The sequence below is a fragment of the Sciurus carolinensis genome, chromosome 14 (assembly GCF_902686445.1).
Source record: "Sciurus carolinensis chromosome 14, mSciCar1.2, whole genome shotgun sequence".
In the NCBI taxonomy this organism is placed as follows: Eukaryota; Metazoa; Chordata; class Mammalia; order Rodentia; family Sciuridae; genus Sciurus; species Sciurus carolinensis.
The window spans coordinates 36,939,129-37,005,617 of NC_062226.1; the positions used below are offsets into that span (position 1 = coordinate 36,939,129).

At 48.2% G+C, this 66,489-nt stretch overlaps 5 protein-coding genes across 14 annotated transcripts; 3 read left to right on the forward strand and 2 right to left on the reverse strand.

Annotated features, from left to right (window-relative positions):
* Positions 1-3,593: 3,593 nt before the first annotated feature.
* Rgp1 (RGP1 homolog, RAB6A GEF complex partner 1) lies at positions 3,594-11,055 on the reverse strand. 2 transcript variants are annotated; one of them, XM_047524569.1, is made up of 9 exons: positions 10,633-11,055; positions 10,139-10,273; positions 9,630-9,766; positions 9,279-9,362; positions 9,030-9,179; positions 8,613-8,759; positions 8,276-8,403; positions 7,900-8,089; positions 3,594-7,401 (listed from the first exon to the last, which is right to left on the reverse strand). In XM_047524569.1, the coding sequence occupies exons 2-9, from the start codon at positions 10,252-10,254 to the stop codon at positions 7,178-7,180; spliced, it is 1,176 nt and encodes a 391-aa protein (XP_047380525.1). In that variant the 5' UTR covers positions 10,255-10,273; positions 10,633-11,055; the 3' UTR covers positions 3,594-7,177. The 2 variants fall into 2 exon arrangements, with proteins under 2 accessions (XP_047380525.1, XP_047380524.1); XM_047524568.1 differs by having other exon boundaries at positions 10,646-11,051.
* On the forward strand, positions 5,385-6,975 carry Msmp (microseminoprotein, prostate associated). The gene is made up of 3 exons (XM_047524570.1): positions 5,385-5,828; positions 6,056-6,164; positions 6,651-6,975. Exons 1-3 carry the CDS (start codon positions 5,699-5,701, stop codon positions 6,829-6,831), a joined length of 420 nt encoding a protein of 139 aa, XP_047380526.1. The 5' UTR covers positions 5,385-5,698; the 3' UTR covers positions 6,832-6,975.
* A 75-nt stretch (positions 11,056-11,130) lies between the features above and the next one.
* On the forward strand, positions 11,131-23,533 carry Gba2 (glucosylceramidase beta 2). Of its 2 annotated transcripts, none has more exons than XM_047524561.1 (17): positions 11,131-11,733; positions 15,067-15,158; positions 15,368-15,483; positions 17,821-18,039; positions 18,326-18,565; positions 18,794-18,896; positions 19,062-19,215; positions 19,307-19,432; positions 19,618-19,790; positions 20,026-20,130; positions 20,340-20,447; positions 20,551-20,702; positions 20,814-20,920; positions 21,081-21,223; positions 21,302-21,417; positions 21,513-21,704; positions 21,992-23,503. In XM_047524561.1, exons 1-17 carry the CDS (start codon positions 11,399-11,401, stop codon positions 22,268-22,270), a joined length of 2,760 nt encoding a protein of 919 aa, XP_047380517.1. In that variant the 5' UTR covers positions 11,131-11,398; the 3' UTR covers positions 22,271-23,503. The 2 variants fall into 2 exon arrangements, with proteins under 2 accessions (XP_047380517.1, XP_047380519.1); XM_047524563.1 differs by having other exon boundaries at positions 11,683-11,733; positions 17,799-18,039; positions 21,992-23,533.
* On the reverse strand, positions 22,414-26,627 carry Creb3 (cAMP responsive element binding protein 3). 4 transcript variants are annotated; one of them, XM_047524565.1, is made up of 10 exons: positions 26,307-26,623; positions 26,052-26,216; positions 25,823-25,970; positions 25,680-25,747; positions 25,468-25,557; positions 24,093-24,199; positions 23,934-24,002; positions 23,272-23,356; positions 23,098-23,182; positions 22,414-23,013 (listed from the first exon to the last, which is right to left on the reverse strand). In XM_047524565.1, exons 2-10 carry the CDS (start codon positions 26,214-26,216, stop codon positions 22,679-22,681), a joined length of 1,152 nt encoding a protein of 383 aa, XP_047380521.1. In that variant the 5' UTR covers positions 26,307-26,623; the 3' UTR covers positions 22,414-22,678. The 4 variants fall into 4 exon arrangements, with proteins under 4 accessions (XP_047380521.1, XP_047380522.1, XP_047380523.1 ...); XM_047524566.1 differs by having other exon boundaries at positions 25,823-25,982; positions 26,079-26,216; positions 26,307-26,622; XM_047524567.1 differs by having other exon boundaries at positions 26,079-26,216; positions 26,307-26,611.
* Tln1 (talin 1) lies at positions 26,598-59,778 on the forward strand. Of its 5 annotated transcripts, none has more exons than XM_047524557.1 (59): positions 26,598-26,910; positions 32,774-32,949; positions 33,193-33,290; positions 33,640-33,769; positions 33,876-34,028; positions 34,288-34,430; positions 34,536-34,663; positions 35,746-35,806; positions 36,432-36,536; positions 36,890-37,045; positions 37,910-38,011; positions 38,185-38,261; positions 38,473-38,653; positions 38,832-38,945; positions 39,063-39,171; positions 39,385-39,593; positions 39,756-39,854; positions 40,237-40,287; positions 40,856-41,023; positions 41,201-41,495; positions 42,607-42,773; positions 43,586-43,714; positions 43,877-43,993; positions 44,080-44,193; positions 44,394-44,528; positions 44,688-44,816; positions 45,138-45,240; positions 45,391-45,599; positions 46,206-46,325; positions 46,502-46,699; positions 46,898-47,037; positions 47,241-47,334; positions 47,430-47,519; positions 47,635-47,757; positions 49,009-49,152; positions 49,625-49,786; positions 50,015-50,155; positions 50,251-50,432; positions 50,622-50,754; positions 51,275-51,376; positions 51,459-51,629; positions 51,704-51,853; positions 51,960-52,061; positions 52,136-52,255; positions 52,989-53,135; positions 53,259-53,425; positions 53,589-53,772; positions 53,867-53,992; positions 54,092-54,208; positions 56,446-56,631; positions 56,751-56,858; positions 57,131-57,133; positions 57,321-57,426; positions 57,617-57,741; positions 57,834-57,959; positions 58,494-58,556; positions 58,663-58,845; positions 58,992-59,120; positions 59,209-59,778. In XM_047524557.1, the coding sequence occupies exons 2-59, from the start codon at positions 32,820-32,822 to the stop codon at positions 59,332-59,334; spliced, it is 7,680 nt and encodes a 2,559-aa protein (XP_047380513.1). In that variant the 5' UTR covers positions 26,598-26,910; positions 32,774-32,819; the 3' UTR covers positions 59,335-59,778. The 5 variants fall into 5 exon arrangements, with proteins under 5 accessions (XP_047380513.1, XP_047380512.1, XP_047380514.1 ...); XM_047524556.1 differs by having other exon boundaries at positions 32,782-32,949; XM_047524558.1 differs by lacking the exon at positions 57,131-57,133 and having other exon boundaries at positions 32,782-32,949.
* Positions 59,779-66,489: the final 6,711 nt, after the last annotated feature.

Here is a 66,489-nt window from a genome sequence, read left to right on the forward strand (position 1 = left end):
AAATGGATTATTAGTAAAAAGTCGACTACAGTTGCAGTCAGTATCACAATGAGAGAATCTTTTATATTGTCAGAATACTGGGCTGTCTGAATATAGCAACTTTATGTTCTTGGAACTCTGGCCCTCCATTCATCCTCCTGCCATTCACCACAGCCTTACAAGTCATCTTTCCCAACTACTGAAACTCAGCTTCCTTTATGAAGATGCCATCTAACCCTTCTCCAGTCTGAATACAAAATATTAGCTAACTGCAAATTTACCTATCTTCATCTTCCATCCCCAAAAGTAATTGGCTTGAATGTAATGTAAGCGTATGTGCATGTGTGTGCATTTTTTTATATTAGCTTTTGGTTCTGTCATGTGAGTGTATGGCAACATTCATGCACATGTGTGATAGCATTTTTTGTTTGTAAGCATTTAGGAATTTGGTACATGGATGATGAAATTCACTACACAGTGCCTAGCACAACACAAGCTTAAATTGTCACTCAGTGGACTTTACAATAATGGACCTGTCATGTTTCTGAATGCAAAATGTTGGGAGAAGAGACTGAAAGATATGTGATTTTGAGAACTATTTTTTTTTTATAGAAACACTAATGGGAAAATATAGCTTTTAGTGCATTCAGAGGAAAAGATTTAATCACAAAAGTTTAAGGCTCTGCTGAAAATGAGCATAATGGAGTTTCAAAAGTATAGAATAAGAAAAAAGGTGATAGAAGAGGAAGGAAGGCAGAAGTGGACCATGCAGAATAAATAACCAAAGCCTAGTCTTTTAAAAACCTCAGTTCTCTTCAGAGAAAAAGGGAAAAAAAAGAGAGGATTTCAACAAGAGTGTTAAAGATGGAAAAGAGCCAGGAAGGGCTGTGGGCTTTAAAAAAAAAAAAAACAGGGAAGAAGTAGTGGTGTATGTTGGCAAAGAGAAGTGTAGAGATGAGGGGAGGGAGCAAATTTATAGTAGAGGAAGTTGGTGTGAAGTTTTCCTCTAAAGATGCCCAGCAGAGCATAGAAGGAATGAAGGTAAAGGCCACTGGGAATAAGGCAGGGCTGGGGCTGAAACAGCATGGGAGGAAAGTAACAGGGTCCAAAGTAAGAAAAAAAAAATGTTTTTTTTCACTAGCTGACCCAGATTTTCTTGTTTGGGACCAAAGGCAAATGAAGAATTAAGGATCTTTAAAATGACTTGTGGGACAGGAGTTGGGGCAAGAGGGGCCTCAACTTAGCCTGGGCAACTTAGCAAGATTCTGTCTCAAAAAGCAAAAAGGACTGGGGATATAGCTCAGTGGTATAGTACAGTTGGGTCCAATCCTCAGTACCAAAGGGAGGGGACACGTTGAGAAATACTACCAGTGAATAAAATAACTTTAGCTTTCTTTTTATCGGCCACAAGGTAAACACAGAAACTTTATTGTTACATAACTGCCCACAGAAGATAGTAAGTATCCTAATGTTCATGATAAAATTGTTACTTGTCTTTGTACATTGGAGTTCACTATCCCCATCCCAAGAAATGTTTTACTTGGTTCAGGATACATAAGGACAGGTTAAAGGGCTAAGCAGGGAATAAAAAAAAAAAAAAAAAAAAAAAAAAGGTTAAGATTAAAAATAGATGGACAAACTGGGTAGGTGCAGTGATGCAGACTTCTAACACTAGAGATTCAGGAGGCTGAGGGAGGATGATTACAAGTTCAAGGCCAGGCTAGCAACTTAGACACACCCAGTCTCAAAAATAAAACAAAAAACAAAAAAGGGGTGGGGGAGGGCTGGGATATAGCACAGTGGTAAAGCACCCCTGGGTTCAATCCCCAGTATCGCATTAAAAAAAAAAAAAAAAAAGATAAAGTTGGTACAGCTTCTTGGGAGTCTGAAGCAGGAAAATCACAAGTTTGAGGTCAGCCTGGGCAATTTATTCAGATCATCGCTGAAAAGAAAAATTTTAAAAGGGCTGGGGATGTAGCTCAGTGGTAGCTCAGTGATAGAACACGCAAGTGACCTTAAAAAAAAAAAAAAAAAGGATAAAACGTAGGAGAGATAGGAAGCAGACATGCTATGCTACAGATAGGGACAAAATGCGGCACTGACACTACAGAATTCAGTGCACCTACTGAGATAAAACTGCCACAAAAAGCAACAAAGGTGAGGCCCAACACCATATAACTAATCATAAGAACCTAACTTTAGATTTTAAATCAAACCTTGAATCAGAGTTTTCAACTTTTCAATTTTATTTAAAATTCTTTATTTTAAAAATTCAACAAAATTACTTAATCCTGATAGATGTACTCATGCAATTTCAAAATGGCTATAAAAATGAGATTAGTATTCAATTTCTTTGGCAAAAACTAAATGGCAGAGAGTAATGCTAGACACATAATTTTGCATTTCAGCCACCTCTTTCTGACACAGAGCAATGATGGTTTTGTTTTACCTAGGAGACCAACTGGCTTTCTTCATCTGGGTACTGAAAGCCTTCAATGACCAAACCGCAACTGTTACCTATCTTCCCCTGTCCACACAGGCCTCTGGACCTCATCTCTGGAACTGGCCAGTTCCACCTCTTATCTAATGAGGATCTTTCCTTGCACTGAGTCTCTCAGTTCTCCAAGGCTCAAGCTGGAGTTTCCTTCTTGGTACTCCAGTCAACAGGGTTCCTCTTCCTTTTCTACCACCTCATGACTCCCGGTTTTCCCCAGGATCCCCCTCTCTCTCTATGTGAACTTTCTGGGGCCACCTCCCTGCACATAAAAGTTCTCCCAGGGGCTCTGATCCCATGAAACTCCCTTCAGTCACAGGGTATTCAGTGTGCTTTGCAGTTCACCCTTGTACCAACAGGACACAGTACCTTCAGACACCCCTTCCCCGTAACTCTCTGGGCTTTTCCAACATCCTTCTGGGGTTTGGGGGTCCCCAAATCTCCATGTGCCCTATCCCCAATGGCCGTTGCTCTCTCTCCCTCCTGGTCCAGGAGTTGGTGGCTCCTATCCGGCTGCAGGCTGGTGGGGGTCGGCAGTGACTCACTGAAGGGCGGGTAGCCGAGAAGGGGCCGGAATGCGCTCACTTCCTCACCCCGCGCACGCACCTGCCGGCTCCGCTGGAGCGCTGCCCGGTTGGGCCTCCGGCGGATGTTTTCCTTGTCCCTGCGCTGACAGTGCGCGCCAACCACCATGCCCCCCACCACTATGCCCCAAACGGCCGTTCCCCTGGGACTCAAGAGGGCTGGACCCCAAACACTGACACCCCCTACACATGGACACACTAATAGGAATGCGTACATGACCCCCTTAACTTCTGGGAGAGGAATCCTAGCTCACCAAGCTCTTTCCAAAAGCCCCCATTCCTGCCCCTACATACTGACTGCATGTCCATTCCAGGCAACTAACCCTCACTGTCCCCCCATAACCTCACACACCAATGACCAGTGGGCCCCTTCATCTTCCAGCGTCACCACCACCACCTCCATGCTCTCTAGCTCCCCACTCACGTCCGCCCCCTATTCAGTTGGCCCCAGGTTGCAGAAGGTAGTCTATGGCTCAGCTTCCTGGATGTTGGCTGGACAGCCCCACACCCACCAAAAAAAAAAAAAAAAAAAAAAAAAAAAAAAAAAGACAGAAGCAAAGATACTGACCACTGACAAGATTTCTGGGCCTTTGTGCCAGATAGGGCTTCTAATTCGGTCCAACCTAGTGAGCTGTCCAAGGCCATGGTATCCCCCACACCAGCCTACCTCAGGGCACCCTGCTGCAATTTCGAGTTTTCCTTTCTTTGCTTGGCACTTCCCTGGGGAAAGAGTATCTTGGAAGAGGACTGCTAGCAGTTTGAAGTACACTGAAAGTCATTTCTGAATGAAGAGGTGACAGAGTGGTCCTCTGGAAAAGTTTGCCAGAAGTAGTTCTATCTATAGGTGACAGAGTAAGTCTTGAAGTAAATGGGAGATTTAGAAGGGAAAATGGTAAAAAAAAAAAAAAAAAAAAAAAAAGAGAGAGAGAAGAGAAAGACAGGAAAGAAAAAAATGGCAGTGATCAGCCCCATGAGTGGGAGGGGAATAGCTGGAACATGGGCCTTCAAAGTGTGGAAAAGTCAAAGAAATCAGTTTGACCAGGGCCTTTAGTACCCAAAGGCTAAGATTAAAGTGGGCAGAAGGGCGAAATTGAGCGGCCACATGAGTGGGGATGGGAAGAAATGGATCAAATGCTAATAAAACAAAGCAGGAGCCCCAAAGTTAGCTGGAAAGAAATGAAAAAGGATACCTCTTCTGAGGGTAGATATGAGAGTACTCAGAGGAAGAAAAAGCAGGTTTATCAGCAACATTGTATTTCAACCAGACATTTGGAATTCAATACTAGGACCAAAATCAAAATATTCCTGGATGCATATTTTAGAAGGAGGTATAGGGATGCCATGGAGCATGAGTATGAAAGGGACAGAAGTTGGCCATGAGAGCAGTCCTCAACAGACACCCTCAGCTATGCACAGAGATGCTCAATGTCATTCAGAAACAAGAATGTCACCCATTTTGTCTGTGAGCTTTAGTACCAAAACAGTAGCTATGTGCCAGAGACAGTGCTAAGAGCATTCCCTACACGACTGCATAACAACTCTATGATGTGGTGTTACTATCCCGGACTTATAGATGAGGAAATAGGCTGAGAGAGAGATGAAGGAACTTGCCCAAAGTCACATAGCTAGTAAGTGGAGTCAGGATCTGAATCCCAGTAGCCTGTCTCTACAACCTGTACTTTCAGTCACCCATCAGAGTCCTTTGGAACCTGCTGGACACTCAAAGGAGGTACAAAAGGATAAATTCCTGAAGCCTCATTCCAACCTGAAGAAAGATGGGGCATCCCTGTAAAACAGGTGATTCAAGTTTAGGGTGCTTACAGAAGATACTCCTGTTTGAAAGGGGGACAGAAGTATCCCCAGACATGAGGCAATTTTGCAGCTGCTTTATGTTTGAGGGTGATAAAAAATGGATAGTTCATCTCTGGGATGCCTGGGGAAAGAAAACACCCCTCACCCCTGCCATCTCTAAGGGGCAGCCCTGTTTCTTGAATGCATCAAAGAAAACCTGCCCCAAGATCTGAAGGAAACAGGCTCTCCACTCCAGGTGCCTGTTTGCTCTCCTGGAGTCTCTGGCTGTTGCACCCTGCTGCAGCTCCTTGGTTTGGCGAAGGCACAGGATTAGCCATCCCCAGGAAATGCCTCCCTCCGGTTCAGGCAAGGATCCCAGCACACACACTCCTGGTGGTGGTAGTGGAGGGTGGGGTGGGGGAAGGTGGAATGTTTCCTCTCTCCAGTTCAGGGAGGAGATCTGGGGACCACCTGGGGCCCTCACCCCTCCCACCTCCTTGCTTGGGGAACTGCCCAGTCCAGTGCCCCTTCCACGGCCACCTCCCTCCCTCTAGCTGTGCTGGGGCATGAATCAGCTCTCACAGCTTGTTAAAGCTGGACCTCTTGTTTTCATGCCCTCACCTCAGGAAACAGAGTTACAGCCTTTCCAGCTCTACTCAGCAGGGGACCAGGGTCCTCACTTTATAAACATCCCAGCCTGGAGAGCAGAGGGCAAGGAGATGGTGTGAGAAAGGAGTCCAGGGAAAAAGAGAAAAACTAAGACTCAAGGAGCGAAGCAAAGCAAAGCCAAGAGGACAAGTATCCTGAACAGAAGAGGCCAAGAAGGGTCCAAGAGAGCTGTGCTGCAAGAATGGCCCTGAGGCTGCTCTGGGCTGGACAGACCAAGGGGATCCTGGGAGGCTGGGGGATCATCTGCTTGGTGATGTCTCTACTCTTGCAGCACCCAGGAGTCCACAGCAAGTGTTACTTCCAAGCTCAAGGTAAAGTGGGATGAGACATGAGTAAAGCAAAGAATAAGGAACAGGTTTGGGGGTGATGATGAGGGCTGTAGAGATGATCCTAAATCAAAATACTTAGATTCCTTTCAGCTGTGAAACAGAAAAGAAAGATTAAATATGGGGCTCACGGACTCTCCAACCTCAGACGAGAAGAGACCGAGTGCTACCCACCACTCCCATACCTACTAACATTTCTCATTTTTCCCTAGCCCCCTGTCACTATGAGGGGAAATATTTCACCTTGGGTGAGTCTTGGCTCCGAAAGGACTGTTTCCATTGCACCTGCCTGCATCCTGTCGGTGTGGGCTGCTGTGACACGTGAGTAACCAAGAATGGCCAGAGGGAATGCCTCTGATGTGAATGACTGAGGGATGGCCAGGCAGTGACTAGATTGCCGCGAGGTAAGAATAAATAGAAGAGCAGTATGAGACTGGTCAGAGCTGAAGGTACTTAGGAAAATGAGAAAGATAAAGCTTCAAGCCACAAAGCGAGGGAGGAGGAAGCGGATCTAGAAAGAAAATACTCCTGCTGGGCTGGGGAGATAGCTCAGCTGGTAGAGTGCTTGCCTTGCAAGCACAAGACCCTGAGTTCGATCCCCAGTACCACAAAAAAAAAAAAAAAAAAAGAAAGAAAGAAAAGAAAATACTCCTGCTACGTAACCAAAAAGTTCTTGTATGGTAGGGGAGAGCTTAGGTAGAAGGACTAGGGAACACTAAAGGAGGATAGGGGAAGACAGAAGCAGTAAGAAAGAATGGGGGGACCGTGAAGGTGGGCTTTCACTGTGAGCTCTTTCCCCATCCCTAGGTCTCAGCACCCCATCGACTTCCCCGCTGAGTGTGAGGTACATCAAGAGGCAGGAACCTGCCAGTTCTCCCTGGTGCAAAAATCTGACCCTCGGCTGCCCTGTAAAGGGGGAGGACCTGACCTAGAGTGGGGCTCAGCTAACACCCCTGTTCCTGGGGCTCCTGCTCCTCACTCCAGCTAAACTCAACTGATCACCTGTCTGCAGACTGCTCACTGCTGTTGCCACTTCCAGGGAAACCACTAGCAGCTGCCAATTTATTCTGAATAAATAAATTAATGCTACAGCTGAAAGTCTGCCCCTCTCTCTCTCTCTCTCTTTTTTTCCCCCCCAGTGCTGGGATTGAACCCAGGGCCTTACACATGCTAGACAAATGCTCTACCACTGGGCTACACTCCCAGCCCAGCCTGTTTCACACTGTCTATGCCATTTGGTTCCAGGTGGAAAAAGTGGATTCCAACTAGAGTCCACATGCTAAATTCTCAGAATCTTGAAGAAATTAGTGTCATGGTGGGCAGATGGGCCAGTTTCAGATGGTTATGGTGCTGGTGCTGGGGCCTGGAGCAGCATATGAGGCCAAGGTGGGGCTTGTAGGCAGCACCTTGATGGGGAGGTCCCAGCTGAAGGTGTCTACGGGCACTTGCTCAGGACCTGTCCAGGTGGCAGGTTCAGGTTGTTCCACAGGGGGCAAGAGTACCAATCCTGGTTCTCGGGATGTTACAAATTCAAAATGCAATCGCCACTTCAGGGACACTATGGGAAAAAAAAGATAAGAGGTAGGGGCATTAGAAGCCAGCATGAGATAAAGCCAACAACAGGATGTGGTTAGTGAATGAAAAACAATACAAAACAAAACTGTATTCAGGAAGAGAAGAGTCACAGGGAGCTATGATCAAGGGCATTTTTTGAAGAAATTTGTTAAAGAGAGCAGTGTCAACTACCTAACAACCCAAGAGTGAGACAGTCAAGGACTACATACCTTGAAGTAAATGTGCTGAGGAATTAGAGATCAGTGCACCACAGAAGCCCAGTAGGGAGGGGTGGGGAAGGAGTTCTACACAGTTGCTAAAAAGTTTAGGAGTTGGTGCCTCTACAAATGGGTAGAGGTTGAAGCTCTGAGAAAATATTAAGGGTCACAGGATGAACACGGGAATATGGGGGAATATGTTAGCAATCAAGACCCATTATACTCAACCTAACATGGCATTTTATTCTCCCTTCTCCCCTCTCCAATATTGGTCAGGGTCTCACCAATGGCAGTACAGAAGCCAGGGGTAGAGCTGAGAGGGATGGGGAGAGAGAAGCTGGTTCTGGTGGTATGTAAGCAGGACTCCTGGTGCCGGGCATGAGTCACATGGGACACAGAGGGAGCACCCCCTGTCCCCCGGCGTCGCTGGTACTCAGGCTGTACACGCTCCTCGGTCTGTAAGCTTACTGAAAACTGGGAGCAAGAAAAAAGGTACGTGCAAGCAGGTATTTGTAAATGCAGACTATAAGTGAGAGGGTAGCTTTATTACCAAAGGGTGACCCCACTATCCACTTCTACATACTACCCCTCTCTGTGGAGGGCCTTCATCTACCATAGTCCTTCAGGCCCAGCACCCCAGAAGCTCCTCTCCCTTCTTACCTGCAAACAAGCTACAGTTCCTTCCCCTAAGTTTAAGGTTCCCACCACGTCCTCGCCAAGTCTGTAGACAGATTTGAAGATGCCAAATGTCCCAACTTTCCCTCGACCGTCACTGATATTGTATAGATCTGGAGAGAATGAGACACTGTAAGCCTAGAGTCTACACTGGGGGATGTCTAGGACTGGGTTCCAGAGGCCAAAAGTGGGACTTATCTTTATAATCCGGGTGAGATAATCAGTAGATCCACAAAAGCATGTGGTGGTTAGGAGACTGTCTCTGACACAGGAATAGTTTGCAGGAAAGAATAGGGTGGGACAAGTCTGAAAGGATTCTCACGGAGGCTACGGCAGGATGTGGCAGCCATGAGGCGCTCCCCAGCCAGTTCAGCAAGCCATGAGTCCTTCTTGCCACCTTCATCCTCCTCTAAGAATGGACTAGATGGGGCAACAGCCTCATCCTGGGGAAACCGAACATCTTGAAGGCCTAGAAAGAGAAAAAGTGTACAGGTAATGCTGGGAGGGAACAGATGAAATAGAGATTTGAGCTTAGACTCCAACCTGAGAGAACTACAAGTAAGAAGAGCCCTGGATGAGGTCAACATCTTGACCTGGTCTCCAGAACCCTCCCTCCCTCACAACTCCCTAGCATCATCTCTTAGAAAGCTTCCCTGCAGCCCCACTGCAAACCCTCTTAGATTATTTTTGCTCTGGCAATTCTCTACTCCAGCCCTTCCCTCCAGGCACCCTTACTTACCAGTCAGTACAAGAACCCTCAAAGGGACCCTAAGTAAAGTGATGGGTGAGTTGACACGCTGGCAGCCAATAGTCAGTTTGTAGACGTACTTGACCGACTGACCCCGAAAGGAGGGTGGTCCCTCTATGGGCAGCACTTCACTGTAGGAGTCTGGTTGGGAAGCAGTAGTCAGGGCAGCTAGAGGCAGCCAGAGGAGTCCTCCCTCCAGGAGACTTAGAAGGCAATTCAGGGCTGGGGACAGTCACTCACATGATTTGGACTCTCCAGGGTCTAGCCTCAGGTCACAAAATAGAATTTTTGGTGGAGTAGAAAGAATACACTGACCTCTCTCACCTATAAAAGTCAAGAAAGACTGCAGTTTAATGACTCCATTGTCCAATATCAGACAAGGCTAGTAGAAAGGCAGTGAAATGCTGCCAACTCTTTTCCTGTTGTGATATGGGAACAGAATCTTACACCCCCCAAAGCACTAGCTACCTTCCCCTAAATCCCCAGTGTGACACAGAATATAACACACAAGAACAACTTGACACCTTCATACTGGGCGACAATGACTCCAAACCCTCCCCTCTCCCCTAAGGCATACGCTCCATCTCTAACCTCGGTGTGGCAGAAAGACAGTCTGGCTGTCAGGCTGGACATCTGGCTGACTAGAGTCAGGGGGAGGCAGTGCTACTCGACTCTCACTGGCATGGAACTGGCAGTGGATCTGGGCACTGGCCCAAGCCAGAGCCTCACTGTGGGAAGAGGAAAAGGAGCATCAGAGGGTAGTTCCTGACCTCATAAATACTTTCCCAAACTCCCTACCACATTGTCTGATGAGAACAAAAAGGTTAGAAGGCTGTCCTAGTGATGAGGAAATCCTGATCACTAAATCCATTACACTAAAGTATACTGTGGGTACAAAGGGGAATGGGGAGGGCTAGGGAAGGGAGGAGGAGAGGGCTATGTCATTCAAATCTTTTGTTAAATAGCCCTTTCCTACAATGAGAGCACAATGAGCAAGAAAGTGGTGGTACAGCTACTGGACAATCTGAGCTCTGGCACAGCACCAGAGCTACCAGGCTTCATCTGAGAAAGGCCACCACCTTCGGCAGGAGCATTCTCACCTGGATGCAGAAGTAGCTGTAGGGGGTAGGGGATTGGTGACGGTTACCACACACTCTAGTGCCTCCCCCGCCAGAAATACAGGACCCCGGCTCAACTCAGCTACCACTTCAATCATGGCAGCTCTGGATTCAGATCTAGAAGGAAACACGGGGGATCCGAGGTCAGTACCATGACAGGGAGGGAGGGGTATCTGAAGCAGAACCTAGGGGTATGTCTGGAACTGAATCCCAGAAGCCAAGAGATGGGGCTTTTCCTTACAAGCCTCAGAGGATTGGCGGTGAACACCTCGGTACCAGAGGGAAACGCCAGGATTTGAGGAGCTGGCAGGAGAATAGAAGGGTCGCGGAGTTGCTGACCCTGTACAGACTAGGGGGAAGGCGTCGTTCTGGGCCCCAGACCCTCACTCCCCTGAGCACTAGCTTAGTGCCCCCCATCACAGGCTGGCCTTCGCACCCCACTTCCCTCAAGGCTCCTTGTCCCAGCCCAAGACCACCTCCTTCTGTCACCTCGAACGGTCGAAACCCGCGGTCTCAGGACACCGAGGCCCTCATCTCCCCGGGCCCCTGCGGGACCCGGCCAGGTACGCGGCGGCGTCCGCGGCGTAGGTGGCGCGGCAGAGGCGGGACTTCCTTTCAGATCTCCCCCGCTCGGCTCTGGGAGCCCCTTCCGGCCGGAAGCACCCGGTTTCCCGACCGGAAGGAGCTCGGGTCCTCCGGGCGCCGTGGGTCACCTTCCCACGGGCTGGCACCTGGGCGCGGGCGCTGCCCCGGACCCCCGAGGGCCGGACCCGCGCTCAACCCTGGGGGTCCTGGTGCCGCGGCCCGGGGGCGGGGCCGAGGCCGCCGTGAGCTCCCGGGCCGGCCCCGGGGCGGAGTCGTGCGGGCTGGTCCCGGGGCGGTGCTTTGCGGGCAGGTCCCACGGCTCCGCCCCTCTCCGCGGGCCCTGTCGGCCTTCGGCCCGGCGAGCTAATCACCGCGACCCAATGAAGGCGAGGCCCGACCCTTCCCGCCCAGGACCTAGAGACACGACCGAAGGGAAGTCCGAGGCAGCTTTACCGCTGTCGCCGCCACCGCTGCAACGAGAGCTCCCCGCTTCTACCAAGCCACCAGCTCACCCCAACTTTCCCCAGCGCCCTGTCCTCCCCGACGGCACCTAACCACTACCTGCGCCCGCGTCTGGATTTGGCTTGCGACCTACTTTGTGTCAGAGGTCTCGGGACCGGGGCCATCGAGGTTGTGGGCACCCAGGATCCAGGGAACATGGAAACCAGCGTCCCAGCCTCGGAGCAGATCAGCAGTGCCAAAGGGGATCCCCAGCTTTATCACCCTGAAGCAATTGGGAGCGCTGAGGCTGTGCAGGTTATAGACTTCGAGAGCCCTGAGGACTGTCGACGCCAAAATGAACCAGGCTACTGCAATCCGGAGGACTCTGGGCAGCTGATGGCGTCCTATGAAGGGAAAGCTAGGGGCTACCAGGTGCCTCCTTTTGGCTGGCGCATCTGCCTGGCGCACGAGTTTGCAGAGAAGAGGAAACCCTTTCAAGCTAACAACATCTCCCTAAGCAACCTGGTAAAACATTTGGGCATGGGCTTGAGGTGAGTAGAGCCTATTGTCTAGAATGCCTTATTTTGTTCCATTTTAAGACTTCTGTCAGAAGTGGGAAAGGGTGGAAATGCAAGTGACCCCTGTCCCAGAATATCTTAGACCTGTGATTTTGGAAGGTGAGATCAAGTCTCATCTCTTTGCAACCATCTTCGTCCCAGTATCTTGTCCTTTCAGCAGGAAAAGGTAGGAACTTTTGGCCCTGCTGTCTGCCTGTCCCATTTAGGCCCTCTCTCATTTACTCCCTCTTTCCCAAAGACTCCTTTGGGATTAGCTAGACTGTGGAAAAGTAGGAGAGAATGGTAGGATTGCTGTGGCACTGACACAATGTTTTATTTGGAAGGGGGAAGTTTTCAACCCCAGATTCCTCTGAGTAGCTGGAGCATTCTCTGTACCCTCTTTAAGCGTAGTATTACAGTTCCAACACTCATCTGGGTTTTTTCCCTCAAGGTTTAGCTCCAGTGACTAGGTGAGAGCATGCCTGTTAACCCCAAGGAGAGGGAATGAAAAGCTCATTCTATTCTCTATTATATCGTACAGCTCTTGATAGAAAAAGCAAAGACAAGAAGGAGCTAGGCACAGTGGTATGCACTTGTAGTCCAAGCTACTTGAGAGGTGGAAGCAGGAGGATTTCTTGAGCCCAGGAGTTCAGGGCCAGCTTGAGCAACATACTGAAACCCTGTCTCAGAAGTTGGGGTGTGGGGAGTAGTGGGCTGAGGATACAACTCAGTGGTAGATTGCATACAAGTGCCCTACCACTCAACTACATCCCCAGCCCCTCAAAGATGCCTTCTGACTAGAGAGGCGCTGCTATGGATGTCCCCAGAGGTCTTGGTAATAGTCTTCCAGAGAGTGCCCTGACTTCTTCCCCACTTCAAGGTTACAAACACCCACAGAGCTTATCCTGGGCTGTAGAAACCCTCAGGGTCCCCACTGAGTTCAAAGACGTATGATGAGGAACCATACCTGTTAACAGGAACAGGTGGATGTGAGGACAGAAAGCATCACTCTGAGGTCATCCTGAGTCAGTCTCACACAGTAAACACAGAGCTGGGGAGGGAGGCATAAATGTTGGGAAACTGAGTCCTAATAACTTCTAAAGCAGGTGATCCTTCACTTCCCTAGACAGTGTTGTGGGTTGTGGTAGGAAGGCCACTTACCTAAACCCAATGCTGGGCAGTAGGAAGGACCTGGTGCTGCCTAGACATCTGGCTTCTTTGTTAGTGCCTGCAGTGGCCTGTACCAGAGAAGAATCATCCCACCAGGCTACTTCTGAAACTGACCCAGTCCAACTTTGACCCTGAAATCCTTTGGGTCAAAGTGGGCTCTGGGGAACTGAAACAAGTACAGTGGGTTGCATGTGTTGGGGACCATGAGGTAAAAAAGATGTGGGCATCCTAGCCCCTTATGAGCTGAGTCACAGAGGCCTGAAGTTGTTCTCAGTCCGCTGGACCCTAGCTCTCCCATTGGAGGAGCTTTTAGAATGAGAGAATGGTCTTCATTGAGAAGAAAGCAGCAATGAGACAAGGAAGAATTGGAATGAAAATTCTTGAGTTAAGGCAGAAATTATGGAGAAGGCCAGCTGCTAAATTAGGGGAGTGAGAATGCTCCTAAGAGGGAGCCCAATTAGAGGTACTCTGATTAGAAGCTATAGCAAGATGGAGTTCTCGGGCCTGTGCTTGGCATGAGCTCAATTTTGATGACTCTCCCTTCAGCCAGAATCCATTCATTCAATAAATATTTATCAAGTGCTTGTTCTATGCCAAATAGTCCTTTGTTCTGCTTATCTTCATATCTTGCATTTCTTTGCCCTGGCCGTCCTAATCCCAGCTGCACCCACCTTCTTTCCACCAATCCCTTCTGGTCTCTAGTGTCAAAGTCTAGTTTCCTCTAAGCTACCAAAGAAGACCTTCTGCTTCCCCACATCTCATCCTTTATCCTGTGAGCTGATCTCTCCACCTCCACAATATACAGTCCCTAGTCCTTAATCACATTCTCCTCCCCTAGCTCAAGTCTGTCTTCCTTTGCCCTTGTGTCCTATTGTTTGTACATTCATTTGTAAATTTAGCAACTATTTATGGACTGCAGACCATGTGCCCTGCCCTGTGCTTAGAGCTGAGGGTAACATTCAATTAGTCTTTGTCACTATTCCTTTCCCCAAGAAACTTAAAAATTTGTCAGGTGGGCTGGGGATATAGCTCAGTTGGTAGAGTGCCTGCCTCGCAAGCACAAGGCCCTGGGTTCAATCCCCAGCACCGCAAAAAAAAAAAAAAATTTGTCAGACTCACATGGGGAACATTGAAATAACAAGGTAGTGTCTGATTAGGAATTAAGATAGCATACATGCAAATAATAAGCATACTTGTCACAGGTATTCCACTTTATGGCTTTCTTATCTTTTATGTCATTTGATATTTCATTCACTCCATGAAATAGTTCAGGCAGGAGGTATCCCCATTTTATGGATGGAGGAAACAGACTTTAGGGTTTACTTACCTAATTACTTGGTTATAGGTGGTGTCACTGGAACATTGGGTATAAAATTGTGGGGTTGGAGAGGAGGGTGGAAGTGGGAAAGAGTCTGGCAGGGCAGGGCATGCTTATTCAGGGCATGCTCCTGATTAAGAATTTGTAAGAAATAAGAATAGAAGTCAGGCTGGGGCTTTCTTTGCCTTGAAAATAGAATGATTTATCTATTGGAGATAGCCCCAATCATTTGCCTGCTGGATATAAAGACCAGGAAAATGTTTGGAATTTTAGAAGACTTTACTGGGATATTATGAAAGAGCAAAATCTGAAAGCTTACAGTGTAAATGCTGAACTCAAAAAGAAAGGCAAGGAAATGGCTAGAAATGTAAATACTGGTTTTCTTTAGGTGAGATATTTTTCTCTTTCTCCCTAGTGTATTCTCCAAATTTTCACTTTTCATAATCAAAAAGAAAAATAATTATTTTTAAAAGAAGAAAGTTATCTTGGCAGCCTGGGAGGTAGGGAGTGGGTGGATAGGGAAGTATAACTGACCTTTTGTCTGAGGTGTTGAAAGGGTTAGTTAGTAGTAGAATTGGAGAGGAAAGATCACAAAGCCCCTTCTGCAGAGAATAAAGAAGAGAAACAAAGGCAGCCCTACACCAATGGCTGGGGCAACTGGGAAAATGAAGGGGCCTTGAACTGTAGAGTAAGCAAGACGAGGAAAGGCTTGGAAGCCAGGGTGATGATGCCTTGGTACATTTAATGGGAGGTACTGCTGGATGTTGAGAGAGACAAGTGACTACAGCCGGTGAGGAATTGACCATCCACTCCTGTACTCACTACCTCTTGCTCCTTAGGTACTTGAAGTGGTGGTACCGGAAGACCCAGGTAGAGAAGAAGACACCTTTCATTGACATGTTCAACTGTGTACCCCTGAGACAGATCTATGGTGAGCCTCACCCCACTTCTGTCCTGCTCAGAAAGGTTTTAGCCTTCAGGTCTACTACAGAGTTAGGGAAAGAGGCTTCCAGTTGATGCAAACTGCACTGCCCCATTCCCTAGGTTTTTAGAGGAAGTGATGTTTGTAGTCTTGAAAATGCGAAAGGCACTTGTTTTCCTCTCCCCTTACCCCACTAACCATCATGATTCTCTCTTTAGGTTGTCCCTTGGGTGGCATTGGGGGAGGCACTATCACCCGTGGCTGGAGAGGCCAATTCTGTCGTTGGCAGCTTAACCCTGGAATGTACCAGCACCAGACAGTCATTGCTGACCAAGTAAGAGCCAGGAGGTAGAGGAAAAGCTTGGGCAAAGAAGGGCCTCTTGGCTAGTGTGGAGGTGTGGCAGTTAAATGTAGATAGGATTCAATCCAAGAAGGACTTTCAAGATCCTTTTTGTGTGCCCAGTCCTCTCTAGGATGTACAGTGGGAGTAAGACATGCACAGCACGTTTCTTGAACAAGTAAACAGCCTTAGCATTTCTCTTTTAAATACCTCCTACCTACCTTGCTGTCCCAATTCTACTACCTGAGCCAGTACCTGCTACAAGGAGTACAGAGAATTCCTAGCTCACTGAACCTGGCTGAAAGAATATTTGGTAGGACTAGAAAGGAAAATTAAAACCAAGTCTCCAAAGTCATGGAGAAAAAAAGATGCATAGTGCAACCTTCAGCCGAAGATCAACTTCTTTGTGTGAATCACAGGTGTGAATTACAGGTCTCTCTGGCTAGGGCCCCCAAAACCCCTCCCTAGCCTTCTTTCCTTTTCTGAAACTTCCTTTCCTCTTCTGCTTCTACATTGCCTCTGGGTCTTAAGTTGCCAGAGGTATGTGGCCTGCCTTTCATCATATGTTTCTAATGGCCTCCCTTTTTAGTTATCTACCAATTTCTTCTTCCCTGTTTGAGGAATTCCTCCAGCTTTCAGCTCATCTTCAAAGGAGAAATGACTGACAGATCTTAGTCCCATTGATGAGTGTCTTTCTTAATTCAAGTTTACTGGCCCCACCCAATGTCCCAAGATCCCCCTCTGCCTCATCCCTTAGGTATCCCAAGGGAATGTCTTCTGGAATCATGATTGTACATTTAAAGTAATTATCATATGTTTAATATGTCTAGGCATTGTGCTGGACTTCTTATATATTTAATATTAAAGACAATTCTACAAAGTAAATACCATTATCATACTCATTTTACAGTTGGGGAAACTAAGAGCCAGAGAGGGCTGGTAAAAATACATCCAAAGTCACATGGTTGGTAAAAGGAAAGAATGGAATTTAGAACCAGTTCGCTCTATGATAAAATGCCTGTGGTGTTAACCATTATGTCCTATTCCAACAACATGAAAAATTATTTTCTATACAGTAAAAATATCAGGTATAGTTTGAACCAAGAGAAGAGCTATTAATTTCTTATAACTCCTACTCTCCAGGTGTGTGTGAGTGAGTGAGTGAGAGAGAGAGAGAGAGAGAGAGAGAGAGAAAGAGAAAGTGTGTGTGGGGTGCTGGGGATTGAACCCAGGGCTTTACACATAGGCAAGCACTATACCACCAAGCTATATCCTCAGCCCTGGAAGCTTAAATTTTTGTTGGGATAATAGAATTTAGAGAAAATGGGAGACTATGAGTGCCAAGGCGAGAAGGACAGATAGTATACCAAGAAAAAGGAACTTCGTATGCTATAGACTTGCTCATTCTCTTCACACACCTGCCAGCTCAGCAGAGGGCCACATCAGTGAACTAGAAAGGGTCCCTAATCTCAAAAGAATACATAGGGCAATCAGGGAAATAGAATGACAAACAAATACATTATGGCATAATACAAAAATACTAGAACAGAGGAGTAGGGGGACACATGGAATGACTCACTGTTGGAGGAAGAGAAGATGCATCTGACCTAATCCTTGAACAGTCAGCGGTTCTCACTAGATAGAGAATGAGCATGAGCAGAGGCATGGAGGAGGAAATGCAGTATACTCAGGAACAGGGAGTATTTTATGTAATCAGAATGTAGGTGTTTGAAGAGGTAAAGACCAGATCAAGAAGGACTTTGAAAGCCAGATAAGAGAATTTAGACTTCAACCAGGTTCATTGGGAGCCTAAGGTAGGAAAATTCCAAGTTGCAGCCCAGCCTGGGCAACTTAGTGAGACACTATCTTAAAATTAAAAAAATAAAAGAGCTGGGGATATAGCTCAGTACTAGAGCACCCCTAAGTTCAATCCTAGTACTGAGGGGGAAAAAAAAGAATTTAGACTTTAGCCTGACACCATGGGAGTCACTGAATCATTAGAAGTAGGGACTGACATATCTTGATTTGTGTGTAAGAAAGATCACTCTGCTACCCAGATAAGAAGCAGCAAAAACAGTGTAGGCCTAGATTAGGACGGGAGACCAGAGTAGTTGAAAAAGGAGAGGAAACCTGGGAGCTAGATAGTAGGGGAGGCAGCAGGACTTGGTGGTTCACTGAGCTTGGGGGAAGGCCTGGGGGATGACCTGAGGCTGTTGTTGTAGCTGTGAGGACCCAGGCTCTGGGAGGGAAGGAACTGCTCCAAGGGGAGGAATACTAGTGTGTGCTGCCTATGGGTTGCCCTGTTCCAGCCTATCTGCCCTCTTGATCAAGTTCACAGTGTGCTTGCGTCGGGAGGGGCGAACTGTATACCAGCAAGTTCTGTCCCTGGAGCGCCCAAGTGTCCTGCGCAGCTGGAACTGGGGATTGTGTGGGTACTTTGCTTTCTACCACGCCCTCTATCCCCGAGCCTGGACTGTCTATCAGCTTCCTGGCCAGAATGTCACCCTCACCTGCCGTCAGATCACACCCATCTTGCCCCATGACTACCAGGTGAGGCTTCCCTTCTGTTTCCTCCATTGCTCTCCCTCCCCTAGATCCACCTCTGCTGAAAATTCCATGCCCTATGAAAGGGAGGGGTTGGAGCCATAAACATCACATACCTTGTCTTCTATGTACTCTGGTAGGCAGACTGCCAGGGAATATGGGGAGATGCAAATGGAAGACAAGAGTACATTGGGAATATTTGAGACAGGTCCTTCCTGCCTGGGAATAATACTGGGGAGTAAGACCAGAAGGGGCTACACTGAGACCATCTGAGTCCAATTTTTGCCCCTAGGACAGCAGCCTACCTGTAGGAGTCTTTGTATGGGATGTGGAAAATGAAGGAGATGAAGCTGTGGATGTGTCCATTATGTTCTCCATGCGGAATGGACTAGGGGGTGGAGATGATGCCCCAGGGGGTTTGTGGAATGAGCCCTTCTGTCTGGAGCAAGACGGGGAGACTGTTCAGGGACTTCTGCTGCATCATCCAACCCTTCCAAATCCTTACACCATGGCTGTGGCTGCACGACTCACGGTAATGGAAGAGCCTGCCCTTTACCTTAGTCTCTACCCTTAACCTGATTCTAGACCCACCTCTACTCCATTATGATCTTCATTTCATCAGCCCCTAAGTCCTACCCTCATCAAAGCCCTTCAGCCTCTGGAACTTGGAGGCAAGAGTATGTAAGAGGAGCTGGACAGTTAGTCAGAATCCAGCATACTTATGGAACTTGTCCTCACAGAGTTTTTGGCCCTTTAACAGGCAGATACCACGGTAACCCACATCACAGCCTTTGACCCTGACAACACTGGGCAGCAGGTGTGGCAGGACCTACTTCAGGATGGACAGCTGGACTCCCCCGCTGGTGATGGGGGGCGGGTCTGACTGGGAGGTGTTGGGAAGAAAGATTATACCTGTCTTAGGACTAGGGGTGGGAGACCTGATAATGAACAGGCCTTGTTCTCATGTTAGGGACCCCAGCCCTGGTGTTGGAGGGGGTACCTTTACTGATTTGTCTTGTGCTTCTCAGGCCAAAGCACCCCCACACAGAAAGGAGAAGGCATCGCTGGGGCTGTATGTGTTTCCAGCAAGCTGCCACCTCGAGGACAGTGCCGCCTGGAGTTTTCACTGGCTTGGGACATGCCCAGGATCATGTTTGGAGCTAAGGGCCAAGTCCACTACAGGTGTGGGGACCAAAAGGGTTTAGTGATCCAAGACTCTGGGGCTCTGACCTGGAGCAGATGTTCTCATCCCTTCTGTTTCTTTCTACCCTAGGCGGTACACAAGATTCTTTGGCCGAGATGGTGATGCAGCACCTGCCCTGAGCCACTATGCACTGTGCCGATATACAGACTGGGAAGATAGGATCTCAGCTTGGCAGAGCCCGGTATTAAATGACAGGTGCCAGTGGAGCCTTCCCTTACCTTTTTTATGGCCACTGCCCTCCAAATGGGACTCTGATTCACTGGCTACCCACCAAATTTGCTGGGATTCATTTGGTATTTCCACTATGCTGACCCCCCAGAATCCTTTCTATCCTTGGAGGTCCACACTCATGAAACCATTGCCTCCTTCTGACTTCCCAGATCCTTGCCTGCCTGGTACAAATCTGCACTGTTCAATGAACTATACTTCTTGGCTGATGGAGGCACAGTATGGCTGGAAGTTCCTGAGAACTCCCTACCAGAAGAGCTGGGAGGGAGCATGTCTCAGCTCCACCCCATTCTGCAGGACTATGGTCGATTTGGCTATCTTGAGGGTATGGGCTGCTGGTTGGCTGGGGTTTGGCAGGCCATACCCCTGGGGTTAATTAGTGCCCTATCACAAAGCCAGATGATGTTTTTACCTGTCCAGAATATTGGTGGGTTGAGGGGGTCAGTGGTGACCATGAACTGATGACAATGCCTTCCTCCAGCTTTGGAAGACAATCTGGGAAGGGAACGATGAAGGGAAAGCAGGAATTCTGGCAACAGTGTCTTCCCTCATTCCTCTAGGCCAGGAGTATCGCATGTACAATACATATGATGTTCATTTTTATGCCTCCTTTGCCCTCGTCATGCTCTGGCCCAAACTTGAGCTCAGTCTACAGTATGACATGGGTGAGGATAACTTTCGTGTTTCTTCCCTCTTGACTCCCCATATCCCTGATCATTTTGTGGTCCTTCAGATTATCTCTTCTTCCCCTTTCCTTCAGACATATCTGCATCCTGCTCATTTCCCCTCTGGGGTGGCATACATAGCTCTGTGCCCATCCCAAGCCTGCCCATTCCCTGCTTTTTCCCACCCACTTGTGTGTCTGCTCCTCCAGCTCTGGCAACTCTCAGGGAGGACCTGACACGGCGACGATACCTGATGAGTGGGGTAATGGCACCTGTGAAGAGGAAGAACGTCATCCCCCATGATATCGGAGACCCAGGTAAAAATCCCTCCACCCCAAGGTCAGCTTCCCTCCTTCAACTTTTTGTACTCTTCACTCTGTCCACCAATGCAAATGAACCAGGTCCTCTTCCCTCTCACAGATGATGAGCCGTGGCTCCGGGTCAATGCATATTTGATCCATGATACTGCTGACTGGAAGGACCTGAACCTGAAGTTTGTGCTACAGGTTTATCGGGACTATTACCTGACGGGTGACCAAGGCTTCTTGAAGGACATGTGGCCTGTGTGTCTAGTAAGGGATGCATGTGCAGTGGCCAGTGTGTCTGGCATGACCAGCATCTGGGGAGCCCAGCTATTGTCTTTCCTTAGTACCTAGGTCTTCCATTTCTTCATCTTTCTGTAGGCTGTGATGGAGTCTGAAATGAAGTTTGACAAGGACCATGATGGACTCATTGAGAATGGAGGCTATGCAGACCAGACTTACGATGGATGGGTCACCACAGGCCCCAGGTTGGGGGCAGGGGGTGGGTAGGACTTTGCAGGAGGCCTGGCCTGATTTGGGGAATCGGGCACCAAGGGATGGGGAGGGCTTAAGAACAAATGACTGTTAGATTACATGAGAGTGACTTGAGTTGCCAGTCTGACCCCCCAAACCCCTGTGCCTGATCAGTGCTTACTGTGGAGGGCTGTGGCTGGCAGCTGTGGCTGTGATGGTCCAGATGGCTCTTTTATGTGGGGCACAAGACGTCCAGGATAAGTTTTCTTCCATCCTCAGCAGAGGCCAAGAAGCCTATGAGAGACTGCTATGGAATGGTGAGTTGAGGCAACCTAAGGAGTCTTAAGGCAGCTGTAGGGGCCCAGGACATTTATTTTACCCTTCCTCTACTCCAGGCCGTTATTACAACTATGATAGCAGCTCCCAGCCTCAATCTCGTAGTGTCATGTCTGATCAGTGTGCTGGACAGTGGTTCCTGAGGGCCTGTGGCCTAGGAGAAGGAGACACTGAGGTGAGATACTAAAAGGAAGAAAGAAAGATGGATTTTCCCCAAAGATGGGAAGCCAGTATGAGACCATGTCCCTGCCTTTGCCCTTGTCCCTCCAGGTATTTCCTACCCCACATGTGGTTCGTGCTCTCCAAACCATCTTTGAGCTCAACGTCCAGGCTTTTGCAGGAGGGGCCATGGGGGCAGTAAATGGGATGCAGCCCCATGGTGTCCCTGATAGATCCAGTGTGCAGTCTGATGAAGTCTGGGTGGGTGTGGTCTATGGGCTAGCAGCGACCATGATCCAAGAGGTAACGCACTCCCTTCCCCATCTCTACCATCTGTACTATAGCCTAGAAAACTTGATAAGCCACCAGACTTCAAGGCATAACCCAATCATCTGTTCATAAGGCCTCCCCCTTTTCCTCGGCATGCATTCCACCCCCTGCCTCTAGGTTTTTGCCTGTGGTTTAAGTTTATCTCCCCTGTTAGCTGGGTGGTCCCTGAGAGCAGAGACTTTACTTGTCTCCATCTGTCCCCTAAAGTGGTAATGTTGGGGGTACCAAATTATATGTATAACTTCCATCTCTCCCTACAGGGCCTGACTTGGGAGGGCTTCCAGACAGCTGAAGGCTGCTACCGTACTGTGTGGGAACGCCTGGGCCTGGCTTTCCAGACCCCAGAAGCATATTGCCAGCAGCGGGTATTCCGCTCACTGGCCTACATGCGGCCACTGAGCATCTGGGCCATGCAGCTGGCCCTGCAACAGCAGCAACACAAAAAGGCTTCCAGGCCAATAGTTGAACAGGGCACAGGACTAAGAACAGGGCTTAAATGTGGACCAAAGGAAGCCTTGACAAACCTAAGCCCAGAGTGAGCCCTCTGAACTGTGGGAGCCCAGCCTCTGGCCTGGTTGTTGCTCCTTCCCCCAAACCTGCAGCCCTGAGCCACCAGGACAATCATGCCTCTCCCTTTCCCCCACCCAGCTGTGCCAGTAAAGAGGGGCTGAGGGCGAACCAGGCATCAGAATCACTTATTTATTTCCTTACCCCTTCTCTCACTGCATGAAATGTTTGAGGAGGTCAGCTGATTTCCCCAGATCCATTCATGGGATAATACACACATGGGTACAAATAAAAGACCCACAAAGCCAGTAAGTGTGGTGTGCTTGAGCCCTTAGGCATCCTAACAGGGCACAGGAGTGAACGTCAACCCTCTCCCATTCCGTTTGGACAGACACAGGGGCAGAGGTGGGCTTTCGCTGAGACACCCTATATTCTCACATTTAACCTGAGTATCTGTCCTGCAAGATGACAGGTGATGGGCTGTGGGTAGGGAGCCATCCCCCATTTTCTGTGAGATTTGCCTGCAAGGGAAGAGTGGGACCTGAGCAGAGGGGCTCTGAGAACAAGTTGGGGAGTGGCCACTGCAGAGGAGGCTCTTCCTGAGGAGCCGGAGGCATGCGATACTGCAGGCAGGAAGAGTTGCCAGAGGCCTGGAGCATATGTTCTGAGCTGTCCAGTAACTGGTTTGTGCTGTCCTTTGGTACATCTGACTGCAGTGCAGGCAGTTCCAGCTGATGCTGGTCCTCAATGGGGAGGGCACGAAGCTGGCGGAACACTGAGAACACAAAGACCTGTTAGGAAACAACACAGAAGGAGCCTAGGCCCCTCCAAGCCTGAAAGGTATCCTTAATCCTCTTACCAATGTGCTCAGCCGGCAGGCTCCCCCTTGTGTCCGAGGAGTACATGGCAGGCACAAGGAGGAGGCAGAAGGAGAATAGTAGGACCTAGAGCACAGAAAAAAGGGGATAAAGCGATCTGAAATGTAATCCTGTGTCCAACCCTGAGGAATCCCTCCTCCCAACACCATCCTCACCAGGACACAGGTGCTGCTGCTGGTGGTTTTGTTTGATATCTCAATCACCATGGCCTGGAGTTTCCTCAGCTGATCTAGAAGGGACCTAGGAGAAGAGGGTACTGTAGTGAGCACTCTTTGCTGGCACCCTGCCACAGTGAAAACCTCCTGTTATGGCCACCTCCTCCCTCTGTGCCCTGAATCCTGTCTCATTTTTTGTCCTATTTTTGCAAATGATTTATCTCTATGAACAAAATACCCTGAATCCCTTATTAAAACAAACAAAACACTGCCCTAACTGAAACTAATACTTTGAATAGTTCTTCAGTGCCTGATCAGCAGTATACATAATCTTCACCAGGCACTCTGTATTCTCCACCTTCTGGCCCAAAGTGCCTGTGTTACGGGTCCAGCCAAACCTGACTATTGGGTTCTCTCTGCCTAGAATGCTTTCTCCATCCATCCCTTGCCACAATCCTAACTGCACTCAGATACTACTGCCCATGAGGTCTTTATCTTACTTCCCCATTACTCAGAACTTCTTGTAATCACAGACCCAGTAAAGGCCAACCACCAGACCATGCATTTGGGGAGCTGCCCCATTAGAAATCAAGTGCAGGGTAGCAGGGAAGAGGCAACATTAAGTGGAGGGTTTGGGGGAGATGATCTGAAAGGTTGCTTACAAATTCTGTTCCTCCAGAAGTTGTACTTTGTTCTGTAGCTCCAGATTCTGGGCTGTGTATTTTAAGACCCTGGGAGAAAAAAGGGATATGGAACATGGCCTGTATCCTCCCCTCAAAACTTTAACATTACTTACAACTATTCTATTCTCCCTTTCATACCTGTTCTCTAAACCCCCCACATACACCTTCTTCTTCCTGCGGCTCTCTTGAGCAGACCTCTTGTTTCGAATCTTCCTCCGTACTCGTTTCAGAACTTGTTCTTCCATCTGAGAGAAGATGGGATAAGGGATATCAAAGGAATATTGGATCGAAGAATTGGAAGGCAACCAAGTTCAATCTTCCCAGTGTAGGAATCTTTTCTACAGCTAACTGACCAATAGACATTCTGCTTCTGTCTGAATGCTAAGGACCAGGTGTTAAAACTCTCATAAGGCAGGCCATTTTTAACAAATTTTATTTATTTAAAACTGTTTATCCTGAACCAACATCTGCTTTCTTAGAATTTTTCTCTTTTTTTGGGGGTGTGGGGAGGGCAGTACTGGGGATAGAACCCAGGAGCACTTTACCACTGAACTATATACATCTCCAGTTCTTTTTATTTTGAGATAGGATCTCGCTAAATTGCTGAGGCTGGCCTCAAAATTGTGGTCTTCCTGCCTCAGCCTCCAAAGTCACTGGGATTAAAGGAGTGCACCACCATGCCCAGCTTCTTATGATTTCTATCCATCAGATTTACCTAGACTCTCTGGGGCCAAATAGAACAAACCCTATTTAGCTATTTTAGGGCACTTTAACATTGCCTAAATTTAAAAAGGAAAAAAGTGGACAAAATTTTTAAATCATCTTAGGATGGACTACATCCTCAATATGCATCAAAGACATGGGCTCAAAACTGAACACTAAGATGTGCTCCAGGGGCTGGAAATAGAGTGCTTGCCTCAAAAGCACAAGGTCCTGGGTTCAATCCCCAGCACCAAAAAAAAAAAAAAAAAAAAAAGATGTGCTCCAGTATAAAGGAGAGAAAGACAGTCACTGCCCTTGTAGGAGCAACATCTCTATTGATAGTTTCCAAATTCAATGTACTTTCTGCTAGCGAAGTCATACTGCTGACTCATACTTTTCACAAATCAAAATCCCCTTAACCTTTCTGCCAGTGAACATTGATTTCCTCAGTATCATAATACTGTGCCTGTGAAGTTACCATTCATTGCTTGAAACTTAAAACTCGGGATTTTATACTTATTCTTGTTATATTGCTTGGTCCCAATTTGTTCAATTCAAACACCATTGAGCAAGAAGTGAATTACTGTAAAGTCAATAAATCTGTGAGGGCCCTTCACTTGTACAGATCTTTCCAAGGCTCTATACTAATGCTGCACTGATAAGTTTGAATTTATTTTTTTCTTTTTAAAAAGAACACCAAAATCAGGACCTGCCCCAGTTTCCTACTAGCAACAGATTTGCTAACTTTGTCACAGAATTTGCCTGCTTGGGAATTTGCCTCCAGTCTTTGCTTCACGAATGGAAGCCTTACCTTAGTGAGAGGAAGTGTCACAGGCAGAGTAAGCCCCTCCTTCTCCAATAGCCTTTTCTCCTCCTCTGTCAGTATCAGCCTAGAAATCTCCTGGGGTTATGGGAAGTGGGCAGAAGAATTGTAGGTGGATATCAGAAGGGAAAAGGGAATCCTGATCACTCCCCCCCCCCTTGCAATGTGGGAATAATCGTCTTGAAAATCAAGTCAAGTACCTGCTCAGTCGGCTCTTCCACATGCAGTGGAGTCATCTGGGCCGCCTCCTCTCCACAGCTCCCACTATCTACAAAAAAAGGATAGCAGGAATTATCAGGCCCATGACCCTCTCCTCTCCTGAAACTGTTTATTTCAGACTCACCTAGATCGATAGAGACATATTCCTGTGGAAGGGAGTAGGTGTGATCGTGGTGGACAGGGCTGGAGTCGGAGGAGCCAAGAACGTCCAAGGATGGTGGAGGACTCAGCAGGGAGCTCAGTAAATCCTCTACCTCCCAGTCGCTCAGTACCTGCACAGAGTCCTAACAAGTTAATAGGCCTTGATTGATCTCCATTCCGGCTCCCGGCCTCACAGACATCCCATCCCGAACCTGTATCCACTCAGAACCTGTATCCACCTCGGAGCGCGGCAGCTCCCAGTCCAGCTGAGCCTCCACAGCTTCGTCCGGCGCAGCCCCCAAATCTCCGCTTTCCTCTAGCAGGAAGCCCAGCAGGTCCTGGTCACCAGGAGACAAAGCCAGCTCCATTTGGGACATCTACGGAAAAGATAGGAGGAAACCCAAGGGTTCACCCCTCCACGCGGCTCCACCCGGATTCCAGGCAGAACCTCCGGCCGTCTCCCCCACCTAGCTGGTCGGTCCGCTGGGCTGCCCCGCTGGGGGCTAGCCGCCTCTCTCAAGCCAGAGCCGCCTCCCAGCTTCAATTCTCCTCAGCCTCCAACACAACAGAAGTGACGCATCCAGCCCCATGGCCTATTGGGACTTGGAGTTCTCTACAACTCGGAAGTGGCCTCCGAGCCGCGCCACGTCCCGGGGGCTATGCAAATGATGGGGACGTCCCCGCAGCTTCTTCACACCCTGGGGGCGGGGATTCCAGGGATCCGGCCCCGCCTTCGCCCCAGGCTAGAAAAAGGAAGAGTTAGAGTCTAAAAGGGAACTCGGGCGTAGTTCGGGTGTTTTCTTCGGTAGCGCCGCACCCTTGCTTCCTGCCGGGGAGGGGCCGCCTGTCTTCGGCGGGCTCCCGAGCATCGAGAGCTGGGGCCAGAGCAGCTTCCTGCAGTCCCCGCAACCATAGAGCGCGGGCCCAGGGCGCCGCCCGCGGGTGGGGGACGTTCCCGGGACGGAAGTGGCGGAGAGTGTCGAAGGGAGGGCGAGGCCGAAGCCCGACAGCGACCCGGACTACGAGAGGGCTAGCGGGCCGGCGGGTGGGGCACAGAGCCGGGCAGCACAGGTAGGCCGGACCGGGCCGAGCCGGAGCCTTGGGGTGGGGCCGCGGGGCCGGGCCCGGGAGGCGGGCGGGCGGACGGGCGGGGCCCCCGACTGTCCTGTGTATGGTGTTTCGGGTTCAGTGGGAGAGGTCAGGTCCAGTGTGTCTCAGCTAGGGCTCGGAGTTAAGTAGGCCGGCTTGCGGGAGGCAGGCCCTTCCTGGGAGCAGTCCCCCCTCCTGGTCTAGGTTTTGGGGAGGGTGAGGTATGGGTGGCAGTGAGGCGCAGGGCGGGGATGGGCTTTGGTGTTAGCTGATAGCGGGTATTTGGTAGGAAAGCTTTGGGTGAGTTTGGGTTTAGTTGGGGTTGACTTTAGGAGTCAAGGGTCACTTTCAAAGTTATAAAGCAAGGCTAAAATTTCAGTTATTCCTGAGTCAGGTCCGTTTTGTGTAGGTGAGGTTTAGATTAAGGTCATTATTTTGTTTTATGAAATGGCTACTGTAAGTCAGAATGCAGGGTCGGGTTAAGGGTCAACAACAGGAATTAGATTAGAAGTCCGTTTTAGGGATTAAAGACGGTGTCATGGTCAGTATTAAGGACAAACTGAAAATGGGATTTAGTAACCAAATTCCAAATGAGTTTTAGGTTTAGGGCTCAACATTCAAGGTTATAATCAGGAGAGTGGGTGCTAAAGGTAAAAATTAGATCAGTGTGGGTATCTGCTAGGAAAGGGATGAATGTCAAAGCCAGTACTGGGAATCAGGAAACAAATTAGGGTCAGAGTTAATGTTAGGAATTAGAGACAACTTTGGGACTGTGGTTGAGACCAGGGTCCTTGACCTTGAGCAGGTAAAATTTTAAAAGTTTGTAGTAAGTAGATGGTTTGTGTGTGTGTGTGTGTGTGTAGCGGTCCCTTATTCCTGTGTAGTCACAGGGACTTCTTTCACGCAGAGAGATGATAAACTAATTTCAGACCAGGGTTCTGGGCTTTAGCTAGACTCAGAGGCATCTGGGATTCCAGCTTTTTTACTTTACTCCCTATGCCCAAGGCTCTTACTGTGGTCACCACAGTTGGAGGGCAGGGATTCCTGACTATGCTGTTTACAGGAAGGGATGTAGAAAATAAACAGGGATCCAGGAGATGTTACAAGGCCTAGTGGTAGATGGGGGGACTGCCTAGGGAAGAGGAGACAGGTGACTGAGGGGTACGCAGACAAGGAAATGCTATTGCCAGTTGAGCCACACTGCCTCCCCTTTCTCTCATTCCCTAGGTATTAAGCATCCCTCTCCAACTCTCATCACCAGCTCTAATTACACACCCTTTCTTCATACCTCCTTATAGAATTCTTTCTTTGCTTTTGAGTCTCCCATGTTGTTCCAGCCATTCCCATCCTCTCTTCTGCCTCCCACTCGACCTCTTAATCCATCCTACTTTAATTTACCCTCCGAGCACTCCCATCATATTAAAGCACTTTCCTACCATTTTCATCTGCATACACCTGCATACCACCTGGTCATCTGCTGAATACCCTACCCACCCCCCAGCCCCTGCCATGTACATCCCCTGGTTCTGAGTCTCTTTAAATTTCTTGGTCCAGTTATAGATCCCCTTCCCCCACTCCCCAACAGAAAAGAGGAAATGAGACCCAAAGAGGAAACTGGGTCTTGCTGATCTCACGCCCAGCCAGGCCACTGACCACACCCCCATTTCACTCCCTGCTTGACCCTGCCACTGACCACAGTACTGTTCCCTACCCATCCTAATTCAGCTGCTGCCTATACCCTAGGCTGCCCCACCCCCCCACCTCAGCTCCAGTTTTAATTAGACACTGCCAACATCCCTTCACTCCCAACCCTACCTTATTACTTACTGTATCACCATTCCTTCTCAAAACCCTATAACCTGGTCTGGGGATATAGCTCATTTGGTAGAGTGCTTGCCTTGCAAGCACAAGGCCCTGGGTTCAATCCCCAGCACTGCAAAAAAAAAAAAAAAAAAAAAACACCACCACCAAAAAAACCCTATAACCTTACTTGGCCTCTGACCTCACTCCATGATCCTCTGACTGAGCCATCATCCTTGTCGTTACTCCTCCCTTTCCCCCAGCCTGATCCAGTGACTGATCATCTGTGTATTTACCTGGCTATTAGTCACATCCCATCTTCTTTTCCTTGTAGCCTCATCCTTGCCCCCTTCCCAATTCATTACCTAAATTCAAGGTCAATTCAGTGCTCTAGCCACTGATGATAGGAAGCTAAGGGACCCCAACCTGACTTTGGGCTGTGGTCCAAGAGATTGACAGAACAGACTGTCATCAGGTACTATCAGTTCTACCTCTTAAAAAGCTCTCCAGAGTGGCAGCTTCCTCTTCACCTTTCTAACTCTGGTTTCCTTGCTTCTTACTTGTACTAAACAGTGTCTTTCTAAACAATTTCTGAAGCTGTTTTCCTAAATTGCAGTTCTGGTTATGTTCCTTCTCCACTGCAAAGCCTCGCTTTGTCTCCTGTCACCCTCCAGTAGGTAAAATTCCTCATACTCCTCTGTAGGCCTCCCCTGCCTTTCTATCCTAACCCTGACTTCCTCACCACTGCTCCCTTGCAGGTACCCTGTGCTTCAACCAGCCTGCCTACTCACTTCCCTGACTGCTCCTCCACGATTTCCTGCTTCTCCACCTTTGCTTACGCTATTCTCTCTGCCTGGAATGCTACTTTTGACTCATCTCCGGCTGGCGTAATGGAGAGAGCTTGGGCTTTGGAGTCAGAAAGACCTGGGTTCGGATCCTAACTTCACCAACTTAGTATTTGGACAAGTACTTTGAACAAGTATTTAAGTTCCTTTGAACCTCAGTTTCCAAATCTGTAAAAAATGGAAATAATGACGCCTACCTTGCAGGGTTGTTGTAAGGATAACTGAAATTATATGTATATAATGCCATGGACATATAGTCAATAAATGTTAGACCATTGTTACTTCTTATTTTATATATATATATATATATATGAGTGGGTGTGTGTGTGTATGTGTTTAAATCCTCACTTCAAATGATACCTTTCATGGACATTTTTTCATCCCACTCCCTAACCTTCCTTAGAACTAGCTCTCTCCTCTGAGTTCACACTTTTTGCCTCTTATCACATTATATTATTGTAATTCTTTATTTAGCTTGCCCACCTATCTGGGAGACTGGGAGCCCATTGAAGCCAAAAGCTAGTCTTACTTATCTTGGTTCCCAGCTACACTGAAAGTTTGGCCCAGGACCTTCCCCACAATAGTCCCTCAAGGAATGCTGGCTGGGTTAGTGAAGGAGAATGTGTACATAATAGGGGGAGAGATGTTGGGGGTCAGAGCATTGTAGCATGGTGTTCTTGTGATTTGTGGGGAAACGATGTGTGTGGGATGGGGGTCCCTGCAAGAAGATCGGCATAGAGGCTGTGTGGTTGAGATAAGATGTATATAGAGACAGTGTAAGTAGCTTTGTGGGAAAGAGCTCTGTGCACATCCTGGGGTGCATTAGGGGAGAATGAGTGTGCACATGTAGATGTGGAGGGGCTGTGTTGGAGGAGGTTAGGTCCAAGCCTCTCAGCTGCCCAGTCCAGCCCTAAATGAGCCTCCAGCAACCCGAGGCCGGATATGTCAGTCTCACCCACAAACCCTTCCCCCCCTCCCAGCGGTTGAGGACTCAGAAACCAAATTTGGTAACAGGCTTGAGTGTTACTCCCCCAACCCTCTAACATTCTGACTCTGTCTTCAGCTTTCTCACTCCCTTTGTCCCTCTCTGTAATTCCTTATCTTTCTGTAGTTCTGTTTGTGGGTATCTGCTCTATGTTCTCCACGTACCCTAAAATTCCTTAGCCCCAATACACTTACATTCCATTCCTTGCTGGGATTTGACCTCCTGTCCTCTGTCCCACCCACCCCCCTTCCAATTGCCCAACTCCTCTGGAATGCATCTCAGGAATGTATTGAGGGAGGAGGAGTTCCCTGGGAGGGGGACATGAAGGGGGTGTTGTTGCTGTTCCATAAAACATGATGGAAAGGGGAGCAAAGTTCTCAGGCCAGGGCAGGAACCGGTTAGCTTCTACTCATACTTCCAGGGCCTTGTTCTTTGCCACCACTACCCCCAATTCACTGACTAATGCCCTCCCCTCCCTTACCCTCTGTAACTTTGTAGATGTCCACTCAGGACTAGCCTGGGAGTTAGGGTAGGCATGACTCAACTCCCTTATCGGGGTCTCACCAGATGCCTCTGAGGAAGAAGTGGGTGTCCATATGTCCGGAGGAAATGAGGGGAGAAATGCAATTTCAGTTTAGGGTGAAGGGTCCTTTCAGTCCTGCTCTAGCTCCTCCAACTTCTGGCTTCTCTGACCCTCCAGTCCTTACGTTTGTGGTAAGCAATCCATGGCCAGGTCTGTCCTACTGTTGGGAGAGGTGCCCAGGAGAGCAGGTAGAAAGAGGGGAGCCTGGGAAGGTTCTCTCTTGTTTCAGAGAAAAAGATAAGTTTTTCTCTTTTGAGATTCAGAAATGGTCTAGTTTTTCTCTTTTGAGATTCTTTTGAGATTCGGAAATGGTCTAGTAGTCACCGATTCAGACCTTTCCCATATCTGCCTCCTGTTTCTACCTAGACTCAATTCTCTCCACCCATCTCTCCTGACCTCTTCACCCTCCACCCCTTCCCAACTTCCCTGATTCTCAAATGCCTTCTATATCCTAACACCCCACCTCTGCTTGCCAGTCCTTCCCCCAGACCTGCTTTCCCAACTTGGAGTTAGCAGTTTACCAGGAACTTCATTCTCTTAGTTAAGAACACCCAATCCCTGTACCCCGCTGGGTCACATCATCAGCTGCTGGGCAGATTTGTTCTCTTGGAGCCCGTGCGCCACCTGCTGTCCACAGTGGCTCCTCCAGCCTTCTGAGAGTTGGTGCCAGGAGGGAAGAAATGCGGAGCTGCATTATACCGTCTATAAGAGGAGGCAGCTGAAGTGGAGGGCAGAGTTTGAGAAGGACTTGCTGAAGAGGAGAGGGCATAGGAGTTGCACCAAGGTCTGAGTATCAAATTGGTGACTTGGAAGGAGCAAGGGCTGAGTTAGAAGGACTGACCTCTTTCTCTCACTTGCCTTGAAACTTTGTCCTCTCCTCCCGTGGTCTGCTTCCCCTTCTGCAAAATTGAAGTGTTGGCTAGATAATTTCTGAGATCCCTTTGGACTAGAGAAACTTTATATTAGCTTGACTGGCAAGGAAACCAGATAGTGGCTCTGCTCCTTGGGAAGGCCCCCCAAACCTCTCAGGTTGAGGAAAGCTGGGGCAGGAGTGGGCCTAGATGGCTGGAACAGCCTGCACTTGGTCTCCCTGCCAGGCTAGCTAGAGTCTGTGCAGGCTTGAGAACCCTTGGGAATTATCTCATATAATGTCTTCATTTTGCAGAGAAGGCTAAAGCAGAGAAGAAAGGTCACGTGATGAGTCAGGGCAGAACTCTGAAAAGCCCAGACAGGGAAAAGCCAGCAGGACACAGTGGGAGACAAAAGAGAAAAATACAGACCCAGGAAAAGAAAAACTAGTCGGGGGTAGGACTTGAAAAGGAGGTGAGCAGGACAAGTGGCAAGAGAGGCACTTAGAAGAAAGAAGGAAGATACAAATTCCATTGGTGGGACAGGGCGATGCCCTTAGGGGACACAGTATTTTAGACCCACTATTGTACCCTGCAGACCAGCCTCTTCCCTGGATGTTTTCAAGGATCAGAACTATCCTTTTGATGTAAATAATCTTTCATTCTTTAAAAAAAAACAAAATTTTTTTTACTCTGTTTTGGTGAGTCCCTTTCAAAAAATCTGTCTAGAACTCCACTGTCTGGTAAGCCTCTTTTCCAATGAGAATGTATTCTAATGCCCCAGTGTTACAGGACAGGTATAGCAAGGCTGGAGAGCAAAAACTGCCACCATGGTTGCACTTTCGCTGAAGATCAGCATTGGGAATGTAGTGAAGACGATGCAGTTCGAGCCATCTACCATGGTATACGATGCCTGCCGTATCATTCGTGAGCGTATCCCAGAGGCCCTGGCTGGCCCTCGTAAGTCTTAACTACCCAGGTGACTAGGGGCAGGAGTCCTCTGTCACTTCTCCTTCCCAGGCTCTTGAACTTGAGGGATGACATCATCGTGCCCTAAGACTACTCACCCCTCATGGTTCCTTTCTTCCATGTTCCCTTCTTCCTCTTTAGACTGAAGGTCATGGGAGAAATAGTAAGGGGCACTGATGTAGCCAACCACAGTGTGGTTTTCATTAGTCTAATGTGATCCATCCTTTCTTTTAGCCAGCGACTTTGGTCTGTTTCTGTCAGATGATGACCCAAAAAAAGGTATATGGCTGGAGGCTGGGAAAGCTTTGGATTACTACATGCTCCGAAATGGGGTGAGTATCACTCCATCAAGGATCACCAACATCCTCTTCCATCAGCAATCTCTGTCCCACCTCCTCTTTTCAGCACCCATACCTGTTATCTCTGATCTCTCCCCATTGCTTTTTTTTTCTCCAATGGTTCCGAGGCTCAAACCCAGGGCCTTATGCAAATGCTCAACCCATGTTGTTTTCTATTTACCCAGCCCCCTTCCCATATGGCTTTCTATTACAGCCCATCATTTTGAATGAATCATGATAGTTTTCCTTTTGGCAATTTAGTTTCCTCCCCTCTAGCCATGTAAAAAAAGAAGTAATGCCCTTAGCTTAAAGTAGACTCAACCTCCTTTTCCTGCCCCAATAGGACACCATGGAGTACAGGAAGAAGCAGAGACCTCTGAAGATCCGAATGCTAGATGGAACTGTGAAGACTATCATGGTGGATGACTCCAAGACTGTCACTGACATGCTCATGACTATCTGTGCACGTATTGGTAAGGAATCTTGGTGGGGCTGAGGGCCCAGGCCCGGAGGCTCCAACTTTGCCAAAAGATCTAGATGCAGTACCTAGAAAATTACTAAACTGTCCCCCTTTCCCAGGTATCACCAACCACGATGAATATTCGCTGGTTCGAGAGCTGATGGAAGAGAAAAAGGATGAGGGAACAGGAACCTTGCGAAAGGACAAGACATTGCTGCGAGATGAAAAGAAGATGGAGAAACTAAAGCAAAAATTGCACACAGATGATGAATGTAAGCAAAACTGGGGAAAAGAGGGCCTTGGGAGAGGACCAGGAAGGGCAGTCATTTATTCCTTATTTATTCTGCATAAGCATGTAAAAGGCACTGTTTTACACGCTGGGGATGCATCAGTAATAAAAACAAGTCCTACTCTCATGGAACTTAGATTTTAGTGAGGAAAGTAGGAAATGAAGAAATAAACAAAAACCCAGACAGCAGACAGCAGAGGAGCCATGGGGGCTTGACACTGAGGGGACTCTCTATGTCCCAGTGAACTGGTTGGACCATGGCCGGACACTGAGGGAACAGGGAGTGGAGGAGCATGAGACACTGCTGCTGCGGAGGAAGTTCTTCTACTCAGACCAGAATGTGGATTCCCGGGACCCTGTACAACTGAACCTCCTTTATGTACAGGTATGAAAAGGACTTTGCTGGTGCAGGGCAGGTGGAGGAAGCAGAGTACATTGTGGGATATCACTACACACAAACAACATTTGCTCCTTCTCCTGTGCTATCCAGGCACGAGATGATATCCTGAATGGCTCCCACCCTGTCTCTTTTGACAAAGCCTGTGAATTTGCTGGCTTCCAATGCCAGATCCAGTTTGGACCGCACAATGAACAGAAGCACAAAGCTGGCTTCCTCGAGTGAGTAGCCCATATCCCATACTCTGTCATGGCCCAGGACTCCCTACCATTGTGATTCCAACAAGCCTGTCTATCCAGACCTTCTCCCCCTCTCTTATTCCAAGGTACCAGGATTTGACCCACACAGATCATCATCTTTTGTTTCCTTATTGGCCCCATTGGAGTGTGACTGTAGTGCAGTATCTCTGCCCCTGTCCCCTTACCCAGAAGCATGTAACTCTTATCTATCCCTTTATTTATTTAAGATTCTCTGAAAAATTTTGCTGCAGTAACCGAGAAAAATAGGGTAACATTTTCCTTGTAGGGAACTTTATATTAAAAAGTTTCTAAAGTAGCCAGGTATGGTGGCACTCACCTGTAATCCCAGTGACTCAGGAAGTTCACAAGTTTGAGATCAGCCTCAGCAGTTTAGTGAGACCTTGTCCCCCTGCAAAAAAATAAAATAAAATAAAAGGATTTAGGGTAGGGGAATGTGACTTAATGGTAAAGCACCCCTGGGTTTAATTCCTAGTAGCCCCCCCTGCCAAGAAAAAAAAGGTCTCTCAAGTTTCATCTACTAGTATTTCTAGGAATACATAATTCATCATGACTTTCTCATTTTCCTCAGGCATGGTCATCCTTCTAGGGGGTTCTTTGACCTCTCAGTTCCCTGAAATGGTACTTAGACCCTCTCTCCTTCAGAGACTAAGCCTCCAATTTAAGCTGCCTGAGTTCCTTTCCCCACAGAGACATAGGATGCATTCAAGAGTTCATGCTAGGGGCTAGGGTTGTGTTGTGGCTTAGTGGTAGATCATTTTCCTAGCATGTATGAGGCACTGGGTTTGATTCTCAGCACCACATATAAATAAATGAATAAAATAAAGGTCTATCAACATCTAAAAACAGATTAAAAAAAAAAGAATTCATCTAAGTCATCTCCATTTCAGAAGATAATCCAGACCCAGTTCCTTCCCTCAGAGTCCTCCTTTTCCCTAGAGGTGGCACTGTCCTAGACATTTCCTCATACCCCAGGCCCACAATTGACGGCCCATGTGTCCCCCAATGCTGTCCACTACATGCTGACCCTCCCTTTTCTGGTGTAGCCTGAAGGACTTCCTGCCCAAGGAGTATGTGAAGCAGAAGGGAGAACGTAAGATCTTCCAGGTGAATGGGGGTAGGGGAGAGTATCTGGGATGACCTGGGAGCTTTGCTGCTTGATCCTACTCACTAAGTGGACCCCTGCCCCTCCCCATCTCCACTCACCCTGCTTCCACCCTCCAAGCTGCTATTCGACTTCTCTTGTGCCAAGCAAGCAGAATATTTGGGCTTTGATCTCAGCCCCATCACTGCTTTTGCCATGGAATTCAGTTCAATATTTTCCTTACCTCTAATGTGGGATAACAGTGCCTGCCCTGTGTATGATTAATGGGAACATCAAATGGGATAGTATGCCTGAATTTACTATGAAAAAATAATGTTTGTCTAAGTGTGAGGTGTTATCTTCATTCTTTGAATACTCAGCCCAAAAGGCCTTCTCTTTGATGTTCTAATTCCTAACTACAAATTTCACTCTAAAATGTCTGCAAGTTCCTTAACCATACTCCATGAATCATTGCTTCTGCATATCCCTGACCAGAACCCATCCTTTCATTTCTCATCTCTTACACTTCTAAACCTTTCTGTGTCCCCCATAATATTCTCTTGTTACAGTTAACATATCACCTTGACTTCTTAGCTATGAGATTATCCCCATATTTTTGCTGAATCTTCCTCCATTTCATGTTTGAAGGCACACAAGAATTGTGGGCAGATGAGTGAGATTGAGGCCAAGGTACGCTATGTGAAGCTAGCCCGTTCCCTCAAGACTTATGGTGTATCCTTCTTCCTGGTCAAGGTGGGTTCTAGACCCTTCTCTTTATCCTTGTTATTTTTTACTCTTGCCCTTTCCTGTCTCTCTGAAAGTCTCTTACTCTTCCCTCAATCACATTTCCCAACATTTCCCCAAGAGTCTCATTCCCTACCTTTTCTAACCTTGTGAAACTCTCCTGGAACACCTACCTTTTGTCAGTTCTCTGCCACTACTTCCCTCCCTACCTAGTGTTTTTCCTCATCCCAGGCCTACTCATGAACACCCTTGTTTAGCTCTCCTAGCCACCTCAGTACCCACTGTGGTCTAGAGCTAATCTGATCGTTTGCCTGTCATTCAACCTCTGACCTGGAATACCAACACCAACCTCTGCTTTACAGGAAAAGATGAAAGGGAAGAACAAGTTAGTGCCCAGGCTTCTGGGCATCACTAAAGAGTGTGTGATGCGTGTGGATGAGAAGACGAAGGAGGTGATCCAGGAGTGGAGCCTCACCAACATCAAACGCTGGGCTGCCTCTCCCAAAAGCTTCACCCTGGTGGGTCTGGGGACTCCTTCCCAAAGAAGAAGGGCTTTGGGATTTTCTGAAAAGGGACAGCTACAGAGGTTTTTCCCCCTTCCTTGGGATAGGTGCACTGAGTATGATTCCAGAAAAGAAGAAGACTAGAACTATTACAGGAAACGTGGAGGTTAGAATAGATGGAGAAGCTCTCTGGAGAATGAGTGATACTGAAATGAAACAGGTGATAGACAAAACTTTTCCAGTCAACAGAAGGCTGGGGTATAGCTCAGTGGTGGAGCACTTGCCTAGCATGCATGGGGCCCAGAGTTCCATTCCTAGCACTTAAAAAGGAAAAACAAAGAAAATCAACAGAACATAACTGTAACCAGAAAGGTGAATATAGGAATTACTGGGGTGCAAGGCATTGGAAATAATAGAAAAATAAGCCTCCCCTCTTTTAGCAGCAACCATTTACAGTCTCCCCCTGCCTTTTTTTTTTAACATACATGTTTTGTTATAAATTGAAAACTGATACCAACTTGACAAATTGCCCCAACAAAAGAAATTATGGTAAATTGCTATTTTTTCTTTTTCCATTTTGGGTACTGTTACCAACCTTCAAGTATGATCGTTTATTACCAAATGTTTATGTCTTCTCAATTTCAAGTGATTTCCTAAATAACATGAATTTGAAACTGTATAGTAGAAAGGTCACTCCTCAGAAAGATTTCTCTCCAAGGAGGAAAATAAACAAATAGGAGATTGAGGAAAGGTGGGCTTCTTCCTAGAGGGCTGTTGGCATGGGAAAGCACCCTCATCAACCTTGGGCCTCCCCTGCTTCCAGTTTCTATTCTAGTTAGATTTTAACTTTTCTGCTGAGTCCCCACCTTGTCACCCTAGGACTTTGGGGATTATCAGGATGGCTACTATTCAGTCCAGACAACTGAAGGGGAGCAGATTGCACAGCTCATTGCTGGCTACATTGACATCATCCTTAAGAAGGTGAGCACTGTTGCCCCACCTTAACTCCTCTCCCCAACTCCTTCCCCAAGCCAGTCCTCTAGAAATGGGGACCCAGGTTCTATGAAACAGCTGATTATGGAAAGAAGAGACTTCCTTTCCCAGGTGCCTCTTCTTTAACTGCCCCAATTCTTCTTCCCTTTTTCTTCCTACAGAAAAAAAGCAAGGACCACTTTGGGCTGGAGGGAGACGAGGAGTCTACTATGCTGGAGGATTCAGTGTCTCCCAAAAAGTAGGAATGATCCTATTCCATGGGTAGGGAAGGCAAGGCTTGACTCCAAGGACTGTTGGGGGACAGGGATCTTAGGATAGTTTTTCACTAGGTGTAAGCTGTAATGATTCCTGACAAACCCCCAGATCCTAGGACCTGTTGAGGTGGTGTCAGTGTAGGATGGCAGGGAGATGAGGAGTCCTCTGTGCTCTATGGTCCACCCTGTCTCCAGGTCAACAGTCCTTCAGCAGCAGTATAATCGGGTGGGGAAAGTGGAGCATGGTTCTGTGGCCCTGCCTGCCATCATGCGCTCTGGAGCCTCTGGTCCTGAGAACTTCCAGGTGGGCAGCATGCCACCTGCCCAGCAGCAGATTACCAGTGGTCAGATGCACCGAGGACACATGCCTCCCTTGGTAAATGTGCCCCCTCTTCCACCCTTCTGCCTGGGCCCTTCTCCCACCCTCTGCCAGGCCTAGCCAGGAGTTAGCAGTGCCCAGGCTCTTCTGTCCCTATTTGAATTCCCTTTTACCTTCTTTTTCTTCTAAACTTTCTATTCCAGCCTCTGTTACTCCTCCTCCCCTTGTCTTTTAGACTTCAGCACAGCAAGCCCTCACCGGAACTATTAACTCCAGCATGCAGGCTGTGCAGGCCGCCCAGGCCACTCTGGATGATTTTGATACTCTGCCCCCTCTTGGCCAGGATGCTGTGAGTATGGAATGGAGGAGAGGCCAGTGGCCCTGAAGCTGGAACTCCCAAGGGATAGAGAGGGGCTAACCAAACCAGAACAGAGATCCCTGAGGTTTTTTTTCTTCCCTCTCTCAGGCCTCTAAGGCCTGGCGTAAAAACAAGATGGATGAATCAAAGCATGAGATCCACTCCCAGGTAGATGCCATCACAGCTGGTACTGCTTCTGTGGTGAACTTGACAGCAGGTAGGCTGGATGCCAGTATGTGTGCATGTGTGGAGGAGGGGAGAACAAGTGTACACAAGCATGTGTGTGACTGACTCCATGTGTGACTGTACCTTGACTCATTATGGAATGTTCTATGTGTGTACATCCCTCTCAGGACTTGTGTGTGACTAACTGGGCATGACAATGCTCCTTCCCTAGCCCTGTCTCTCATGCTTCTCCTTCTGCCCTCAGGAGACCCTGCAGAGACAGACTATACTGCAGTGGGCTGTGCCGTCACCACAATCTCCTCCAACCTGACGGAGATGTCCCGTGGGGTGAAGCTACTGGCTGCCCTGCTGGAGGATGAAGGCGGCAGTGGCCGGCCCCTGCTTCAGGCAGCAAAGGGTCTTGCAGGAGCAGTGTCAGAACTGCTGCGCAGTGCCCAACCAGCCAGTGCTGAGGTCAGGGGCCAGGGGGCTGCAGCGAGGGTGGACACAGGGTTCCAGCCCGAGGAGAAGGGGCAGCCCAAGTTATAAGATGGAAGTGCAGCCCAGGGGACTAGGGGACCCATGGGCACGTGGGTAGATATTGGGCAGCTTCTGACAGGTGTTCACTCTCCACAGCCCCGTCAGAACCTGCTGCAAGCAGCTGGGAATGTGGGCCAGGCCAGTGGGGAGCTGTTGCAGCAAATTGGGGAAAGTGACACTGACCCCCAATTCCAGGTTGGTGACTTACCTGGCCCCTAGAACCCCTACTTCTAAGAGGTAACCTTTGATCCTGAATCCAGATCCCAGTCCCTGCTTCTGTTCACTGACCCCTCCAAACCAACCTGGGCTTGTTTCCAGGGATGACACTGGGAACTTCTAGTTTTTTTGGTGGGGTGGGGGTAAGAATTCAGAACCCCTGAATTGATGCAATCTACTAATTTACATTTGGCCCTCCATGATATTCTTAACCCTATCATCCCTATACAGCCTTTGCCCTAGCTTGAGGCTATCTTGAATCTCCAGTTACACCATCCCATGCATCCTCTGGCTATCGTCGTCCTTCCCCACCCCATGCCAGTTGCCACAGCTGACTTTTTCTCCTGGATTTCCCATGCAGATATGTGCACCCAGAGGGGCCGGGGCTCCATCTCCCCCCAGTTCCCCTACGGTAACGGCCTCTGGCCTGGGCCTTCCCAGCTTGGTCCTCTCTGAGCCGCATACACTCGCTTCTGTACCTCTCCCCCAGCCTCCTGGGGGAGCAGAACATGATGGGAGATGAGGAGGCCAGGCCCAGGCAAGGCTGGGAACTGGAATCAGGCAGAGTAGTTCAGGGACTTATTCCCAAGATGCCAGAACAACTGCTTACTTGCAAGCCAAGATTGAGAAGAAAGGAAAAAAGAAAGCTGGAGGTAGGAAGGACCCCAAAAGGTCCCTCCTCTCTCCATCCTGTTTTACCAGTGCCAACCCTCCCTCCTAATCACCATTCGAGTGTATCCGCCTCATTCATTTTTCTCTTTGGTGTAGGCTGTATTTCTTTGGTGTAGGTTTGTTCCTTGGCGGGGTTTCTGTCCTGCTGGGTTGCTCAAGGCAGGGACTAGGAATAGGTTTGGGTTGCTTCTGCATACACTGCCCTCTGATTGGAGTCAATGGGAATAATGAAGCAGCTTATGCCTTGGAAAAGTTTCTGTGGATCCCAAGTTCAATCTCAGGTCATACTAACTGCTGTTTTCTCATAGGATGTACTAATGCAGCTAGCCAAGGCAGTGGCAAGTGCTGCAGCTGCTCTGGTCCTCAAAGCCAAGAGTGTGGCCCAGCGAACAGAGGACTCAGGCCTTCAGACCCAAGTTATTGCTGCAGCCACACAGTGTGCCTTGTCTACCTCCCAACTGGTGGCCTGTACCAAGGTAAGCCCAAAGAGTACTGCAGCCAGCACCTAGGGTGGTACTGCCAGACACATAAGCCTGTCATTTTATTTCTTTGGTTTTTGAGGCCTCATTACCCATCCCAGTGACTGTGAAAACCACAAACACCTCTTGACTTTTTTCCCTTGCCTATATCTCTGACATTCAGTTTGCCCATAGGTGGTGGCACCTACAATCAGCTCACCTGTCTGTCAAGAGCAGCTGGTAGAGGCCGGACGATTGGTGGCCAAAGCTGTGGAAGGCTGTGTGTCTGCCTCCCAGGCAGCCACAGAGGATGGGCAACTGTTGCGAGGGGTAGGAGCAGCAGCCACAGCTGTCACTCAGGCCCTGAATGAGCTGCTGCAGCATGTAAAGGCCCACGCCACAGGGGCTGGGCCTGCTGGCCGTTATGACCAGGCCACTGACACCATCCTTACTGTCACTGAGAACATCTTCAGCTCCATGGGTGATGCTGGTAAGGACACCCACCCCAAAGAAGATAAAAACCCTGATAAGATTCCTCAGGCCTTTGGACATTCCCTTGCTGACCCAACCATTCTACTTCTAAAGACTCAGCACAGTATGGCCATCCCAGCCATGCAACCACAGGCTCAGTGTTTAATCTCTGAAACCTGTACTTCACCATCTATAAAGCAGAAATAGGAGCCCAGCTGTGCTTTCCTTCAAGTATGTACAGAATATACCAAAGGTAGGGGAATAGCCAGGTACAGTGGTACATGCCTGTAATTGCAGGGGCTCGGGAGACTGAGGCAGGGAGATCACAAGTTCAAAGCCAGCCTCAGCAACTTGGCAAGGCCCTTAGCAACTTAGTGAAACCCTGGGTTCAATTCCCAGTACCAAAACAAAAACAATAAGGATATCACAAAGTACACACCCAAATATGCCAAATATGTAGAAAGTGGTGTGATTAAGAGCTAGTCCTGCCAGGTACTATGGCACACACCTGTAATCCTAGCATCTCTGGAGGCTGAGGCAGGAGGATTATAAGTTCAAGTCCTGCACCTGCAATTTAGCAAGATTTTGTCTCAAAAAAAATAAAACCACCACTAGGGGTGGGATGTAACTCAGTGACTGGTTGGGTTTAATCCCTAGTACCAAACAAAAGCAAAAAAGAGAGAGGGAGATAGTCTTCCCCATTCTACCTTCTTTTTTTTTTTTTTTTTTTTTTTTTTTTGTGGTACTGGGGATCGAACTCAGGGCCTTGTACTTGCAAGGCAAAGCACTCTAGCAGCTGAGCTATCTCCCCAGCCCTCATTCTACCTTCTTAATTCCAAAATTCTTCACAAAGAAAGTCTCATCTTCTCAAGATGAGATTTGCTGAAAATAACCCACTAGAGACTGTCCTGCCTCCCATAAGAACCCCACTAGGAAATCTGTTCTTCCCTAAGATCCTAAACCCAGGAAAAAAACTTGAAAGAAATCACTCAAAAACTTTTGCCAGTTTCTTTCCTGTCCCTAAAAGCCCCCATCTACCTTGTCTTCTCTGCTTTCCTTCTCCCTTGTCTCCACCCACTACCCTCTCAGTGTTTCTGGCTTCCTAACCTGATTGTATACTGTGCTCTTAGGAGAGATGGTGCGACAGGCCCGCATCCTAGCCCAGGCCACCTCAGACCTGGTCAATGCCATCAAGGCTGATGCTGAGGGGGAGAGTGATCTGGAGAACTCTCGAAAGCTCCTGAGTGCTGCCAAGATCCTGGCTGATGCCACGGCCAAGATGGTGGAGGCTGCCAAGGTAAAAAGCCTTCTAGGCAGACTGCTAGGCTGGACCCTGAAAGGAAGTAGAAAGGTCTAGGTGGTCAACCTCATCTGATGGGGAGACCCAGGAAAAGCAGAAAATACTAGAGAACAAAGAATACTTAGGAAGCAAATGTGTCCCCATGCTGCAGGTGGACTGCAACCTAGATTCCCACCATTGTGATTACCAGGCACCCTTTTCTCCTTTCAAGTCCAAGGTCTGCTCTTTCTACTTTTCCCTAAATTGCTGCCACCACCTGCCTGGGATTCCTGTCCTTCCTGATCTCTCCTATGGAGGCACTAGGCCTTCAGTCCTAGGCATCTCGGCACAGAGAAAGACAAGGCATTGGGACACTGAGACACAAGGTACAGAGGACCATTAGAGGGAAGCTCCAGAGTTTTCCAGACCCCTGATCTCTAGGGCTTTTCAGTTTGCAGGAAGAGACAGGTCCCTGCTTAGGAATCCTGAGGTGCCTATTCTAAACTGAGTCCTCCTTTTCCCAGGGACCCCTTCTCACTGCACTCTGTAGTATTCTGGGTGCCTTAGGGAGTGGGGCAGAAAACAAGGGAAAGAAGGAACAATTCCACCTAAAGAAGGGTTTCACCATCCCAGAGGGAATGCATGTGGCCCTGAAGCTTCCTGGTCACATTCCCAAGGCAGTTCCTGTCAATGGTGATTACCCTTCAGTGTGGATAATTAGAATTGACCTCAGGAAAACAGATGAATTTCAGATCAAGTCTAGAGGGGTCATAGCAGAGGATATTGAGGGTCCATAGGGATGCTGGGTGATGACTGTCCACTTTTCTCAGGGGGCAGCCGCCCACCCTGACAGTGAGGAGCAGCAACAGCGGCTGCGGGAGGCAGCTGAGGGGCTCCGCATGGCCACCAATGCAGCTGCACAGAATGCCATCAAAAAAAAGCTGGTGCAGCGCCTAGAGGTGAGGCTGGGAAGTCAACAAGAACAAGAGTGTGGGTGCTTTGGGAGGCCCGAACAGGAGGAATATGCAAGAGAGTCAGTGTTTCCTTGTGGGGCACAGCAGGAGCCAGGTGGTCAGGGCTTGGAAATGCCTGGGTGTGTCCTGACTGCTCTATCCTCACAGCACGCAGCCAAGCAGGCTGCAGCCTCAGCCACACAGACCATTGCTGCAGCCCAACATGCAGCCTCCACCCCCAAGGCCTCTGCAGGTCCTCAACCCCTGTTGGTGCAGAGCTGTAAGGTAAGCATCCAGGAGACACATGAGATGGAAAAAAGGGGACTTTTTCCAGGCTGTGGGGAGGTGGCACTCATGACATTTACCTACAGGCTGTGGCAGAGCAGATTCCACTGCTGGTTCAGGGCGTCCGAGGAAGCCAAGCTCAACCTGACAGCCCCAGCGCCCAGCTAGCCCTCATTGCTGCCAGCCAGAGCTTCCTGCAGGCAAGGCACCCTCTCCTTCCTCTTAGACCAGCTCATCCCCACCTTTCCAGGACCACGTCTCCCATAATTCAGATGCTTGCTAGTTGCCTCTTTCCCAGTACTGAGCCCCAGTGCTCACCATGTCCTAACCATCATTAGTCCCTATAACCAAGCCCAGAGGGAGAATGACACAGCCCATCTGCCTATCTGTTCCCTAACAGCCAGGTGGGAAGATGGTGGCAGCTGCAAAGGCCTCAGTGCCCACGATTCAGGACCAGGCTTCAGCCATGCAGCTGAGTCAGTGTGCTAAGAACCTAGGCACTGCACTGGCTGAACTCCGAACAGCTGCCCAGAAGGTATGGGAGCCACCTCTGGCTTTTGGGAAATGAGGGCAAAGTCTTGGGATAATGGGGAATCTATATAGAAACAACTTTAATAGGGACAGTGTGTAATCTGAGGTGTTGGTGAGACAAACCCATACTTTCTACACCCCAAACCACTTCTTATCATTTCAGGCTCAGGAAGCATGTGGGCCTTTGGAAATGGATTCTGCACTAAGTGTGGTACAGAATCTAGAGAGAGATCTGCAGGAAGTGAAGGCAGCAGCTCGAGACGGCAAGCTTAAACCCTTACCTGGGGAGACGGTGGGTATTCTTTCTTGTTTTTTTTGTTTGTTTGTTTTGTTTTGTTTTGTTTTGTTTTGTTTTGTTTTTGTGGTGCTGGGGATGGAACCCAGGCCCTCATAGGCATGCTAAGCAAGCACTGTACCACTGAGCTACACCCCCAGCCCTGACAGTGAGTATTCTTAACATCTTCTTACTCATATCCTGAAGTCTTCCTTGCTAACTGTGCTGCAGAGCTGCCCAAAACTGTCATTTAAACTGCCAGCTGTCCCCAGGTACCTTTGCAAGTGTGTTCCCCTCATTCCTCCTTTCCCTGAGTCTGTTTCTCCCCCGCATCTGTAGATGGAGAAATGTGCCCAGGACCTTGGCAACAGCACCAAAGCAGTGAGTTCTGCCATCGCCCAGCTGCTGGGGGAGGTCGCCCAGGGCAATGAGAATTATGCAGGTATGCAGGCAGAAGGCTGCGAATGGGGCATATGATAGGGAGGTGGGGAAATGGGAGCTAATGAGGGATGGGGCCAACAGAGGAAACCACTGGGATTAGAGCCTGCCATTGAAGGCACCTTTTCACTTCCCTCCTCTCCTGTTTCCCCAGGTATTGCTGCTCGGGATGTGGCAGGTGGGCTGCGGTCACTGGCCCAGGCTGCTAGGGGTGTAGCTGCTCTGACATCAGATCCTGCAGTGCAAGCCATTGTGCTTGACACAGCCAGTGATGTACTGGACAAGGCTAGCAGCCTCATTGAGGAAGCAAAAAAGGCAGCTGGCCACCCAGGGGATCCTGAAAGCCAGCAGCGGCTTGCCCAGGTCAGGTATTAGGAAGGGCCACTCCCTCCCTCTCCCCCTGGGCCCCCCCCCCCTTTTTTTTCCCCACGGTGCTGGGGATTGAACCCAGGGCCTTGTACTTGCCAGGCAAGCACTCTACCAACTGAGCTATCCCCAGCCCACCCTGGGCCCCTTAATAAGGCCAACCCATCAGAACCTTATGCACACTAACAGAGGGCCATCTTGGATCTGCCCATGAAAGCTTCTTTCTGAATTCTATCCTTCTTTCTCCTAATCTTGGAAGAAGTGTCTTGGTGGACTAAGGCATGAGCCTAGCTAAATATTGAGTTTAGGAAAGTTTGATCACTATCACTTTTTTTTTTTTTTTTCTTGCGTGGTCCTGGGGATCTGAACCCAGGGCCTTGTGCTTGCAAGGCACGCACTCTACCAACTGAGCTATACCCTCAGCCCTGATCACTATCACTTGTCACTTGATATCCTGATGCCAGCCTGTTCAGCTAGAGTACCCCTTTCCTTTTCCACTTTGGGAGTCAGGAGCACTTGTTAACTCCTGTGTCCCAGGAGTGGGGAGGAAGAAAGCTCCTAAACTGTTCCCACTTTGGCAACCTTATCTCCTTTCCACTTCAGGTAGCTAAAGCAGTGACGCAGGCACTAAACCGCTGTGTCAGCTGCCTGCCCGGCCAGCGAGATGTGGATAATGCCCTGAGAGCAGTTGGAGATGCCAGCAAGCGACTCCTGAGTGACTCGGTAGGAGGATATGTAGGGGAACAGAGGAGTCACAGTACTCCAAGTCTTCCTGTGTTACTGCAAGACATTTTTTATTCTGACTGCCCATATCTCTCTTCCTTTTCCCCCCAGGTTTTGTGCCTACCTTCCCAGCCCTTCTTTCCCACACATCATTCCATTCTTCTCTAACCCTGCAGCTTCCTCCCAGCACTGGAACATTTCAAGAAGCTCAGAGCCGGTTGAATGAAGCTGCTGCTGGGCTGAATCAGGCAGCCACAGAACTGGTGCAGGCCTCCCGGGGGACCCCTCAGGACCTGGCTCGAGCTTCAGGTCGATTTGGACAGGACTTCAGTACCTTCCTGGAAGCTGGCGTGGAAATGGCAGGACAGGCCCCGGTATGAAAGCAGAGGGTCTGGTTACATGGTCTCTTTTGGGGGCCAGATAGGAGGCACTCGGGTGACCACAGAATCCAGATATGCTCCTGGCTCCCTCCCCACCCAACTCTCTAGAAGTGCCCAAGTGTCTGTAAAAGATTTTTTTTAGAGACAAATAAGGTAGGACAGAAGAACACATGACCTTCTCACCTTTAACAGAGCCAGGAGGACCGAGCCCAGGTCGTATCCAACTTGAAAGGCATCTCCATGTCTTCAAGTAAACTTCTTCTGGCTGCCAAGGCCCTGTCCACAGACCCTGCTGCCCCCAACCTCAAGAGTCAGCTGGCTACAGCTGCCAGGTAAGTTGGAGTTTGGAAGCCCAACCTTGGGGCATGTGAGAGAAACTGGGGAGAGGGCATTTCATGTGTTTCATGTGAGGTCCCCAGCTTAGGAGCAGTAAGGAAAAAGGGAGAAATAGTCAGAGACTTCTCGTGTCCATGGGACCCAGGAATGATCGCCTAGTCACCCATTCACCTATTTACTCAACTTTCTGTCCCCCAAGGGCAGTGACTGATAGCATCAACCAGCTCATCACCATGTGCACCCAGCAGGCACCCGGACAAAAAGAGTGTGATAATGCCCTGCGGGAATTGGAGGTGGGCACTTGACTCAGATTGAGGCTGAGGAGGGTGTTCTGTGTTTGGGGCTGAGGGAGATGTCTTGGATCTCACATCTCCCTCCACCTACACAGACGGTCCGAGAACTTCTGGAGAATCCAGTCCAACCCATCAATGATATGTCCTACTTTGGCTGCCTGGACAGTGTCATGGAGAACTCAAAGGTAAATGCAGCTAGGAGCCCAGGAGGAAAGAGGTTAAGGAGGATGGTACCAACCAGATGCTGCCCTAGTGCACAGAAAGCACCATCTGACCCTCCTGATACTCTCTGTTTCTCAGGTGCTGGGTGAGGCCATGACTGGCATCTCCCAAAATGCCAAGAATGGTAACCTGCCAGAGTTTGGGGAGGCCATTGCCACAGCTTCCAAGGCCCTCTGTGGCTTCACTGAAGCAGCTGCACAGGTTATTTCCTTGTTCTGGGAACAACTCCTACCTTCCCTGCCCCACCTCCCCTCACATGTACATAAATCAAGAAGTTTGTGTCTATAAAGCCAACTTTTGAAATCTGGGTTTCCCCTTCCTGAAGGGGTGATACTTGACAGCAGTTGTTGAATATCACCAGTTCTGATTATTGTAACCCTTGAACCCTGGAGCTTTAGTTATGATTACATTGCCCATCTGTGAGGTCCCTTTGTTTTGTTTTATTTATTATTAGTGAGTGAGTGAGTGTGTGTGTGTGTGTGTGTGTGTAGCTAGGGATGACAGCCAGGGTCTCAGGAATGCTAGGCAAGTGCTCTATCACTGAGCCACACTCCCTGCCCAGGAGGAGCCTTCTTTTTATGAATATAGTATCAGAAACAAAATTTCCAGTGACTTGAGTTACCACTTAACTCTTTTTCTACATTATCAAGTATAAAAACTACCTATTAGTTTGGAGAATGTTTTGCTTTAGTGTATTGGCCCTTAAAACAAACTAGCTTTAGGGTTCTTCTCAGACTTGTTTCTCCCTGAAAGCCCACCAGATACTCCCCCAAATTCCCCCACCTCCCATTGCCCTATTATATTGGGTACCCAGCTCTATGTATCTTAGCTCTTGAAAATCTTTTTATTTTTGTTTCTTCACTTATTTCTGAAAAAGCATAAGAAGGAATAAGCAAAACTACCATGTGTTGATGGAGGTATGAATCAAACATGAGATTATCATAAAAATTTTTTACAACTAGTATATACCCCTCCCTTCCTGTTTTTCAAATCTCTGAAGCTTGGAGATACCATCAGTGTTAATTAACTTAATAACCTTCATAGTTATGTATCTTTTAAAGAGACTTTACCTCTGTGTGTGTATGAGAGAGAAAGAGAAACTTTTTCACCATTACTCACCATAAGCTATACTTTTTACCCTAGGACCCAACACACACACACACCTAAGTAGACATTCATTAAAATCATTTTTATGTGTTTTTTGTTGTTGGCTTCTTTTTTTTAACTTTTTTATTTTCTGAAATTTTTGAAAATATCTAACAAAACTCAGGAGTTTTTTTCGTTTTTACAGTATAACTACAATTCATTATTATACCTTGCTTATATAGAACTCAGAAAAATAAAACCTGTTAGCTCTAAACTTACTCCTCTTCCTTCTGCCCTACTATCACTATTCATTTCTGATCTGCAATCTTTATTTATCCTTACCCTCACCCCCTTTTCTCTTCTTAGGCAGCATACCTGGTTGGTGTCTCTGACCCTAATAGCCAAGCTGGACAACAAGGACTGGTGGAACCCACACAGTTTGCCCGGGCAAACCAAGCAATTCAGATGGCCTGTCAGAGTTTGGGGGAGCCTGGCTGTACCCAGGCCCAGGTAACATAAAGGAACAGGTACCATGGGCAAATCTGGGAAAGAAAAGACTGGACTTCAAGGGGAAAAAGGGAGATGAAGCACATGTGGGGAGCAGTGGGGAGGGCCCATCTCTAACCTTCCACACACAACTTCTCCTTGGGTAACTATCTTCTCCTGCCACATTTTTCATCATTCTTCTAGTTAGTGCTAAATTCACAACTTCCTTATTGATGGTTGATATTATTCTCCCACTTGCCGTATTTTGATTTTTCTCCATTAGTGTTTCTGTCTTTTATCTCCTTCTCCCCGCTCACTCAGTTCATTTTTAGGCATCTCTGTTTCCAAATCTTGACTTTTCTAGTCACTCTCTTTTTCCTATTTAGACATCCAAGAGTGTTGTTTTCCATCCTGCAACCCTAAAATGGCTCCTCCTTGGGTATGTGTACTTCCCTCCTGCCCTTGTCATGAATTTTCCATGTCTTTGTCTCCTCAGGTGCTCTCTGCAGCCACCATTGTGGCCAAACACACCTCAGCTCTATGTAACAGCTGCCGCCTAGCTTCTGCCCGTACAGCCAATCCTACTGCCAAACGCCAGTTTGTACAATCAGCCAAGGAGGTGGCCAATAGCACAGCCAATCTTGTCAAGACCATCAAGGTTTCCAATGATTGAATTGCATCATCTCCCTGACCTGCCCTGTCCTCTCCCCATCAGTTCCCTACTCATTCTCTGAGGCCTTCTGCCAGATCCCCTGACTAAGAACAAGCCCTTTCCTACCTAGACTGGCCATTGCCAGCCTCTCCTAATCCTTTAAGTCCTGGAGGGAAGCATGGGCTTCACCTGTGTCTATGAGCTGAATCCTCAGGACCTCCCTGTCACTTCCAGGCACTAGATGGGGCCTTCACAGAAGAGAACCGTGCCCAGTGCAGGGCAGCAACAGCCCCTCTGCTGGAGGCTGTGGACAATCTGAGTGCCTTTGCATCAAACCCTGAGTTCTCCAGCATCCCTGCCCAGATCAGCCCTGAGGTGAGGCAATGTGAAGAGAGAACTGACTGACCTAACAATGTCACCTCATCTTCTGGGGTACTGTGAGTGTAACATCCCTGCTCCCCTCTCCCTAGGGCCGGGCTGCCATGGAGCCCATTGTGATCTCTGCCAAGACCATGTTGGAGAGTGCTGGAGGACTAATCCAGACAGCCCGGGCCCTCGCAGTCAATCCCCGGGACCCCCCACGCTGGTCAGTGCTGGCTGGCCACTCCCGAACTGTCTCAGACTCCATCAAGAAGCTTATTACAAGCATGAGGTACTGAAAGGTGAACTGGTTTGGCTGGGGGACAAACATGGCAGAATGGAAGGGGTGGGCACTTGGTGCAGTTAGATGGAATAGTGTTGAGTGACGCCTGTTTTTCCAAATTTGGGGGATTCATGGAGGAGATGGGCTAGACCTGTTTAAAGGGATGTTCTTGGTATGGAACCTGTGATGCATCTACAGGGACAAGGCCCCAGGGCAGCTGGAATGTGAAACGGCCATTGCAGCTCTGAACAGCTGTCTACGGGACCTAGACCAGGCTTCCCTTGCTGCAGTCAGCCAGCAACTTGCTCCCCGTGAAGGAATCTCTCAAGAGGTGAGGGGAAAGTTTGCAACTGAAAAGGGAGATATCAGACTCAAGGAAGATGGGGAATCAGAATGGGCTTCACAGAGACATCAAAGAGCTAAAACATGCCTAGCAGGATTAGGAAGTTCTGTATGGAAGGAGGAGGAGTGGGGCCAGGGGTGTATCTCAGTGGTAGAGTACATGAGTACATGCTTATTGTGCCCAAGACCCTGGGTTCAGTCTCCAGCACCACAAAAAAATGTTGGAAGCCAGGCATGGTGGTGCACACCTGTAATCCCAGCAATTCAGGAGGATGGGCAGGAGGATCACAAGTTCAAGGCCAGCCTCAGCAACTTATCCAGGCTCTAAGCAACTTAGTGAGATCCTGTCTCAAAATAAAAATTTTTAGAAAGGGCTAGGGATGTGGCTCAGTGGTTAAGCATCTCTGTGTTCAATCCCTGGTTCAAAAAAAAAAAAGAAGAGTCAGGTTCTGTGCACCAGAGGGTCCTATAAGAGGTAACAGTCGGAGCTGATACCACTTGTTTCCCAGGCCTTGCATACCCAGATGCTCACTGCAGTACAGGAGATCTCCCATCTCATCGAGCCACTGGCCAGTGCAGCCAGGGCTGAAGCCTCCCAACTGGGACACAAGGTACTTAGGAAGATCTGTGAGGAGTCTTGGTGGGGAGGGTGAGAGAAAGAGTACCTGACTCTATCCCAACCCCTCACCTCAGGTGTCGCAGATGGCCCAATACTTTGAGCCGCTCACCCTGGCTGCAGTGGGTGCTGCCTCCAAGACCCTGAGCCACCCGCAGCAGATGGCACTTCTGGACCAGACTAAAACATTGGCAGAGTCTGCCCTGCAGTTGCTGTACACTGCCAAGGAGGCTGGTGGTAACCCTAAGGTAGTGAGGGGAAAGGAGAGTCAGAGGAGCAGGAATGGCAGGGCTCCATTCCACTAACTTACTGTACCCCACAGCAAGCAGCTCACACCCAGGAAGCCCTGGAGGAAGCTGTGCAGATGATGACAGAGGCTGTAGAGGACCTAACAACCACCCTGAATGAGGCAGCCAGTGCTGCAGGGGTTGTTGGCGGCATGGTGGACTCCATCACCCAGGCCATCAACCAGGTTAGACTCCTGGTCCCTGTGGGTATGGAGGCTATCCTGACCTGGGGCCTTGAGTAGTGAAAGAGACCCTGATGGTCTTCCCCCTTGTCCCACGCCCACCATTCAGCTAGATGAAGGACCAATGGGTGAACCAGAAGGTTCCTTCGTGGATTACCAGACAACTATGGTGCGGACAGCCAAGGCCATTGCAGTCACTGTTCAGGAGATGGTGAGTTTGGGAGATTATAAGTGCCCTTGGAGAACTGAGTTGGAATAGAACATCACTTCTTCTGTTATCACTAGGTAACGAAGTCAAACACCAGCCCTGAGGAGCTAGGCCCTCTTGCCAACCAGCTAACGAGTGACTACGGCCGACTGGCCTTGCAGGCCAAGCCTGCAGCTGTGGCTGCTGAAAATGAAGAGGTAAACATAGAGGCAACTCTGACCTTCCTTGACCCCTTCACAGGAAATCCTAGGGGCATGCCCTTTGTTCCCATCATGTCAGCCTCTAGGCTGTCCCACCCTAACTCCATCTAATCTGACAGAAAAGGGAACATGCCCTCAGGGCCACTCTACTAAAGAGTGATCAGTACTCTTTGTAGGGACAGAGGATCAAAGCCTTCAGTCACAAGGATAAGGGAGATAGCTCAAGTTCTAAGGACTTCTCAGTCCTACCTCTCTTGCCTCTGCCAACTCTGCATCTCTGCTATAAGTCATACTGCCACTATTCCCTTCTTAGTTCTTCCTTGTTGTAAATTCATGAAGCTCATCCTTCCCTAAGCTCCTGGCTTTCCAAGAAAGCAAGTAATTGGATCTTAGCAGGACACACCTAATCCCAACCCAAAACCCACCACAGTCCCATACACGCCAAATTGTAAGCCACGATCTGCTGGTCCAACCACTCAAGTACAAAGTGCTCTTCTCCTCCTCCCCACTATGCTTAACACAATCCGCACCAGTTGGTGCCTACATGTTATTGTTGTATGAGGTGACCTCCTGCTTAAAGGACATGAAACCAGAAGAGTGTGCTGGCATCTTTTCTCCTCAACTCCATTTGTCAGTGATACATGTTTTCTCTACATCCTGTTACTCTTCTAAGCACTGTGGAGGTGCTCTGAGTGCCCCCTGTAAAATCCACCTTTCACTCTGCTCACAGATAGGTGCCCACATCAAGCACCGAGTACAGGAGCTGGGCCATGGCTGTGCTGCTCTGGTCACCAAGGCAGGTGCCCTGCAGTGCAGCCCCAGTGATGCCTACACCAAGAAAGAACTCATAGAGTGCGCCCGGAGAGTGTCTGAAAAGGTGACCATGGGCTGTAGGACTGGCTCTGCAACCTGGGGTCTTTTCCACACTCCTCTGACCTTCGCAGCCCTTTCCTTTTGTTTCTTCTATGGCCCATGGCCCATGTGACTTTCCCTACCCCAGGTCTCCCACGTCCTTGCTGCACTCCAGGCTGGGAATCGTGGCACCCAGGCCTGCATCACAGCAGCCAGTGCTGTGTCCGGTATCATCGCTGACCTGGACACCACCATCATGTTTGCTACTGCTGGCACGCTCAACCGCGAGGGTGCCGAAACTTTTGCTGACCACCGGTGAGGAGGGAACTGGCCTGAAGGAAGCACACAGATTGGGACATAGGGCCAAAAGAGGCAGGATATCCTTAGCTTGTTTGGGGAAAATCTAGACTGGGAACTGTGGCTCAGCTAAAGTGGGCAAAGATCTGAGCAGAGCTGACTGGGGTGGACCCTTCCTCAGGGAGGGCATTCTGAAGACTGCAAAGGTGCTGGTGGAGGACACCAAGGTCCTGGTGCAGAATGCAGCAGGGAGCCAGGAGAAGTTGGCACAGGCTGCCCAGTCCTCTGTTGCCACCATCACCCGCCTCGCTGATGTGGTCAAGCTTGGTGCAGCCAGCCTGGGAGCCGAGGACCCTGAGACCCAGGTATTGATACACCTGATATCCCTAATTCTGGCTAGAAGTACTTCCTATTCCCCTTCCTTCTCCCATAGACCTGAGCCGCTTCTCTTCTACACAGGTGGTTCTGATCAATGCAGTGAAGGACGTAGCCAAGGCCCTGGGAGACCTCATCAGTGCAACAAAGGCTGCAGCTGGCAAAGTTGGGGATGACCCTGCAGTGTGGCAGCTTAAGAATTCTGCCAAGGTTGGAGGAAATGAGGAGCAGTATCAGGAAGGGGGTGATTAGTGCACTTCCTCCTGTTACTTAAAGTGATCCCTTCCCCCTCTTTTCTGATGCTCTTAGGTGATGGTGACCAATGTGACATCATTACTCAAGACAGTGAAAGCTGTGGAAGACGAAGCCACCAAAGGCACCCGGGCCCTGGAGGCCACCACAGAACACATACGGCAGGAACTGGCGGTGAGCACAAGCCTGGGTGTCACAAACTAAGGTCAGAGAGAGGGAACATGATAGAGTGTAAACATGTTCCTTACACACAGTCACAAATAGTTAGATTCTTCTCTTACCACCAAACTTCCTGTGTGTCTCTCCCTTCCTCCCCTATTGACTCCTTAGCATTTGACAGCTATCTGCTTTCACCATCATCTTCCCATTTTCTCTAGTCTCCCATGGCCTCTTAGTTGCCACATTCAGTGACCTCTTTTTAGCCTTCGTCCTCTTCAGACATTTCCATAGCATTTAAACTCTGTTAATGAACCTCTCTTTGAAATTCTCTTTCCTTTTGACTTTTTTGATACTGGCTTTTCTCTTGCTCCTTAAACATCTTTTCAGTAGCCATCATTGGATCACCTTCAACCTATTTAATGCAGAGGCCTCTCCAGAATTGTACAGATAGACTTCTTTCTCTGTACCATTCTTGGGTGAGCTTAATCAATTTCATTCTCATTCTCTAAGAAGCTATCTTCTGGTTCTTTGTTTATCTCAACTGCCTGTTTGACATCACCACCTAGAGGCAGTGCCTCCATCCATTTCTGCCTCAAGGCCACTTCTATAAACAGTGATCGTAACCCAAAGCCATGAAGAATTCTCAGACATCCTTGATCTCTAACTTTTTCACCACATCTAGGCCATTGCAAAATCCTTTCCACTTCCCTTCTCCAGTCCCTTTTTCTTTCTAGCTTTCTTCCTCCTCTCCTACCCCCTTGCAGTACTGAGGATGGAATTCAGGGGTGCTTTATCACTGGGCTAAATAAATCCCTAGCCCTTTTAATTCAGGGGTATACCATGGATTGAACTCAGGGTCACTCAATCACTAAGCCACATCCCCAGCCCTATTTTGTATTTTATTTACAGGTAGGGTCTCACCAGGTTGCTTAGCACCTCGCTGTTGCTGAAGCTGGCTTTGAACTCGTGATCCTCCTGTCTCAGCCTCCTGAGTTACTGGGATTACAGGAGTGTGCCAGCATGGCTTTCATTCCCTTTTCCTTTCATTTCTTCTCTCTAGCTCCATTATCTGCTCTCTTGTTCAGACTTTCATTTGCTCTCCTTCACTTTGCCTTTATACCAGTTTTCTACCTGGCCTCCCCGCTTTCCGCCTCTACCACTTTCCTCTCTCCTCATCTTTCTGATGCTCTGTTTTCACTGCTATTTGGAGATATCCAAATTGAAACTCTTAACTTTCTGCCTTCCAAACCCAGTCCTTTCCTAGTCTTCTCCATCCCAGTAAAATGGAAACTTTGAATAACTCATTTTCTAAAGCTAGAAACCCAGCTTTAACATCTCTAACCTCTCTCTCTCTCTCTCTCTCTCTCTCTCTCTCTCTCTCTCTCTCTCTCTCTCTCTCCCCTTATGTAAGATCATCAGCAAGCCTTGTTAGTGCTCCCTCCAGATAGATCTCACTTTGTCTTTTCCCCATCTCTCCCACCACTGCCACCTTGTCTAAACGTCAACATTCCTTAGCTGAATTCATGCAGTAGTCTGTCTGATCTCCACATTTCAACATTTGTCCCCTCCTATCTATTCTTTCTGTAGCAACCCAAATTATCTTTTAAATTTTTTAATTAGGGCTGGTGGTAGAGCTTTTTAAATTAGGATTAGTGGTAGAGTGCTTCCTTAGCATGCTTGAGATCCTGGGTTCAATCCTGAGCACAAACAAAATAAATAAGATTATGTTACTTCACTGCTTAAAGCCCACTACTGGTGGCCTCTGCCAACTTCTATAATGCCATCCCACTCTTTTTGCTTTCTGTGCCCCTATCCCACTGGACTCTCAGTTCTAGGAGCATGCCAGGCTCTTGGCAGCTGTAGGCTTTTCCACTTGCTTTGCTCTGGCTTTTTTTTTTTTTATTCTTTCTTTCTTTCTTTTTTTTTTTTTTTTTTTTCAGTGCTAGGAGTTGCACCCAGGGCCTTATACATGTTAAGCATGTGCTTTTCCAATGAGCTACATCCCAAGCCAGAAGCTTCTATTTTCATTCAAACAAACTCTCCCCAATTACTTCAATCAGAAACATCAATCAGCTGCCTTCAATTCTATTAGCTATGTACAAACCTCCACAAGGACTTACCCTACAATAAATACTCAAGGAATGTTTGTTGAACAAACACAGATGATTGAGCCAAATCACATGAGCATAGAATACGCCATTGTCTTATGATCTCAGTCACTGTAAAATCTTTCTTCTTGTTCTGCCCAACAGGTTTTCTGTTCCCCAGAGCCACCTGCCAAGACTTCTACCCCAGAAGATTTTATCCGAATGACCAAGGGTATTACCATGGCAACAGCCAAAGCTGTTGCTGCTGGCAATTCTTGTCGCCAGGAAGATGTCATTGCCACAGCCAATCTGAGCCGTCGTGCTATTGCAGATATGCTTCGGGCTTGCAAGGTAGGAATGCTGGTAGTGAGGTAGTCTTGGGGCAGAATATGAGGGCCCTGAAACTGCAAGGACTTGGGAGGCCTGGAGCCCTTTGGAATCTTGAAGCTAACATTTTACTCTGGGGACAGGAAGCAGCTTACCACCCAGAAGTAGCCCCTGATGTACGGCTTCGAGCCCTGCACTATGGCAGGGAATGTGCCAATGGCTACCTGGAATTGCTGGACCATGTGCTACTGGTAAGGAGGACACTGCTTATCATCCCAGCCTCCCCAAATAGAGTCTTCTTCCCAAAAGGCTCAAACCCCGCTCACTCATTTTTTCCTCAGTTTCCCTCCATACCTACCATGTATTTCCCAAATCCATTCTTGTTTCCAAATCTCCCCTTCTCTTGAGCCCCATCGTTCTCATTTTGTTTCTCCCTCTTACTTCCTCTTCTTCCTCTTTTCTTGTCTCTTCCCATCTTCATCGTCTGTCTTTTTATTTCATCATTCTCCTTGCTCCTTGTCAGCCGGTGAGTGGCAAAGCCCTGCCCCTCACCATGTGTGCAGCATGATGCACGGAGTATACTTGGATAGGCAGCGTGGTGTGAGGGCTGTGCTGTGGAGTGCTATAGGGATGGGGGCAGTGGCATGGGCTGCCCTGTTTCATAGGTCAGAGTGGAACCTAAGATCTATACTTTTTGTTCCCTACCCCCTCAGACCCTGCAGAAGCCAAACCCAGAACTGAAGCAGCAATTGACGGGACATTCAAAACGGGTGGCTGGTTCAGTCACTGAGCTCATACAGGCTGCTGAGGCCATGAAGGGTGAGAAGTGACCAGGGGTAGGCGGGAAGGGAAAACCTGGTGCTTCCTGGTGAGATAGCTCTGAGCTAACATCTTCCCATAGTCCCCACAAATGCCAGGGCCTGTGGTACTAACCAAGTTTCCCAGTGTTTCTGACCACCCAGAAACACTGCTCTGCTTTAGCCTACTCCTTTCCCCTTCATCCCATCAGGAACAGAGTGGGTAGACCCTGAGGACCCCACAGTCATTGCTGAAAATGAACTCTTGGGAGCTGCAGCTGCCATTGAGGCTGCAGCCAAAAAGCTAGAGCAGCTAAAGCCGCGAGCCAAACCCAAGGTCAGTGCTTCTCCCTCACAATAGTAGAAGGTCCCTATCTTTGGTCCCCTTTGAATTTGCATCTCTCCCTACAACCTGTGTCTCTGTTACAGGAGGCAGATGAGTCCTTGAACTTTGAGGAACAGATATTAGAAGCTGCCAAGTCCATTGCAGCAGCCACCAGTGCACTGGTAAAGGCCGCATCAGCTGCCCAGAGAGAACTGGTTGCCCAAGGAAAGGTAAATACTTAAATATTAATACCCAGAAGCCAGGTGCAGTGGTGCACATCTATAATCCAGGCTACTTGGAAAGATGAGGTGAGAGGATCGTAATTTCAAGACCTGGACAACTTAAGGAGACCCTGTCTGATAATAAAATATGAAAAGGACTGGGAGGGGCTGGGGTTGTGGCTCAGTGGTGGAGCCTTGCCTGGCATGTGTGAGACACTGGGTTCGATTCTCAGCACTGCATGTAAATAAATGAATAAAATAAAGGTCCATCAACATCAAAAAAATATTTAAAAATAAAATAAAATGAAGGTCCATTGACAACTAAAAAATATATTTAAAAAAAAAGAACTAGGAGGTGTGGCTTAGTAGAAGCCTCCTTGGTTAAATTGCTGGTACCACAAATAATAATCATAATAATAATAACAACAACAGCAGCAGCAGCAGCAGCAGGGCAACAGTTGTGTTCACACCCACATCCTTACCTGGGAGGCTTTGACATAAGGAAAGCACAGGTCTAAATGGGCTCTCCTTCTTCCTCCACAGGTGGGCGCCATTCCAGCCAACGCACTGGATGATGGGCAGTGGTCCCAGGGCCTCATTTCTGCTGTGAGTGTACAGCATGTGCTGGGTCTCAAGTTTGGAGACTTAAAAGGCTGGAGGAGGGATGAACCAAGGCAGGAGGCCTATTTTCATGTAACTCTCCCTGTTTTAGGCCCGGATGGTGGCAGCAGCCACCAACAATCTGTGCGAGGCAGCCAACGCAGCTGTCCAAGGCCACGCCAGCCAGGAGAAGCTCATCTCCTCCGCCAAGCAGGTAGCAGCCTCCACAGCCCAACTCCTCGTGGCCTGCAAGGTCAAGGCTGACCAGGACTCTGAGGCAATGAAGCGGCTTCAGGTGAGGAATCCTGACCATCCCATTGTCCCTTGGGCTATGCTGCATTCAGCTCTCACCCCTGAGACATACATTTCTATGAGGAAATTAGGGACTGTCAGCTGGGCTCCTACCTGAGATCTAACTCGAGCTGCTTTCTCCGTGCTCAGGCTGCGGGCAACGCAGTGAAGCGAGCTTCAGATAACCTGGTGAAGGCAGCCCAGAAGGCCGCAGCCTTTGAAGACCAGGAGAATGAGACGGTGGTGGTGAAGGAGAAGATGGTTGGGGGCATTGCCCAGGTGAGCCACTCTGAGGGACACTGCCCCACCCATGCTCTGCCTCAGTGAACATACTGGCTACACTGAGTCTTGGCCTTCTGTCCCTCAGATCATTGCAGCACAGGAAGAGATGCTCCGGAAGGAAAGAGAGCTGGAGGAGGCACGGAAGAAGCTGGCCCAGATCCGGCAGCAGCAGTACAAGTTCCTACCCTCAGAGCTTCGAGATGAGCACTAGGGATGCCGCTTCTATTTATGCAGTCCCAGCCCAGAGACTGTGCCTGCCACTACCAAAGCCTCCTGGGCTGTCAGTGCCCAACCTTCCGAACCCCTGCACTCCCCAAAGTGCCTGCCAAATCCCGGGCCTGGCCCTGCCCAGTCCCACTGCACATCCTCTGCCCCAACCCCGACTCCAAGTGCCTTCATGCCCTAGGGCCCCTAAGTGCCTGCCCCTTCCCAGAGTATTAACGCTCCAAGAGTATTATTAACGCTGCTGTACCTCAGTCTGAACCTGCCAGGGCCCAGCCCGCTCCACCCTGCCAGCAGCTTCCAGCCAGTCCCCACAGCCTCATCAGCTCGACTCATCCTTTTTTGATACTGTCTGTCCCCAACCCCAGCCACCTATGGGGCTGCAGGGTTGTTAGCCCCAAACAGGTCATGCGCCAATAAAGATGATTCTACCTACAAATCCTGCCTGTCTTCTTAAGGATATACAACATTCCTTCCTGGGCATCAGGGAAGAGCAAGGGACTGAGTTCTCTGTCACCCAGCATTGATCTGGCTTAAGTGGGAGTGGGAGAGACTGGAGCATCTGCCCCCTCAAACCCCTTCCTCTTCTTTGCACTCACATCCCTAAAGTCATCCTAGTTAGGAAGCTGTGCCTGAGGTCACATTCCTGTTGTTTCCATTTCACTGTCCAGTGGCTAAGCTTCACCAAGTGTTGTCCTGTTGTCCTCTGTCACTGGGATAACAGCTGCCACTGCTCTTTTGTGGCTACCAGGATACTTTGTTCTTCATAACTACTTAAAGAGTATGTGAACAGATCTAGTCCCTGACCAAATTTGAATTTTCAAAACATCTTTGCTAAAAAATAAGCCTATAAAATATGTGTCTGAGCCTAAAAGAACTGTGGTTACAGAATTGGTTAAAGCAGTTAGCAAACAAAGTCCAACCTGAGGCTGACTAGGGTGGTACTACTATTAAGAAGGATGGAGTGACTCCAGTGTAGGATCATGCTAAAAGAAAGGGCAGAGGTTGGCCCAGGTGAGACTTTCTAGTTGGAGGGGCAGAGCACCCCTAGTGGCCAGCTAGGTGCTGGTTACCCTGCTCCTGCCTGCCTAATCTGAAGGTTCCATGAGAAGACAGGTCAAGGAGGTGAGTGATGCGTGCTTCCACTTCCTTGTACATACATTCACACCCCTGGCCCACACTTCGTGGACCCTCTGGCAGTCCTCTTAGTTAGCTACTATTTTCGTGCATGATTTTTTAACCAATCCCACTGCCTGGCATATTATTTCCACAATACTTCTCCCTCAAAGTAGAACACAAACACTGCCCATCTGTTACAATGGGCACCTAACACCTCAGCTCCCCCATATTAGAATAAATTTAAAGCGGATGCAAATACTTTGTCCTCCCCAGGGCAGTCCAACTTCCTACCAACACTCCTGTCACCTTTGATTCATTCATTCAATATTTACTAAGCCATGCCCGTGCTAAGCACTGGAAAACTGAGATGCATTATCACTTCTCTGACGCACAGACTGGCAATTCCAGTACATACTGCTGTGGTCCCAGAACTCCAGATTCAATGTCATAGCATCGTGAGTTGAGGACCTTGGAGATCAAATCCCTTCTACAACCTCCCTGACAAGTGACAATCCAAAACTCTGAACTGCAACTGTGAACCCAAGACAACTGCTTACTCCTGCTGCTACTTCCCTGTCATGTCCTCAGGAACTGTGACCAGTCACGTTCCTCTCACTGGTGATCGCTTGGGAGCCTTCTGGGGAGAGGCTCTAATATCCATTAGACCAGCATGTCTTCAAATGTGGCCCTCAGACCACTGGGGATCCCTAAGACCCTTTTAGGGTCCAGAAGTCAAAATTATATTCATAATAATAATATATTAATTATTCATAATAATATATTAATTATTCATAATAATAATATATTAATTTTCTTTTCACAGTGTCAACATTTGCACTGACAGTGTAAAAAATATTGATGGATAAAACTGTCTTAGCACAAATCAAGGCAGCAGCCCAAAACTGTACTAATAGTCATATTTTTCACCACCATGCATTAGCAATTTCAGAAATAGGCTGGGCACAGTGGCACACACCTCTAATCCCAGGCTGAGGTAGGAGGATCTTGAGTTCAGAGACAGCCTCAACAATTTAGTGAGGCCCTGTTGCTAAATAAAATATAAAAAGGTCTGGGGATGTGTCTCAGTGTTTGCACACCTGGGTTTAATCCCTGGTGAAAGGAAAGGAAAGGAGAAGGAGAGGAGAAGGAGAGGAGAAAGAGAGGAGAGGAGAGGAGAGGGGAGGGGAGGGGACGGGAGGGGGGAGAGGAAGGAAGGAAGGGAGAAAGAAAGAAAAGCCAGCTTCACTTAAGAATATCCTTGATTCCTTGATTTCTTGATGAAGCCAGGTGTGGTGGTTCATGCCTGTAATTCCAACAACTTGGGAGGCTGAGGCAGGAGGATTATAGGTTCAAGGCTAGACTTGGCAATTTAGTGAGACCCTGTCTCAAAATAAAAAATAAAGGACTGGGGATATATATAGTTCAGTGGTAAAGTGACCCTGGGTTTAATTCTTAATACCAAGAATAATAATAATAATAATATAAATACACACACACATATGCATACATACATACTTGGTGAAATAATAGAAAATTACTGATTTGGCCTGGTGCAGTGGTGGTACACACCTGTGATTCCAGTTACTCAGGAAGTTGAGGCAGGAGAATCCCAAGTTTGAAGCTAGCCTTGCAACTTAGAGACCCTATCTCAAAACAAAAAATAAAAGGGCCGGGATATAGCTCAAAGTTAGTTGTCCCAGTACTATAAAAATCCTCATTACTATAAACATAAATAAATAATACACATTTTTAAAGGGCTGGGGATGGAGCTTAGTGGTACAGTGCTTGCCTAGCATGTGCAAGACTCTGGGTTCAACCTCCAGTGTTGAAAAGGAGGTAGGCACTGAAAGGGCACTATATGGTTTCAGGGTCCACAGGTTCACATTGCTACTAACCCTTAAAAAATTACCATTTGTTCAAGTTTTGGGGTTGTATCATCAAAGAATACCCATCAAAGAATTATCTGGAAAAGCTCTAAAGTATGCATTTTTTCCAACTGCGTATTTGAGACTGAATTTGTTCACATCTAGTACTTCAAACAAACCTACATATCACAATAGATTGAATGCTGAAGCAGATTTTGAGACTACAGTTATCCTCAATTAGACCAGATATTAAAGAGATTCACAAAAATTGTATAATTGCCATACTTGAATTTGAGAATTATTTTTCATTTAAAACATTTAATTTAAAACATGGCTAATGTGCAATGGATCCATTTTTTATTTTATTTATTCATCCATTTTTGGTATTGGGGATTGAACCCAGAGGCACTTTTACCACTGAGCTACATATACCACAGTCCCTTTCTTCCTTTTCTTTTTTTTTCTTTTGCAGTAAAATGTACATATTTGAAGTATGCAATTTGATCTGTTTTGACATATATGTAACCAATACATCAATATAAAAAGCATTTCCATTACTTTTTAATTTTGAAATATGCAGACTGTCTCCTGCATGACTTATTACACTAGAAATCAATCACCTTAAGATATATAGGACCCCACCCCCACATGTCAACTATTTCAAAATTAAACGGCACACTTATAAATATCTCAGAGGTCAAGAAAGAAAGCATAAGAAAAGCAAATAAAAAGTGCTTTGAAATAACTAATAATCTTAAAATATCAGGATCTCTGGAATGAAATAGTACTCAGATGAACATTTATGACTTAAAGTACTTGTATCAGAAAGAAGCTAGAATAACAATCAAAATAATGTTCAAGTTATGTACTAGAAAGGAAAAAATAAGAGTAGGAACAGAAATACATGAAAAAGAGAAGAAATAATATAGCTAAAATTTGATAAAAATCAAACAAGTCTAATAAAAAAAGCAAGAACACAAAAATTAATATTAATGGAAAGGGGGCTATCAAAAGAACCCTATAGATGCTAAAAACGTATTAAGGTAATATTACAATTGTATGCCAATATATGTGATAGTTAACATAACATGGTCTATGTTAGAGAAGGATCCATGTGCTGAGAAGAAAGTGTATTCAGTCATTGATGAATGAAATATTCTATATATGTCTCAAGTCTAAATTATCATTTGTGTTTTTTTACTTCTATAGTTTATTTAGTTTTTGTTTGGAGGATCTATCCAGTGGTGACAGAGGCATATTAAAGTTACCCCGTACTATTGTGTTGTGGTCTATTCGATTCTTGAAATTGAGAAAGGTTTGTTTGATGTACGTAGATGCACCATTGTTTGGAGCATAAATATTTATAATTGTTATATCTTGTTGATGTATGATTCCGTTAAGGAGTATGAAATGGCCTTCTTTGCCTTTCTTTTCTTTTTAATTTTTTAATTTTATTTAATTTTATTTTTTGAGACAGGGTCTTGATAAGTTTCTTAGGGTCTCACTAAGTTACCAAGGTTGGTCTCAAATTTGCAATTCTCCTGGCTTCAGTCTCCTGAGTTACTGGGACTATAGGTATGGTCCGATATGTCATCCGGTCTGGCCATCTTTATTATTTTTAATGATTAATAAATATTTTTTCAATGTTTTCAGTTTCCATTTTAATATGCAAAGTACTGATAGATAAAACCTGCCTCAGCAAAAGCTGTTTGGGTTCTTTGATCATTTTTAAGAGTGTAAGGGATACTAAGATCAAAAGTTTGAGAGCTGTGGTACTAGACCCTAAGTTCCTCTACATCCACATCATATTAGTACAGTAGGTACACACCATATTAGTGTGTCTAGAACCTGGTATGTAAAAACTTAAGTGCCACGCTAAGCCTGGTGCTATGCTAGGAACTCAGGATTCAAAATTGAAAACAACACTACCTGTCCAGAGGGCTCACAAATGAAGGGGAGCCCATATAAATAAGTTATAACATGGAATGAGAATCACAGGAGCCTGCACCAAGAACAAGCACCTATTAGGTGGCGGTGGTGAGGAGGGAAGGCTTCCCAGAAAAGGTGACACTTGATATGAGTCTTAAAGGACGCCAAGAATCAACAGAGGGGAAGGGCATTTTAGGGAGAGGAAAGAGAATGCACAAAATGTAGAAGCTTTAAGGAAGTTCCTTTTCCAGCTTCTGTACACTGCTCAATATGAATCAGCCTGGAGTATAAGTCTGAGTATTGGTGCCAACGTAGAACTAAAGGAGGTAAGTATAGGGAAATAGGCAGGGGCCTAAACAAAGGACCTTCTATACCATATTAAGAAATGTGGATTTTTAAAATCTGGTTTGGGTGGGGTTAGGGAGGAGCTTTGGAAGATCTGGGATCCTATTTGCATTAACTTTTTAAAAGTCTTTGATAGTTCTGAGCCCTGGTGATACCTGCCTGTAATACTAGCAAGTCCTGAGGGTGAGGCAGGAGGATTCCAAGTTCCAGGCCAGCTTCAGCAAATTTAACGAGGCCCTAATCAATTTTGTGAGATACTGTCTCAAAATAAAAAAGGGTTGGGAGTGTAGCTCAGTGGTAAGGCGTCCCTGGGTTCAATCACCACTACCCAAAAATAAATAAACAAATAAAAAGATCTTTGGAGCAACGTCAAGGGGTAGTTGAATCGTTGAGTTTGGGGAACCAGGAACAAGACCAAAACAGACTCACTCAAGCAGGAGGTATCAGGAGTTGTGCAAAATAAGCCCCAAGGCCACTTCGAGGAGGAAGGAATTTGGAGAAAGTAGAATCCCAGGATTAAGCGGATGTGAGAAGTGAAGATAGGAACGTGTGCCTGGTAACACCCAGGGTCCAGCAGAGCCTACTAGCTGGATGTCTTTCACAGAGTTTGGGGAACACACGGCGATGGGTGGGAGTGAACATTGGTTGGTCAGGCCAGGTCTGTTCTTGTCTACTAAGCAAGCAGCCAAGCAGACCTGAATGCTTTTCAGCGCCCCCACCCCAAGGCCCAGCCCTCTACCCAGAGTTCCCACCGCCCCCAACTCGCCAGCAAAACCTAAGCCTCCAGCTCCACAACCCCTGGGGAGTGCGGCAACGCGCTCCCTCCCAGCTCTCTCCTGGCTCCTTCCTCCCTTCTCTCGTCTCTCCTCCCCATCCCTCTCCTCCGGGGTGTCTTTCCACTTCCTCTCCCACCCCACCCAAAGGAAAACCCCAAACGCCTTGCGCCACGCGCCCCAGACTTCCCGACCCGAGGATCCAGCTCCAGGAGCGGTTTCTTGAGGCCTGGGTTAGACAGGGCATCTCACCCCCTTTGCTCCCTAAATCAGGCAGCTCCGCAATTCTTCCCCTCGCCCCCAGCCTTCCCAGCCCCGCCTGGCCCCGCCTCCCCATAGGGAAACATCCCAAAAAAGGGCAGAAAAGAAATTTCGGCGTAAAGTTGGCCACTGGGGAAGACAGCGGAGTCCGCTGGGGGAAGGGGAGAAGGGAGGGCTCGAGGCACAGAGAGGGTGGGGACAGCCGGAGCCCGAGGGGGCGGGGAGGGACTTCTAGCGGATGGGAGTCCGGGCGGGGAAGGCGCCCAGTCCAGCCCGGCCGCAGCGGCGTGGAAAATATGCGGGGCACGTGGGGGGCGGGGCGGGCAGGCGAGGAGCCGGGTCCCCAGCCGCACGGCGCTTTCAGAGGAGGGGCCCTGGCTCGTGGGGCTGGGTTGGAAGGGGACTCTAGGGAAAGGGAGGTCAGGCCCGCCCTGGGGGCAGCAAGCCGGGCCGCATTCCACAGTGCGACCGGGGCCCTAGGTTCTCCTCGTGCCTCAGTTTCACCAAGCCCGCGGTGAGACTCCTCTACCACCACCACGTCCTTACCGCAAACCTGCGGTCTGGGACTCGGGGTAAACTGAGGCACGCGAGGCGCGGAGGAGCTCCGCCTCCCTAGAGACATTTAATCCGGGGGGATTTACAGGAAACTTCTAAATTAAGGGCAGCGGCTGCTGCAGCTGAGGGGGGTGGGGGGGCACTCAGGTCCTTGCGCCCGGGCAGCTGCCGTGAGCTCACGCCCCGAAATAGCCCCAGGGGCCCCAGCCGCAGCTGCCACTGGGTCGGGCTGTCACTCAGAAGAAACGCGGAGCCCCCAGCCCAAGGGTCCCCTCCCCTCCGCAGTGCCAGGGTTTT

Excerpts from the sequence above, each read along its gene's own strand:
- Tln1 (XM_047524557.1), top strand. The coding sequence starts at position 32,820 with ATGGTTGCACTTTCGCTGAAGATCAGCATTGGGAATGTAGTGAAGACG. Across the intron at positions 34,431-34,535 it reads TGAACCTCCTTTATGTACAG|GCACGAGATGATATCCTGAA; the intron begins GTATGAAAAGGA and ends TGTGCTATCCAG. Across the intron at positions 40,288-40,855 it reads CTCCCCCCAGTTCCCCTACG|GATGTACTAATGCAGCTAGC; the intron begins GTAACGGCCTCT and ends GTTTTCTCATAG.
- Creb3 (XM_047524564.1), bottom strand. The coding sequence starts at position 26,216 with ATGTCCCAAATGGAGCTGGCTTTGTCTCCTGGTGACCAGGACCTGCTG. Across the intron at positions 25,971-26,078 it reads GGGAGCTGCCGCGCTCCGAG|GTACTGAGCGACTGGGAGGT; the intron begins GTGGATACAGGT and ends GACTCTGTGCAG. Across the intron at positions 25,558-25,679 it reads TGGAAGAGCCGACTGAGCAG|GAGATTTCTAGGCTGATACT; the intron begins GTACTTGACTTG and ends CCATAACCCCAG.
- Rgp1 (XM_047524569.1), bottom strand. The coding sequence starts at position 10,254 with ATGATTGAAGTGGTAGCTGAGTTGAGCCGGGGTCCTGTATTTCTGGCG. Across the intron at positions 9,363-9,629 it reads TGTCTTTCTGCCACACCGAG|GTGAGAGAGGTCAGTGTATT; the intron begins GTTAGAGATGGA and ends TGACTTTTATAG. Across the intron at positions 7,402-7,899 it reads TGGCTTCTGTACTGCCATTG|TGTCCCTGAAGTGGCGATTG; the intron begins GTGAGACCCTGA and ends TTTTTCCCATAG.
- Gba2 (XM_047524561.1), top strand. The coding sequence starts at position 11,399 with ATGGAAACCAGCGTCCCAGCCTCGGAGCAGATCAGCAGTGCCAAAGGG. Across the intron at positions 11,734-15,066 it reads CATTTGGGCATGGGCTTGAG|GTACTTGAAGTGGTGGTACC; the intron begins GTGAGTAGAGCC and ends CTTGCTCCTTAG. Across the intron at positions 21,705-21,991 it reads CAGCGACCATGATCCAAGAG|GGCCTGACTTGGGAGGGCTT; the intron begins GTAACGCACTCC and ends CTCTCCCTACAG.
- Msmp (XM_047524570.1), top strand. The coding sequence starts at position 5,699 with ATGGCCCTGAGGCTGCTCTGGGCTGGACAGACCAAGGGGATCCTGGGA. Across the intron at positions 5,829-6,055 it reads GTGTTACTTCCAAGCTCAAG|CCCCCTGTCACTATGAGGGG; the intron begins GTAAAGTGGGAT and ends ATTTTTCCCTAG. Across the intron at positions 6,165-6,650 it reads GGTGTGGGCTGCTGTGACAC|GTCTCAGCACCCCATCGACT; the intron begins GTGAGTAACCAA and ends CCCCATCCCTAG.